This window comes from Hypanus sabinus, chromosome 5, assembly GCF_030144855.1.
Source record: "Hypanus sabinus isolate sHypSab1 chromosome 5, sHypSab1.hap1, whole genome shotgun sequence".
NCBI lineage: Eukaryota > Metazoa > Chordata > Chondrichthyes > Myliobatiformes > Dasyatidae > Hypanus > Hypanus sabinus.
The window spans coordinates 131,024,639-131,096,727 of NC_082710.1; the positions used below are offsets into that span (position 1 = coordinate 131,024,639).

At 41.2% G+C, this 72,089-nt stretch overlaps 1 protein-coding gene across 1 annotated transcript; it reads left to right on the forward strand.

Moving 5' to 3' along the window:
• Positions 1 to 5,037: 5,037 nt before the first annotated feature.
• LOC132394355 (endothelin receptor type B-like) lies at positions 5,038 to 48,944 on the forward strand. Its single transcript, XM_059970398.1, has 8 exons — positions 5,038 to 5,169; positions 5,563 to 6,101; positions 25,358 to 25,470; positions 25,548 to 25,752; positions 27,954 to 28,103; positions 32,618 to 32,751; positions 39,179 to 39,287; positions 47,244 to 48,944. Exons 2-8 carry the CDS (start codon positions 5,649 to 5,651, stop codon positions 47,394 to 47,396), a joined length of 1,317 nt encoding a protein of 438 aa, XP_059826381.1. The 5' UTR covers positions 5,038 to 5,169; positions 5,563 to 5,648; the 3' UTR covers positions 47,397 to 48,944.
• Positions 48,945 to 72,089: the final 23,145 nt, after the last annotated feature.

Here is a 72,089-nt window from a genome sequence, read left to right on the forward strand (position 1 = left end):
TTTATTCCCCTTATTTTCTTATCAACTCCCGCTATATTCTCCCATTCACCTACACACCAGGGATGATCAACATGACCAAGTAACTTACAATTAGGTAAATTTTGGGATGTAAGTGGGAACTGGAGCACCTCAAGGGAACCAACATCAACTTACAGACAGAGCATGCAAAATCCACACCAACAGCGTCTGTGGTCATGGTTGAACTAGGCCTCTGGCACTGTGAGGTAGTAATTGTATGAACTGCACCATTGTGCCAACCTAGTTTAATACCTATGGCTTCCAAAGTTATGAGGCCAAAAACAAAAAGCAATACACCTTCTAATACTAACTAGAATCTAGTTGGATTGTTCCCTCATTATTTTTTCCCTTATTTACAATATTTATTCTATATTTTGATGGAACAAATTGCTGCCCTTCTTATACTCACCAGAGGTCCCATAAGCCTTCTATGGCTGCACATGGGTTGCATACCTAAAGAAATACAGTGATAGAGGGAAATGGTGGCACAGAGAGTGAAAGAGAGGAACGGAGGAAGAGAGAGAGAGAGAGTTCAATATGGTGAAAATATGAAAGAGCTGCAGGAGGAATTCAGCAGATCAAGTAGCATCTGTAAATGGAAAGGGACAGTCTGTTGCAACGAGCGAGGCAAACCCAAACCCAGGACACAGACACGGAGATTGAGTTAGGATGCAGACGTGGGCGTGAGTGTTGAACGGCAAACAGGAGGGAGTGCAGGGAAGCAAGAGGCAGGCAGAACTGATCTTGTGGAGTGTAGAAAAGGAAGCGGCAGACAAAACTTCTCTTAGCACGGAGGGACGGAGTTAACACAGTTAAACCTCGGTACTGGAGTAAACTTGGAATCCTTATCTTGACTCGGAGAGACAGAGTTACACAGGTAAACCTCAGAACTGGAGTTGGACTTAGAAGACTTATCTTGACTCAGAGAGACTGAGTTGCACAGGTAAATCTCGGTACTGAAACAAAACTTAGAACACGCAGTCCTAAGCGGCCGGAAGACATTAATTACCGCACTGGCAACTAGTGGGTGCAAAGCTGGGGTTCATATACTGCAGTTCTTGATGAAAACCAGGCGTGCCACCATCATAGGAGATTAGGAGATAATGGGGAATTAATAGTCGGAACCGTGACACAGTCAACATTCCAGATCAGGGTTCTTCATTTGGATTTCATCAGTGTTCCGGATTCCAGAATCTGGAGTCTCTTGTGTCTCCTCCGATGAAAATTTATACAAATTCACGTACTTAGTGGATTCTTGATGATGAGCCCTGTTAATGGCGGATCTTCATCACTGCTTTTTGTATATCTCTTAATACACTAATTTTTAAATTAGAGGCATTTTTTAGACTGCTCATTATACTTGTTAATACTTATCGATCTGAACATTTCATCCAACAGGGCTGGGAGTGGTTTTGGTGGTTGATGTGTCTTAGATCTGATAAGACAAAGTTATAAAAAGATACATTTAGCAAGACAGACAGCACCTATTTGGGTGTCCTGCTCCCTTCACAAGATTGGAATGCTTTATTAATAGCATTTCAAAAGGAACAGAGTGAAGAAAATCACATACATATACTAGAACATTTGTCCTGATGAAGAAGGAGAAATGATAGATGTGATATTTGCATGACACACTACTACTACTACAACATCGACTCATGCCTAGGGGGCCGGTGTCGGGCACAATGACGGACTCTCCACTCCTCCCTCTCCCTCGTCAGATCATCTACATTAGCTATCTTCTAGGAGCCTGTTGACCATAGTCTTGGGAGGGCGCCCAGGGTTCACCCTCCCATGCTTGGGCTCCCATGTGATGACTAGGCTGGCAGGTAGCTCAGGGTGGCATAGACGGTGCCCAGCTCGTTGCAGTCTTCTCGCCTCGATTTTAGTAGTGAGCATCGGTAGGTCGTCATAGAGCTCGACGCTCATCATGACGCAAATGATCCCTTGCTGAGAGAAATTAAAGATCCAGAATATATTACACAAAGGTAGCCTCCCAACTGACAGGAAGGTTGTTTGCACCTTAGTGAATAGTTTTGATCCAGACTTCCAGTACCTTCGATTTCGCTTGTCATAGACCTTTTTCCATTTCACTGTTGAGGTATTTGTGTGACATCAGTAATATACTGAGTCAACTAGACTCTGTCTGCTGAGTAATTGCAATTAACTTTCATTTTAGCTCTCTGTTATCCACCATCTGCTGTGGCTCAACAGCCACACTCTGGCAAGACGGCGTCTGTTACATTCGCTGTACATGAGATCAGTGGAGAAACACTAAATTTACTGGTATCTGTTTTCTCTGTGACTTCTCTTAGTGGTGGTAAAAAAAAAGCTTGAAAAATCACCAATATTTGGAAGTTACTTCATTCAACAGCAACACATCAAAAGTTCCTCTTAATATGCTGAGGAGCTCCACAGGAATTTACACAATTTAGACAAACGATGGCATTAACCAAAACAAGTCTGAGGAAAGATAATCAAAGGTTACATCAGAAAGGAAAGATTGCAAGCAACAACACTCTACACTTACAGTGAATCACAATAATGACAAATTACATTAAACAGGCGGCAGAGCAGGTTCAGAACAGATAGAACATCTTTATATCAGTAAGATAAAAATACAGCTGGAAAGGTGGAATAAGATTAGAAAGGGGATTCCAATCTTACCGTCGTGGCAGTTGAACCCACAGTCAGGAATGGCGCAGGATTTATTTTGAAGGTGTGGAATATTGGTATAAAAGTCCATAGCTCTCTAAAAGAAGGTTCATGGCATACTTGCCTTTATTAGTCAGATAATTAATTACAACTGTCTGCAAATCATATTGCAACTGTACAAAATGGATGTGGAGGTTTTGGAAAGGATGCAAATGGTGGTTCTCTAGGATGTTACCTGGATCAGAGATATCAATTAGGCTGGACAAACTTGATTTATTTTCTTTGTAAGAATAAAGGCAGAGGGCAGACCTGATGGAAGTATATAAAATTATGAGAGGCATAGACAGGATAGATAATCAGAGTCATGTTCCCAGGGTGGAAATATCAAATGCTAGAGGGTATAGATTTAAGATGAGGGGGGAAATCTGAAGGAAATTTGCAAAGCAAATTTTATACACAGGGAGTGGTAAGTACTGAGGGCACACTGACAGGTGGTAGAAACAGATACATCAGCAATGTTCCAGAGATATTTAGAAAGATACATGAACAGGTAACAGATTCAGGGATATAGACCATGGGGAGGCAGATGTGATGAGTGTAAACTTGCATCATGGTCGACACTAATATCAGAGGGCAAAATGGCCTGTTCTTCTGCTGTTCTATGAGTTGATGCTGGACACAGCAAATCAATTGTCATGATTTCAGCTACAGATAATCTGAGACATAGAGGGAGACACTTAATGAATGAAAGCAGAATTTGTTTCCAGTGGAGAGGATGTGAGATTTATAACTCAGATCTGGGTTAAATAGGCATTGGGCTTGCAGAGCTTGGTTTAACAAGGCAGAATATCTAATCAGTAGCAGTGAAACAGGGGACATGGGCTAATGTTTAGAAAAGATAGAGACTTCTGCTTCGTATTGTTTAGTTGAAGGAAATTGCAGATAACAGAAGATTGGATGCCAGAGAAACAATCAAACAATCCATAACACAGTGGAGACAGAGTGGAATGTTATCAAGATAAATGAAGAAAATAAACACTAATAAGATACAATGAATAAATATATTCTTAAGGGAATGATTAGAGGGAATTCATTGAATACAAATTAAGAGCATGACAAAAGAGACTGCAATGAGATTTAGAAAAGGCAGAAATAGTTATTGAAACTAAATGAAATTATGTTTAAGTAAGTAACACCAAATATTACAGATGCATCAACAAGATAGAAAATCTGGGAGAGACAGGGGAGAAAAAGATGTCAATAGGGAAAGAACAGAAATATTATGCAATCACTTTGCTTCAGTAATTACCCTAAGAGGTAGATCAGGGTTATTGCATCAGAAGCTAAAATTAGAAATGTTAAACAAATAATAAAAAAATGCTAAATAATATCGATGTTAAATAAAATGAAATCTATTAGGTATTCAAGTGCAAAGGGGATAAAACCATGGTTAAGCAGTTTGTGTCCTTAGATTATAAACACCGTAAGGAAGTGATATGGAAGGCATTTGTTGACATATTTAATGAATCTTGGAAAACGTCTTGTACCAGAGACCCATAGAATAGTCAACTATCAAAGGCTGAAACCTGAAGGGAGCAGTGTTGGTGTGAGAAAAGTTGGCATGTATTTGACAAGAACAGGCTGAGGATTTTTGACTATAAGATTGGATATAGGGACAGAGCTGCCATATTGTCAATGCCACCTGCAAGAGAGGAAATGAGAGCTATGTTTAGGGTGTTAATTTATTCAGTACAGCGTGTTAAAACAGGAGGGTATAAGCAAGCACTGTTCATTATCTGACTGAATCTTTTAGGTACAGGAAGGAGTATTTAAGGTTCACGCAACATGTGGTGGTTTCAGTAGATCAACCCTAAACCAGGACATTCTGAGCCAAAGTACGTTCTGCCAAGAAAGATGAGGTGGAGGATGGGGAAGAAGGTACTTCTACTGATGCATTTTTGCTAGTGCTTTTAAAATGTTTTTGATTTCAAGCACGACTCTCCTATCAATGCCCGCCTGCCAATGCACACAATGTAGAAAGCGGTATGAGTGGGAATGAGCTCGCTGGTGCTATTCCCAGGCACAATGCGCTCTCGCTGTCAAATCCAGGTCCTGACCACAAGTTCGACCTTTTGGTCAGGTCGCTGATGTTGGGGCGCTGCCTGTGTGAATAGCGGCATTCTTGCCTGGGTGAGCCCGAGCTTTTGTGCAAAGACCCTTTGGTGAAAAAGGAAAGGTGCCGTTTGCTCGCGGGGTGATGCACTGCTCTCTCAGCAGGCGGGGTGTGCGTTGATTGATGGAGACTGTCTTTAGAATCGCCTGCAATCGGCGCGCCAGTGCTGAACAGCGCAAGCTTCGTCTGTTCGTTCAGTCCAAGTGCGGGACTGAGACGGGGACAGTACGGCAAGAACAGCGTGCCGAATCCGGGTGGACAGTGCCCTGCAAACACTGACACAGGGACACACACCCACTCTCTCATTCTCTCGGAAGATCGATGTAAGTATAAGCTGCTTAAATATTCGACAACATAGTATAGGTAGTTTTAAGGGCCGGAAGGCGTTATACACCGAGAGTTGAAAGCAACAGATTCATCAGTCCAAATTAAGAAAAGCATTGCTGGTAACGAAAACATTAGCCACAGTTGACATGTCCTCATCATTAACCAGGGTCGCCCTTCTCACCACTTCTATTGCTTGTAAAGTGACTACATCTGAGCGATAATTTCCTCCAGTCGGTCTGATCGGAACTTGACTGAACTTTGCATGAGAGACTAGCCAATAGCCGTGACAAATCGAACCCCCTCGGCCCCTACAGGAGTTTGAAGGAAGCCAGTGGAATTGGTTGGACGTTTTCTGAGGTATAATCCCATGTTTTCTCTCTCCTCCCTAGCCCCTCCTCTCTGTTGCAACTTATATGTGGAAAACTTTTCGAGTTCCCAGTTATTGGGACTGATCGTCAGCGTCGGGACGTTCCGAATGGCGCCTTCTGGAGCTCTTGCTGGACTGCTCATACTCATTCTCGGTGAAATCTCCATCTCCACTGCCCAGGGCCAGGAGGGGCACAACGAGCCTGAACATGGTATAAACGCGCGACCTACATTCTGGCATATGGTAACACCCACTCCCCACGAGGTTCTCCTAAACTTCATCCCGACTGCTCACAATTCCAATTTGCACAATCTAAACGTGACCCGGAACAGGCTCCGTCCGATGTGCAAACAGCGGCCGGAGATCAAGGACACCTTCAAGTACATCAACACCATAGTGTCCTGCATGGTGTTCGTGGTGGGGATAATCGGTAACTCCACGCTGCTGAGAATCATTTACAAAAACAAGTACATGAGGAACGGCCCCAATATCCTGATAGCCAGCCTGGCTCTGGGGGATTTGCTGCACATCGTCATCGACATCCCCATCGCCGTTTACAAGGTAAGGCGGGGGGCGGGGGGGCCGAATGCGGAGAGATTGCCAGTTTATCTCCTGGGGTTAGGTAAACGCAGGTCAGCGATACCGAGGTGGCTGGGAGTTTGCAGGCAGGGACGGTGAACATGTTTTACACCTTAAACATGTTTCTGCTTCTATGCAGTTCCGCTACCGGAACCGTCAGAATGAATCCAGATCGGTACAAACATCTGTAACGCATTTAAATCGATTATAGATTCCCCTTATGTATGCGCGTATATGTTCTGTGTACACGCATGAACGTGCCTGTGACCACGGCTCGCTTGTTCTTACTATAACAAGTAAGAACTTTAAAAGAATTTTTGAAAGCCCCCTCCCCTTCGCATTAGTTGACGATTAACTTCAGGACGAGTATGCAATGAAGCCTTAAATGTGTCTCATTCCTCCGGTCATTTTACGTGGTGACTTCTAAAATAAAAAATGTACAGTTTTCTTAGGCTATTTTTTTACAAGAAAATAATAATTTTCTGCATCTTTACAAATGGATTAGACTTTGCTCTTTAATGTGTGGAGCGTTTGATGTCACGGATCTGCTGTGTGTAAGTTTATGGGCCGATGTGCCGTTAGATCTGAATATCCCAAAGCTACGGTCTGATTTGTGGTGATGCTTCGTAAAGACAGCATTTCACTGCCTGAGTAACTAGCGGTAGAAGTTTCTGTATTTGAATGCCAGATGGAACTAAACCACTCAGAGCAAATTAATGTCCATTCCAGCCTAAATATCCTATTAATGACGTGATATGTTTTAATTATTGCCAAACAGTGTCTGGCATTTCAAGCTGAGCTATTGCGAGCGTGATAGTCCATTCCCTCAGATATATGTTGCCGTCAAGGACTTAGAAACCTGCTAGTCTTGTTTATTTTTTAACTTCCAGTTAAATCTCTTTTTTATTCTCTATCTATCTATCTATTCATTCTTGCCACTTTCTACCTTACAAACATTTAGAGAAGCACAGTCTGATTGGGGACGGCCATGGCTTTGTGAGGGACAGGTCTTGCCGCAGGAACCTGATTGAACTCTTAGAGGGAAGTGACAAAAGCATATGGATGGTGGCAGAGCAGTGGATGTGGATTATATTAAGGCATTTGACAAGGATCTGCATGGTAGGTTCATTCAGAAAGTCAGGAGGCATGGGATCCAGAAAAAAACTTGGCTGCATGCATTCAGAATTGTTTTTCCCACAGAAGGCGGAGGGTGGTAGTAGATGGAATGTATTCTGCCTAAGGTCAGTGACCAGTGGCATTCTACAAGAATCTGTTCTGGGACCCCTGCTCTTTAAATGTTTATCAATGACTGGGATGAGGAAGGGTGGGTTAATACATTTGCAGATAACACCAAGGTTGGTGGTGTTGTGGATAGTGTAGAATGTTGTCATAAGTTACAACAGAACATTGATCCCTCAGAGTTACAGCACAAGTTGATCTGATGATTATGAGGGTGTATGGGGTGTTGGCCTTCATTAGTGTATCGGATTATGAGAGGTGTAGCTCGAGTGGCCAACATATTTTGTGTCATGATGGCAATGGCCAATACTGGAGGTCATCCATTGAAGGTGAGCCTAGGGGAGATGTCAAGGGTATTCTTTTTGTTTTTACAAAGAGTGGTATCAACCTGGAATGCACCATCTGTTGTGGTGCTAGAGGCTGAAACAACAGGGACATTTGAAAGACACTTAGATAGGCATGTGGATGTAGGAAAAATGGAGGGATATGTGATGAGAAGGAGGGAAGAGCTAGATTGTTTGTGAAATAGCATTATATTCGTTGGCACAGCATTGTGGGCTGTAGAGCTTGTAGTAAGCTGTACTGTTCTATGTTAAAATGTGTTTGTGGACATTTTTCCGGTTAATATAGTGTGAGTTCTACACTCTGTGTAACTCAGTCTCCAGAGATGCTGAAAATGACACCTAGTACAGTTGGATCCCACATCATTAATTTTACATACAAATCTCATTTACACCCTAGTTTCTTTTTGTTAGAAAATAGGCCAATCCTCTTATATATTTATAGATAGTGTAGAAAAGAATAGACTTAATTGACTTTTGATTATGCAATCTGAAATGAAAAGAAGCAAAGACATAAGTACTTAAGAAATGGCAGGCGTGGGCCAACAACCCATTCAACCTGTCCCACTATCCAATAAAATGACGTCTGATTCAATTTTGGCCTCAATACAACTTTAGAACTCTCTTTCCAAACCCTTCAATTCCCGTGTAGTCGATCTCCAAAAGTAATTACTTCTGGTATTTCTCACAGACTAGCTTAACTAGTATCCAGCTGCAGCACATGTACTTCTTTATTTGAAACAGTTAACTGGAAATTGAGAAAATCCCAATTGGTCCAGGCGGTACCACTTTACCAGCCATGCAGCCAATGTATTGTGAAAGAAGTCAGAGGTAGTGAGTACAGAACTGTGACAATGAGCAGTGCATCTTACCTACACACTCTAGACTTAATTGACAACACAAAGCATTTTAGTTTTAACCTTAAGTTGGACCAGGAAAATGTCTACTTTTGCATTCAGCAGTGTCATACTTGATGAGCAATTAAGCTATAGTTTAATAAATTATCAGAATTTATTTGTCACAGATCATTAATAGAAACTAAGTGGGGAGAGGTTTGCACACTAAATGACTGCTACGATATTAACTGTTGATTGCCCACCCTGGTATTATGTCCTATTCGCTACAATGAAACTGAGTGTATCCATGTTATTCATGCACTTTGCTTGAGATTCTTAAGAGATTTCATCTTAAATATCATAAACTATTTAAAATGACTGCAATTATGAACATATCTGAATAATATTACATATACTTTCATATGTTTGTATTGTTTAGGGTTTAGGCAGTGGTGTTTAGTTGGAACTGTCACATTCATCTACTATCATTCTTGTAAAATTGCTTTGATCACTAATATTAAAAATGTTTGTTCAGTTTTGTGAGTGATATAGAGCTCTATGAGATGTCTACATTGTCATAGCAGGAAGTCTGTGGAAAGGATACAGCTGCATAAATTAAATAATATAACAAGCTCTGTTCATTTTTTAAAACTTTTCTAAATTTACATTTGCTGCCTATTGTTTTTCTTCAATATATATTTTCCATTTCATTAGACTCAAACAATGGAAATGGCTATTAACATGACATGCTCTTTATTGAAGTGTCACTATGAACAAACTGTTTTTGCTACACAAACCAAAAACTCTGAACTCTTCATAATTCAAAGGCACCAAACATGTTGTTTGAGATTGGTCACACTTAATCACAGGTTGAAAGGTTTACCATGATAAATGCATTGTGGCAACACAAGGGTGTACCTAATAGTACCATTGGCTTACAATGTCATAAACTCAGATTCAATCTTGGCCTTGGGTGCTTTCCATGTGGAGTTTGCATGCTTCTCCCTGTGATAGCGTGTGTTTCCTCTGGGTACTGTGATTTGCTCCCACATGCCAAACACTGCAAATTGCCCCTAGGATGTAGCTAAGTGGCAGAAGTTAGGGAGGTTGCTATGATGTATGGTGAATGGCACTAGTGGATTTGTGGAAATGAGTGGTTGAGAACTGGTTATAGATTGAGTGGACTGAAGAGCCTTTTTCTGTGCTGAATTTCTTTATGGCCCAATGATATCTATTATTGTTATTTCTTTTCAACTTTATATTACATGTTAGATTTAGTCCTCCTGTTCATATATTTTAAAAATTCCTGCCTTTTCCATGTTACATTTTGCCACCCTTCCCTAACACACCATCTGATCTTATCAACTATTGGAACTATCAATAATCATAAGGCTTATACGGCATGGAAACAAGCTCTTCAGACAACTTGTCTGTGCTAACTAGGTTCTTTAAGTGAAATAAGCCTATTGCCTTGCATTAAGTCCATACCCCTCTAAACCTTTCCAATGCATGTACCTGTCCAAATGTCATTTAAGCATGCTATTGTTGAGAGGGTGATGCAAGAGTTAAGTTGCATAAGTATTTTTAAAATTTCTCTAAAGTACTTTAATCCTTCCATTAAATGATGTCTGTGGCTTGTTTGCCCTTGATAATATACACCCCTCTGTACACTGCAATTTATTGTTTCGAGTTAGGAATGTGATTAGTTTGTATATTTTTCAGATTTCCGTACGACAAAGGAAACCATTGTCTCATCAAGGCTATGCTGGTTCACAGATCAATCCCCTTTCTTCACTAATCTTTACTTCAATCTATTCTCCCTCCCCCCACCCCCCACCCCCGCCTTCAGTGTTTCCATCAATTTCACTGTTACATCAGAATCAAAGTATGGTGGTTAACTAACCCACCAAACTACTGTACAATTTGTGGATATTTGGGAGAAAAGATCAGGAAATCCATATGGTCTTCAGGTAAATCCTGGATTGATCACTAATGAGAGGCAGCAGCTCCTCTCTCTGCATCATATTGTGGGCTGCCAAAATTTTTCACAGGGTATGATGTAGAAGCAGGTGGATCTGACATCCGGGATGGAGTCAGCAAGAAGCAAGAAGCACTAGTTGCCAAAAGGGAGGTCAGAAAAACCCAAAAGTGGAAGTAGTTCATGCAATCTGGCAAGTTGTGGCAGAGCTTGACTATGGAATCTATAGCAATTTAGATAGATATTTAATTTTCTACACAATTCAGCAGTTTTTGTCAGTAAATACCATTTCAAAGTTCCTTATTGAGTCAGCTGTCACTTTGCGTTTTAGCAATTATAATATTATTTTTGATAGAACAACCCTCTCCCCCCCCACCCATGCAGTACACTGCATCTTCACAAGTATTTCTATGGCTTATGTAATGCAGGGAGACACAGAACTCTTATATAGGTATGCAAAGACTGCAAAAAAAAAACCCTGGAGGGACAAGCACAAGCTTGGTCCGAGTTCTGTTTTAAAGAGATAAAAGCAAAAAATACTGGTGCAGCTTGTGTAGAAAAAAATGTTTCAGGTCAATGACTCTAACAGAGCCCTCTTACAGAGACTCTTAAAGGAAAAGGGCATGAGGAAGGGAAGGACCGATTTATGAGAAAATTCAAATGCGTGACATGCAGTCAGAAGAAAGTAATAAAGTAGCTGGAGGTAGGAAATCCAAGCTTCTGATGGGATTTAAACACTTTAAGTTAGAAGGAGCCTTTGAGTGTAGGTGTGGTCTAGGTCAAGAGTCAAAAGTGGAAGTGGTACCTACTTGAAAGACAACTGCTTTTGCTACTTATGGGCTAAGCTAAGGACAATGATCTAAGGGAAAGAAGTTGTTTAGTCATGGGTTGCAAAATTAGTTTAGAAGAAAAAAGATGTGGAGAGACTGATTCAGAAAAGGCTATATCAGAGTTTTTGGAGGTCAGACTGGTAGTTAAACTAAACAAAGGTTGCATTGTGTTTGAAGGGCCGAAGGAGGCTTAATTCCCTCTTGTCAACATCTTTTGTTGCTTCTGTTTTGTCTAAAAGGCTCTTACAGCCTTTTTGTGTGAAGGCAAAGGTGAAATAAAGCACACAGAGACCTTGGTGGTGGAAATACAATCAGTATCACAGATAGGAAAGGAATCGCTTGCATGGTAAGGCAGACTTTTGATCCTGGGGTTGAAGCTGGATTTTAAAAAAGCTTAAGGTGTGGGAACCATATACAATATCAGTTGTAGTAGTTAGGAGATAACAGGAATGGGATTCTAAGATTTGGAGATAATTACTGTGGTTCAGGGCATGGACAAACATGGGAAAGAAACATCAGTTCCATTAGCATTGCCCACCCACTTTGCTGCTTATTTGCTTACTGTAAATCAAATTTAAAAATAAACACAACCAGTTTTAAATATTTTCTTGAAAGTATGAAGTTCAATCTGAATTTTGTGATTTGATAAACATACAATTTAATCTTTATTTTCTTACCAGGTGTCCAGATGAAGATGCCAGCTGATTATTTCTTTGCTATCTCTATCCTCTGTAAGATCCACCTGAAAATCAATCTCTTCAGCCAAGTCTTTCATCATATATTCTGACAGCTCTTTTCAAAAGTCTGAGTCAAACTTTGTCGTACTTATCTTAGATAAAATCCTGTTTAATGCCAAGGGATACATAAAAAGCGCATTAGATAATGTGTGCGTGTATATTAGTTCATGAAAGGTACAGGAAATTGAGAATTTAGATGACTGGAGAGCTATGCTGTAGCTTCCAAAAAGATTGCAACAGTCAAAATATCAATACATTTTCAACAATGAGTTGTTTTCTAGACAGTAATGAATACTAATTTTGATTAATTGGGTATAGTTATGGCTTTGCTCTTTCCTTATACCTCAATATGTGGATGTGCCTATGACACACACCATCTACAACAGGGTTGATATGAGATCCAGTCTGAGTAATAGATTGTTTAGTGCAAGTGTAGCTCGCGTTGCATGAACTGAGTAAGATCCTCACTCACATCAGTCAATCAGTGCTATAACATTTTTGTATGCTTTTTGATTTAGTCAATGGTTCATATAAAACTGTAAAGCCCTAGATCAGGGTTTTCCAACCTGGGGCCCACAGACACCTTGCTTAATAGTATTGGTCGATGGCATAAAATAGGTTAGGAACTCCTGCTCCAGAGCAAGGCTTCTGTCCTTGCATGCAAGATAGAAAGTTGATTCATCGTCTTAACGCTTGAATGATTTCAGAGAAGCATCAGTTACTGTATACAAAGTTTCACACTGACCATCAAGCAGCCATATTTACACTACTCATTTTATTCATCCCACCATTTCCGACAGCTGTCTTCCAAGTTTAGCCACTTATCTACACATGAAGGAGAATTTATGGTGGCCAGTTACCTCACAACTTGTGCATCTCTGGATGTGTTGACATGGGAAGGATCTGAACTCGGGAAACCACAAACCACACACGATCAGCGGTAGAGGTTAGGATTGAACTTAGTTCACTGGAGTTATGTGGCAGCAACCGCTAGAGTGATTATAATACATTTTTATTTGCAAAAAATTATTGTTGTTTGGATTGAAAAATGTTGTTTCTTTTGCCAGTAGAAGAATGCATATGTGGCACTTTCCAGAATGAATAACTGATTAACTATTTTGCAAACTTTACATAAAGAATATTGACCTGAGATTTTCTGGGAGTGGTGAGTTAGTTGCCTTTGCCTACTGCTTCACATTTGACTGGATTGCCTCTTAATTGGATCCTATCTTTTAACAGTTACTTCTCCCATGAGGTTGGCTCTAACTTTACTGATGAAATCCTGTGGAGTACAGAAATTTCTAACTGAAGTTAGGATGCCAAGTGGCATGGTAGTATAATTAATGTGTAACACTTTATAGCGCAAGCATTCAAGATTCAATTTCCGCCACGGTCTATGTGCAGTTTGCTCCGGTTAGCAATTAACCAATTGTCAAAACTCTCTGATGAACATTTCTGAAATTCCGAAGTTAATTATATTAATGAAAAGGTTACTAAGAAGTTACATAAAGTTTTTTAAAACTCTGAACTCCTGAAATTTACCCCCTAACCCTAGATGCTCTTTCCCTCCATTGAAAGAAGGGAACTACTGGACCCTCAAAAGTTTTAACCTAACACAAAGTTAGCAAGCAGATATTATGGGACTGATCACAGTCAATTGGTGTCCTGCCTCTCAACTCCTTAAGAAGCAGAGAGAATGCCACCTTTGGGGCTTTCTCAAGAGGTTGCAATCTTCTGAATTTGAGCTGACTTGCCTGGAAGGACTGAATATTTTGTCTGTTACAGGGTGAATACCAGTGCTATGTTCCACATCGAGCTGCCAACACTTTTAAGAATATCCAGAGTCTAAGTTGGTAATGCATGACTTTCTGAGTTGAAGTATAAACAATGTAAACGTTATCATGCCTACCAAATTGAAATGGTACTGAAATAATAATACCTTTCTAAGCTTGGTATTTGAAGCTCGATAGTTCTCTCATTTCATCCAACAAACAATCTGGAATTATAGTATCTGCGTAATATATGTATGCCTATGGCTTGGTTTGCAAGAATGATGCAAACAGCACTGTATAAATCATGCCAATAATACTAAGAACATGAATATTGCACAAAGCCTTTTATTGTATTGTATCCCATGTTCCAGTTGAGGCATGTAGAATTTTTTCTACATTGTCTGATTGATTGGAGTAAAATGGTTGGGCACATGATTAAACTGATCCACACTGTAGTCTCAGTGTTCGCATTAATGGGAAGATGATTCCCTCATTCCATTAATTTTGATTTCAAAGTAATTCATAGAGGTAAATAAATAACTAAAGTTTAATTGAATATCTGCTATGGTTTTATAATAGCCTTTATGTCATAACCCGATGATCATTTGGAAACCATTATTCTTCCTTCACTCACATGACCAATAGCATCTCCATTCAGCTATACAGAATGGCCAAGCCCAATGCATATACTTGACACATACTGTTAAACACTTTGTCAGCTCTGCTATGGAAGATCAGTGGAAAGGCCTTCACTAAATTTGCTGATACAATATTTACTCAATTCACAGCTAGACTGGGACATATTGTGGAGGTCAGCAAGTTGTCAGGAGATCCTTGGTATAAAATTGGTAGGAATGCCCTGAAACAATAATATTTCACATACCCTTTATCACAGGATTTCTGAGTCAATGTATTTGGACATCAGTTAGTTATAATCCCCTCTGAACTCTTCGTTGCTAAGATCTACCTAACATATGGTATTACCAATTCTAGAGGCATACAGTAGCATAGAGGCTGGTACAACACTTTACAGCACCTGTAATCGGGGATTCAATTCCCATTGTTGGCTGTAAGGAATTTGTATGTTCTCCCTGTGACTGTGTGGGGTTCCTCAGGGTTCTTCAGATTCCTGGCATATCTCAAAAGAGTTACAGGCTAGTAGGGGTCAGCAAGTTGTAGGCATGCTAAGTTGATGTTGAAAGGAAGCCGACACTCACCGGCTGCCCTGCACATTATCGAAATGTGTCGGTCATTGATGCAAATGATGTACTTCACTGATGTACATGTGACAAACAAAGCTATTCTTAATCTTAAAAATGTATTGTAGAAGTTTCTATCACATTTTCTAGTTCCTGAATGTCCACCTTTCCCTCCATACTTTGCTAATCAAAATATGCAAAGGAGATAAAGATTAAATTAAATCCAATGGTGCACCAGCAAAGTGGATAAACTACTGGACTTGTCCAGAGTTTTGGCCATTGGTGCAGTGAGGTGAGTTTGAACCCCATCATTGGTCCTGAGGAATTTAAATTCAAGTTTTTAAATAAATTTGGCATGTGATGTTTTTAGCAAAGGTAACTAAAACTGCTCTGGATTTTAGGGAGAATACAAAAATGCTTCGGGGGAATGAAATCTGCTGTCTTTACCTAATACACTGATATAATTAACTCTTAACTAGGTGCAAGAGGATTTGGGAGTCCTCATGTAGGATTCCCTAAAGATTAATTTACAGGTTGAGTCGGTGGTGAGAAAGACAAGTGCAATGTTAGGATTCATTTTGAGAGGAATAGAATATTAAAGCAAGGATGTAATGTTAAGGCTTTATATGGCATTTATGTGGCCTCACTTGAAGTATTGTGAGCAGTTTTGGGCCCCTTATCTAAGAAAGGATGTGCTGACATTGGAGAGGTTTCAAAGGAGGTTGACGAAAATGATTCTGGGATTGAAAGGTTTATCATATGAGGAGCGATTGATAGCTCGGCCTTAATTCACTGTAATTCAGAAGAATGAAGGGGCTTCTCATTGAAGCTTAGGGAGTCTAAGAACAGAAAACAGAATAGAGGAACATCCATTTATTAATGGAGAAGAGGAGGAATTTCTTTAGCTAGAGAGTAGTGAATCTGTGGAATTCATTGCCACAGGCAGCCATGGAGGCCAAATCATTGGGTATATTTAAGGCAGAGCTTGAGAGATTCTTGGTTAGTCAGGACATGAAGGGATACAGGGAGAGGTGAGGAGATTGAAGCTGAGAGGGAATGGAGGAAAGGTGGAGGCAAATGGCCTAATTCTGCTCCTATATCTTATGGTCTTTGTTCAGAGAAATTAGGGATGTGAAATAAATGCCAATATTGCCAGCAAATTCTCATTCTATGGACAAATCAATAATAACACAAAACATTTATTAATACCCCCTTATATATTCTCAAAGCTGTATCCAAGCGATTAATCTTTACTTTCTGGAGAATGGAACAGGTTTGATGAGTACCAACACTCAATCAATTGCAAATCCCCAAACTAGACAGTATTGTCTATTTTCTGGTTCAGATTTGTTCAGTGTTTGTCATCATTTCAACATTGGAAAGTTTTTGACAAGAACAGGCCATTCAACCCATCAAAGCTCGCCAAATTCCTATTCACATAGTGTGTCGAAATAACTATCGAGGTCAGATATGGAAGTCTCTAAAGCACTACTCTCAATCACACAACAAGGTAGTTTGTTCTATGCGTCCACAACTCACTGTGTAAGAAATGCTTCCTGAAGTTACTCTGAAGTCTCCCTTTTACCAGTCTCTACCCATGGCCTCGTGTCCTTGTAGACAAATTAATCTTGAAGTAGAACCTGGCATCCACTTTATTTCTATCATTAATGATTTTGAACACTTCCTTAATTTCCACTCTTATTCTATGTCTACTTAGGTTAAAAAACTTTAATTCTTTCAATCTTTCTGCATAGCTCATATGCTGTAGACATTTGCTGAACTCTCTCCAGTGCCTTCACATGCCTCACAAAATATGGAGACCAAAATTGTACACAGTACTCAAGGGAGGCCTCACAACCGCATTATACTGTTTAAGGAGAATATCTATAGATGCTGTGGGTCCCCCCCAGTTTGCATCTGCCTGCCAACATCTGGATTTACAATGAGATCACCACATTAAAGTGTGTGAATCATTTGCAGAGCAGTTATATAAGAAGTATGTGAGGGTTCCTATAAGAAATTGTTGCCACTAAGCTTACATATAGGAATTAACTCAAGGAAAAAGTAAATGCTTGCCATTTTGATCAGAATCAGGTTTATTATTACTGACTTATGTTGTGAAATGTGTTGATTTGCAGATGTATTGTACAGTAGAATACATAAATAATTACTATGTTACAATAAGAAACATAAAAGAACAAAATTTACATTGTGTTTGCCACAATTCCCAAGTAGACATTGGATTGGAGGGGGTGGGGGAGGGAGGGGGAGAGAGAGAGGGGGGGGGGGAGAGAGAGAGAGAGAGAGATCTCTCTCTCTCTCCAATAAAAAGAAGTTAGGTGTAAGCAGAGTGGCTAATATGCAAATGGATCAGTGTCAGAGTGGGAAGATGAGGGTTTGGCTCACCAAGGCTTTGGCATGAAGATGCTTAGGCCATAGGTTGAGTTTTTCTAATTTATTTTCTTTACCGTTGCACATTTAGAGCAGTGGAGATGCCAGGCAGGATAGTAGAATGCTCCTCTTGCAGGATGTGGGAAGGCAGGGAGACCTTCAGTTTCCCTGACAACTACACCTGCTAGAAGTGCAGCCAGCTGCAGCTTCTAACAGATCATGTTATGGAGTTGGAACTGGATGAACTCTGCATCATTGGGGTGTCTGAGGGGTTGTTCGAAAGGATGTTCAGGGAAGTAGTTACGTCGGAGGTGTAGAGCACAGGTAACGGTGACTGTCAGGAGGTGGAAAGGGGATAAACAGCCAATGCAGACTATCTCTGTGGCCATTCCCATCAACAACAGGTATACCACTTGGATACTGTTGGATGGGATGACCTCACAGAGGTCTCTTGCTCTGAGTCCGGCTTTGTGGCTCAGAAGGGAAGCAGGGAGATGAAGTGGGCTGTAGTGATCGAAAATTAATTGGTTAAGAGAACAGAAAGAAGGTTCTGCGGATTAGAATGAGATTTCCTGATGGTATGTTGCCTCCTGGATGCCAGGGTCTGGGACATCTTGGATCGAGCCCAACGCATCCATAAAAGGGAGGGTGAGCAGCCAGAGGCCGTGGTCAACGTTGGTACCAATGACATGGGTAGGAGGGGAGACAAGGTCCTGTAAGCTGAGTTCAGTGAATTAGATGCTAAGTTAAAGGACAGCACTTCCAAGGTTGTGGTCTCAGGATTACTACCCATGCCACATGCTACAGAGGGCAGAAATAGGAAGATTATACAGTTTAGTACGAGGGTAAGGAGATGGTACAGGAGGGAAGGCTTCAGATTTTTGGATCATTGATCTCTCTTCCAGGAAAGATGGGACCTTTACAGAAGGGATGGTTTGCATCTGAACTGGTGGTGCCTAATATCCTAGCAGGAAGATTTACTAGTGCTGCATGGGGACTGTAAACGAGTGTTGCAAGGGGATGAGAGTTACAGCTAGTGGAGTGGTTATAGAGAATAATGTTGTTAAGCCTACATACAAAGTTAGGAATCAAAAGGTTGAGCATGGTGGGATTAAAATTCGGACCTGAGTATACTTCAATGCAAGGAATATTGTAGGAAAGGCAGATGAGCTTGGAGCATGGATCGATACATGCAATTATAACATTGTAGCTATTTATTAGACTTGGTTGCAGGAACAAAACTGGCAGCTCAGTGTTCCGGGGTTTTGTTGCCTTAGGCATGATGTAGTGGGAGGGATTAAATGGGGAGAGATGGTATTACTAGTCAGGGAAAATTTCATGTCAGTGCTCAGTCAGGACAGACTGGAGAACTCATCTGGTGAGGACTGATGAGTAGAATTGAGGAGTAGAAATGGTATGACCACATTAACAGGATTATATTGTAGACGACCCAACAGTCTACTGGATTTAGAGGAACAAATTTGTAGAGAGAGTTCATACTGTTGCAAGTAACATAAGGTTATGATAGTAAGTGATTTTAACTTTAACTGGGACTCCCATAATGTAAAAGGGCTGGATGGGAAAGAGTTTTCCAAATGTGTTCAGGAAAGTTTCCTTAATAAGTACATGGAAGTCCCAGCTAGAAAGAGTGGGATATTAGATCTCCTTTTCAGGAATGAGATAGGGCAGGTGACAAATGTTTGTGTAGGGGAAGTTTTACAAACTAGTGAATATAATGCTATTAGTTTCAAGGTAATAATAGAAAAGGATAGGTTTGGTGCTTGGATTAAGAGTCTACATTGGAGAAAGGCTAATTTTGATGGTATCAGAAAGGATCTGGACCTGTTGTTTTCTGGCAAAGATGTACGTAGTAGGTGGGATGCCTTCAAAATTGAAATATTGAGAGTACAGAGTTTGTATGTTCCCATCATGGAAAAAAATGGACTAAAAATGGCAGTTGGAATTTAATGCTTCTATACATAAAGTGTTGCACTTTGGAAGGTCCAACCATGGTAGATTTTACATGATGAGCGGTAGGGCACTGAGGAGCGCAGTAGAACAGAGGGATTTCGAAATGCAGATCCATAATTCCTTGAAAGTGGCAACACAGATAGATAGAGTCATAAGGAAAGCTTTTGGCATGTTAGCATTCATAAATCAATATATTGAGTACAGGAGTTGGGATGTTATGTTGAATTGTAAAAGATGTTGGTGAGATCTAACTTAGAGTATTTTGTGCAGTTTTGGTCACCCATCTACAAGGAGGATATAAATAAGGTTGAACGATACGGGAAAAAATCACAAGGATGTTGCTGGGGCATGAGGACTGGAATTATATGGACTTTATTTCCCAGAATATATAAGTTTGTGTGGAGATTTGATGGAGGTATATTGAACTATGAGTGGGTGTCAATTCGGTAAAAAGCGGGCTTTTTCCAAAGAGAGTACAACTGGAGGTCATGAGTTAAGGGTGAAAGGTGAAATGTTTAAGGGGAACATGAGCGGGATCTTCTTCAATCAGAGGGTGGTGAGAATGTGAAACAAGCTGCCAGTACAAGTGGTGGATACGGGATCCATTTCAACATTTAAAAGGCATGGTTAGGTACATGGATGGGAGAGGAATTGGAAGGCTATAGTCAGGTTGCAAATCGATGGGACTAGGCAGATTAATGGTTCAGCATGGACTAGATAGGCTGCGAGGAATGTTTCTATGCTGTAATATTCTATGACTCTAACTCTAAGACTTATTAACAAAATAAATAAGTAGTGCAAAAAGTGACATAGTGTTCCTGGGACATTGTCCATTTGGAAATCTGACGGAAGAGAGGAAAAAGCCGTTTCTGATTAGTTGGGTGTGTGCCTTCAGGCTCCTCCATCTCCTCCCTAAAGACAGTGATGAGAAGAGGGCATGTCCTGGATGGTGCGGTTCCTTAATGATGGGCAGTGTTTTTGATTGATGGGTGCTGGTAATTAAAAATCTATTTATTATTATCAGAAGATTCAAGGTGCAGAGAACAAACCTTGTTTTATATGCCATCCATTTGGATCATTTCACCATATCAGCACATCAAGATAATGCAAGAGAAAAATGTAACAGAATGGAGAATGGAAAATCAGAATGGAATCTATGGAAATGAATAAACAGTTGACGTTTCGGGCTGAGACCCTTCATCAAGACTGGAAAGAAAGGATGATAAAGCCAGAATAAGAAAATGAGGGAGGTGAGGGAATACAATTTGATAGGTGAAGACAGGTGGGTGGAAGTATGAAACAGGGAGGTGATGGTGGTAAAGTTAAATGGAATCTGATAGAGGAGGAGAGTGGCCTGTGGGAGAAAGGGAAGGAGGAAGGGCAGTAGGGGAGGTGATGGGCAGGTAAGGAAAAGAGGAGAGTTGAGGGGAAAGCTAGAGTAGAGAATTTAAGAAGAGAAAAGGAGAAGCGGTTTTAATACTGGTCATTAGAAAAATTGATGATTTTGCCAGCATGTTGGAGGTTACCCAGATGGAGAATGAGGTGTTGCTCCTTCTACCCATCTTCTCTCTAATCTCCTATACCTTCTCCTACAGTCAGCTTCTTATTCTGTTTTCTGTCCCTTCTTAACCAATGCTGACTAAGGATATTGGCCTGAAACATCAATTGTTTACTAATTTCCATAGATGCTGCCTGGCCTGCTGAGTTACTCCAGCATTTTGTGTGTGTTGTTTTGGATTTCCAGCATCTGCAGAACCTCTTATGTTTACAGAATGGAGAATGTAGTTCTACGGTTACAGTGCAGGCAGACAATAAGGTGGAGGGGCCATACCAAGGAGAATACAAAGTTAAGAGTGAATATCCATCATAAAGATATCACAGCTTTTGAAAATATGTTAGAAATGAGTCAGTTACTTTATGGTCAGTAGTTCAAGCAGCGTTCATCAACAAAATTAAAATGATCTAAGATTTCATTGTTGTTGACCCTTGATCAACTGTTTTGATAAAAGGTCATCAACCGGAGCTTTTCCCTCCACAGATGTTTCCTGACCTGCCGAGTACTTTTATATTTATTTTCTAGAATTCCACCATCTGTGTTTTATTTATATATATTTCATGGACTGTGTAAATTATTTTACAAGACCTTCCAAGATTATCCATGATAGCTTGCACTTCATCACAGCATGTTAAACTGCTGCAAGCTGTTCTGTGACTAAGATTATGCACATCTGGAATCTTTTCATTCATGCATTAGACAATTAAGTGTGCACTTGGAAGGGCAGCAGTCTTTTTGTAGGCCCCATGTGTGAGTTCTGAGTACATCCTTGGCAAAGCAAATGAGGTAATTCAATCTACAATTTAAAATGAATAGAAAATGGGCAAAAAAAAACAGGAAAGTTGAGCAAGTGACAGAGAGCATCGGTGTGTGAGAATGTGAGAGGGGCGCTGCTCAGCACCGATAAACTGGGCTGAAAATTGAGAGAGTTGTTTAACTGGGAGGTTCACAGTTTAGTTAAGGCCTCTCAGATTCATGACTTAAAGCATTTAGTAACTGCTGATTAATAAGATAGTGGAAGATTGCTATCTTGGACTGAGACAGTCAATGCTATTTTGGATTGACATCTAACAAAAAACAGGTAGGTTTTACCTTTAGTTGGCTGATATTTGATATTGGCTTCAATGGAAAGAGATGAAAAAGTTAAGAATCCCATCTGCCTGCTCAGATAGAAAGGAAAGATATGATGGTACTCTTTGCTAAGAAAGTTCATTAACTTGGCAAATGTTTCTTCATCAGATAATGCTGCCCAAGATGTGTCATTTATTTTCCATCTGTAGTACTTTGCTGAAAATAGTTTAAGTTTCACTTTTATCTACTTGATAGAGACTGAACTTCAAAGATAATGGATTAATTTAGAAAAAGCCGTGGGATTTCGTAATAGCAATATAAATATAAATCCTTTCCTTCTTCTACCAAGTTCACCCGTGGTAATTATATCCATTACTGCTGCATCATAATGGTTTACAATCAAAAACAAACTACTGACTTCTGAGATAGAATCAATGCATAACAGATGGGATTAACTGCAGAAGTCAATTTCCTAGATAAAATGAATTTGATAGGCTAGTGGCTTTCTTCCTTTCACAACACAAATTTTATGCCCTAATTAATAAGATGCTGTTTAAAACCTTTTCTTTTAATATACATCATAAATCAATTGCATATACTGCATTTGTTGATTATATCTTATCCTTCCACTGATTAGTCTAAATTGCTTTGAATTTCCCTGTTTTTCTGGTGTTGGTGCAGACATTTCTTTTTTTGGGAACTTTATTGAAGTAATATGTCAGTCATTAACAAAACTTAAAGGAAAAATGGTGAGAGCAAATGAAGCCAGTTTGTACAGATTGTATCCTTAATACGCCAAAATTTGTCACAAGCATCTTATCATAAACTAATTGTGTTTCTTATAAATGTTGTCATCTCATTTCAATGCTGCATTTTATCTGTGCCCTGATTTAGTGTTATTTAATGACCCTTCTGGAAAAGGCATACATATCTTGACTGGGGAAGGGAGATGTGACAAGATTGGAAGATTGGGGTGGGGTGGGGGGGGTATGAACCCAAGGTGGGAGGGGCTTCCATTCTGAATCTGGTGGCTGTAGTTTATTTTCCCTTTTGTTTCACTTGTGGTTTTCATCTGGGACTCTCTGACTCTCTGACGATTCAGCACCAGCACCAGCCTGAAGTATTTATGAAGTATTTAAGTAATTATTTATGTCGAAATGCTGTATTTCTTAAGATTATATTTTTCTTTGTTTGAGTATCAGATTGATACCTATTTTCAGAGAATTATCATTCTTGAGTTAACGGTAGGAGAAATTCTTTAGGTTTCTGCTCTGCTTGTCCTAGCCAGAGAATTCTGAGCAATCTGCAAAGACACTTTTAATAAGATAAGATAGAAAAAATAGAGAGCTATGTAGGACGGAAGGGTTAGATTGATCTTCAAATAGGTTTAAAGGTTGGCACAAAATCAAGGGTCTGTCTTTACTGTAATTTTCCTTGTTCTATATTCTAGTTCTTTTTTTCTCAAATCTACATTTATTTCCCAGCAGCATGTGAAGGTAAATCACATCATATAATGTTGTTGCAATTAATAGAATCTGAAGGAGAATCAGGTTTAATATCACCAGCATATGTCATGAAATTTGTTGACATGAGGCAGCAGTACAATGCAGTACATAATAATAGAAAAAATATTAATTATAGTAAGTATATATTGTATATATTAAATAGTTAAATTAAATAAGTAGTGTAAAAAAAAAGTAGTGAGGTGGTGTTCATGGGTTCATTGTCCATTCAGAAACCTAATGGCAGAGGGGAAGAAGCTGTTCCTGAATCATTAAGGGTGTGCCTTCAGGCTTGGCACAGTAGTGCAATGTGTTACAGGATTAATGAGTCCGGGTTCAATTCCTGTTGCTGCCTGCAAGGAGTTTGTACATTCTCCCCATGACTGTGTAGGCTTTCTCTGCGTACTCTGGGTTCCTCCCATGTTCAAAGATGTACCGGTTAGTAGATAAATTGGTCATTGTAAATTGTCACTGTGGTTAGCAGCTAACATTAAATCAAGCGTTTACTGGGTGGGCATGACTCAAAGGGCCAGAAGGGCCTATTCTGAGCTGTATCTCTATCAAAGATAATTAATCAATCAATCAATCAATCAATCAATCAGTTAATCAATCCTGTACCTCCTTCCTGATGGTAGCAAATCCCTGGATGATTAGGGTCCTTAATGATAGATCTATTCTCCAGGAAACATAAATAAGTGCAAAGGTATTTAAATCTGTTACAGAGCACAGCAAATTCATTGAAAGAATGCCCATCATGTAAATAAAATAGTTCTACCAAGCATCATTGTTTTCTCAGGAGGTCTTCAAATATGGAAAAAAGAATTAGGATAACCTGTGACAGTAATGGATGAAGACATGTTGAGAGATCTTCAGAAATGAAATAACTAGGATTTGAGAGAATCAAAATAAAGTAAAACAGTATCAAGTGTTGGATTAAATATTATTTGAAATTCAGTTACATGGTGTTCCTGGAGCAAAGCTTTGCCAGATGAAATGCAGAATGTGAGAGAAATAGCCTCTGCCCTGCAGTCAAACCATACGAACTGCAAAAAAAAATTACAACCATCTAGCTATAGGATTATCAGTTTGGAGTTGAAATTGCAATGTATGTAATCAATAACTTCAATACATTCCTATGAACTTACACTGCATGGCATCAACCCCAATAACTTTTGAATGTAAGCTTCAGATTACATACTCACCACACTGGTGGAGATAATGATCGTAACAAACTGAGGTGATGATTTGAAACATTGCATTTCTTCATCGTTAAGTTCATGTACAGAGTTGCTTTTGAAACCTGGTTGATACAGAACACCCTCATTGCTGTCAAGGTAAAAGGGATGAGAAAACTGGTGCCAGCATCACTGTAGAATGCAGAAAAGTGGAAGTTCAGAAAGGAAATGTGATAACCTTAGGTGGAAACCACAGGAAAGTGCAGAGGTCGCCTGAGTTCCTGTCGCAACTACTAACTCGTGGCTCTACTGGGAGGTGTGCAAGCATCATCTTCAACTGGATTTAGTCGTGAAGAATGCCTGAGGTCACTAATACTTTTCCAACATTAAATTAGTATTAGAGGTACTGAAGGCAAGTGTTGAAAGCAGAACATGAGTCACTCATTTAGACAAGAAGAGATAAGGGAATGGAAATTGGAAAAGGAAGAAAAGGCAGCTGAGAGAATAAGGCATAGTGTACAGATCTTTGCATAACAAATGCTCTGATAAATTAGTAACACTTAATTATTAACTTTGTTGATGTTACATTATTGAAAGCTCCAGTCTCACAAAAACAAAACATTTGTGCTTTTTGCTTCCAGCTCCACGCTGAAGATTGGCCTTTTGGGGTGGAAGTATGTAAACTTCTGCCGTTTATGCAGAAAGCATCTGTTGGCATCACTGTTCTCAGTCTCTGTGCACTCAGTATAGACAGGTAACTTACAGTGTGTTTCTTTCTTGAATCTTGCTGTCAGAAAACACATCCGATTTATTGTAGAGTTTCACTTTTAGGTATCGAGCAGTGTTGTCCTGGAGTCGTATTCAAGGCATCAGAGTTTCCACGTGGACGGTTATTGAAATTATAGTCATCTGGGCATTGTCAATTATCCTGGCGGTTCCTGAATTCATAGCCTTTGATCTGCTAGAAATCAACTATCGAGGAAAGATGTACAGAGTCTGTATGATTCCTCCCATGCAGAAAACTAAGTTCATGCAGGTATATGCTTATATATTTTCATTGTGCTGTAGGGAATCAGACATACTAATGTGATATTTTGGGCAACTTATTAAATAAAACTGTAGTATCTATCTAGTCCATGAATAGATAACTGTTAATCAACATCTGAAAAAAAAGAGAGACAGTTTTCTGTGGTAATTATAGATATTTTAAAGTAATTGATAACGTTTAAAATGTAGTCTTATTCTGGTGAAGAATCCAGAACTAAAATACTCAACTGTCACAGTTTAAAAATTTAACCTGTGCAAGGAAAGTAGTACCATTTGATCATGTTATTATCATTTGATGGTTCAGGCTAAAACAGGATGGAAGTATCACTCACTTCAATGCTGAACTGACTCTCAACCTATAGATACACTTCCAAGCACTCTACTACTCATATTCTCAGTATTATTTATTTTCTTTTTTATTTATTATTTGCATGATTTGTCCTCTTTTGCACATTGGTTGTTTGTCGATCTTTGTTATGTATGGTTTTTCATTAATTCTACTGTATTTCTCACTTTGCTGGCAACACATGCAAGAAAATGAACCTCAAGGTGGTATATGGTAACATATACGTACTTTGATAATAATCTTGCTGTGAATTTTGAACTTTGATATGTTCCAAACAAAGAACTTTGTCCATTGGAAAAACATATAATCTGGGGAACAATGAGAACCTGTAGATCTTGTTTCATTTCCCGTTGAATCCGGATCCACAGTACGTAAAGGAAAAGTCCCTTTCTTTCAGACAGATCCAAGGATATTAGAGTTTTGAATCTTAAATCAGTTCAAATGAAACAACTGGCCAAAGTACACACACAAAACTGTTATACTTTAAAGTACTATTAATGAAAGACCTAGAAGTTTATTCTGAGTAGAAATATGAATACTTTACTATGTTTGATTTCAAAAGTACATTTAATGTCAGAGAAATGTGTACAATATACATCCTGAAATTCCTTTTCTTTGCAACCATCGATGAAAGCAGAGGAGTGCCCAAAGTATGAATGACAGTTAAATGTTAGAACCCTCCCTCCAACTTATCCGTCCCGTGTGTAAGCAGCAGCATAGCAACGATCCCGCTCCCCCACCAGCAAAGAAAGCATCGGTGCGAGCACTCAAGCATGAAGCAAACATCAATAAAGACACAGACCTGTAGTACTCCAAACACTACTCCCTCACCTGGTAATTCAGCATTCCACAGACTCTCTTTCTCCCTAATAAGGGAAAAAGAGGTGTCTCTGTTTCACAGCGAGAGGAGAGGCGTAACAAACAACTCGCTGATTTACAATGTTAAAAGTCCGTTGCATCGCTTTTTCTGAGCTCTTTGCCAAAGACCTTGAGACTCTGGGCACACAGCCAGCAGCCAGCTTGCTGCTTTCGATCTTCTGTATCCCACGACACACCGATTCCCTGCGGAGGGCACTGACCTAGAGTTCGCCCACTTCCAGAGCCACGAAATCTAGTCCCCCAAGCTACGTCCTTGGCTATATCAAATAGAGGCCGGTCGTGAGACCCCGAGAGCAGTCCCAGTCTCACAAAGTATCAAAGTCAGCATGAAACTCCAGATCAGGGTCATCAAAAGAACCCTGAAAGGAAAAAATAGAGATATTAAAGCTAGAAATAGAGCTGTTTCTAAAGATGCAAGCAAAGAAGTTGCTGTTAAGCTCCATCTCCTAAACTGCACCCCTATTTTGATATTTGTGTCCCAAAAAGTGAACACAGTAATTATCTTTTATTTTTTTAGTCATTCAACACACAGAACAAGGATATGCAGCTGGTGGGGTATTGATTTTGCTCTAATGTCACAAATTTGCTGTACCAATGAAGAATCCTGTCTATTTCCAGCAAAGCCATGGATATAGGGACAGAACAGCATCATGAATTCTCAATCGAGGAACTCATAATCTCACCAGTTCCATAGTGTCCCAAGGAATTAAACTAACCCTTCAGCACAATGCTACCTGAAAAGAATTCTGCTTTTGTTCTTTTTTTCTTTAAACCCATTACTTTCTTTTTAAAGAAATTTATGAGATGAAAAACAGTATAGGAGAGAACTTTCCAGGTGATAAACTTAGACACTAATACAGAGAATCAAAGCTGCTTGCATCTTATGTAGGTAGGAATGAAGGTGTGACACCTTCAACATCCAAAACTAGCCTAATTATGTGCATTTTTCATTTTTCCACTTACAGTTCTACAAAGTAGCGAAAGACTGGTGGTTGTTAGCCTTTTACTTCTGTATGCCTCTAGCATGCACAGCTCTGTTTTACTCTTTAATGACCCGTGAGTTGTTACAGAAGAAAACTGGGATGCAGATTGCTCTGAATGATCACCTGAAACAGGTACGCAACTTACGTTAGAATTGTAATTTTGCAGTTTTAGTTTACAGTATTTCATAATTAAAGTAAGGTCAGTGGCTGGTACTAAATATTGAGACTAATATGTTTTTTCTCTCCATTAAGTACACATGGTATGACTCATGGAAGACTTCAGAGCAATAAATATGGGCCTTGAAATTTCTTAAAAATGTTACCACATTCCCAGCCTCACCTTAAGGTTTTGAGAAGATGCTGCCTGCATTTTCAGGAGATTAAACAGAATGCAAATAAAGTCAAATCAAAGTCAAGTTTATTGTTAGCTACAAGTACGTGTACATGTATGCACAGGAGCAATGAAAATTGAAATCATCACAGGCACATAGCATCATATAACACTGGACAACAAATGTTTTCAAAAGTGTTGCTTCCTCAGAATTTTTTTTTGTTTATGATAGACTGCTTGAAGATGAACACAAATATAATTTCAGACTAGTTGTAGCACATACAAATTTGGAGAAACAACAAATTAATTTTTATTGAATATAATGTGTTTAATTGAATAATGGTGCTGATGCTTTGCAATAGTTCAACTAAGTTAAAAATATTTTGCTAATGATTTTCATTTGTACTCAGTGTCTGAGGCTTCTCACTTCAGTGTCCAACAATAATTCACCAGCATTGATGGATTCCAGTTGCCCTGGTATCTTTTCTCCATGACCACAATGTCCTGGTGAAACCTTTCACCATGCTCATTACTAACAGCACCAAGATTTGCAGGGAAGAAGTCTAAATGGGAATACAGAAAATGAATCTTTAGTGACATGTTGCACTTCGTAGTTTTATATGCTTTCAACCAGCTGCATGTAGTTTGGTGCTCTGTAGATGCCGAGAGAAAAATTCATCAACTTCCTTGAATGTGATTTTCTCCGGTCCCACTGGAAATTCTTCAAATTGCCTGTCACTGATGACCTGTATGATTTGTGGACCAACAAAAATGCTTTCCTTAATCTTGGCATTAGTTATTCTGGGAAACATCTGTCTCAAATATCAAAATCCTTCATAGAAATTTTTGTGCCTGGTTATAGCAAATTCCATCCTTACAGTCCTGAACCCAGTAATTATTACTAAAACCTGTCCTGCCGTGCAGCAGCCGCACGGCCTAAGCATGCCTGGACAAGATAGGAAACTTCCCAGCTTTCAATGTAGGCAACATTTTAATTGACTTGAATTATGAATTGACATAATAAACATAAGTGATTTCAAAAAATGGTGCATGATAGGGAAATTTCATGGTAATTTTCATGATCAGTAGCCCAAAATTCATAAGATACACCTGAAGGTATTCAGGAAGTGAAACCTTTGTTGTCCAGTGTAATCAGCATTCAGAAGAAAAGCATAAATTCAAGACTACTTTTATGAGAAAGAACACAATTAGAACAAATTAAATCCATTTTAGACATCTAGACTGATCAGCAGCATGTTTTCATTTCATTAACTCTGTTTGTGTTCCACCACTATTTTCCATTCCCTTTTATTAGCTTACTCTTCACAATCCTGCTTCCCACCAAACCCCCAACAGCACTAATTCCTTCCACTCTGTCCTCCAACACCATCCACCCCCTCCACCATCATCCACACTCTCCACCAGTACCACCAATTCTCTGCACTACAACCATCCACTGTGTATGGTTGTGTATATTTATTTATTTCTCTGCATACGCATGTATGTATGTATGCACTTGCAGTTTGTCTTCTTTTGCACATCGGTTGTTTGTCAGTCTTTATGTGCAATCTTTCATTGATTCTTTTGTAAGTCTTTGTTCTACCGTGAATGCCCACAAGAAGTAGAATCTCAGGATAGTATATGTGACATAAACATAATCTGATAATAAATTTACCTTGAGCTTTGAACAGCTCCCTATGCTTGTGCCCAGTGAAAAATGCGTTTGATTGTGGACTACAAAGCTGTGGCTGACAAAGAGGAAATTTTTGTGTAACTAACATGCTTTGTTCAATGCTTTCATTAACTTCTATAATATTCTAAAACTTTACTCATTTATATCATTGTTAATGACTACTAAGATGAGAAACCTGGACAATTGCCCAGGTGGACAATGAGCATTTTCAGTTAACAAAACAATTTTCTGGACATGGCTTGTTCTGTTCATCCACGAGAGTCCTTGTATTATCCAAGATTAGCATTGCATTCGGTACCTCATTGTTTAGCTATTGAGTCATAAACACAAAACTCTGGAGGAGCTCAGCAAGTCAGGTAGCATCTATGGAGGGCATTAAACAGTTGTTGTTTCAGGGCGAGCCTCTTCATCGGGATTGGTTTCTGCCCCATCTCTTCCAGATCTGATAAAGGGGCTTGGTTCAAAATATCAACTGTTTATTTTCCTTCATAGATGTTGCCTGACCTAGTGCATTTCTCTATCATATTTGTGTGTATTGCTCAAGATTTCCAGCTTCTGCAGAATATCTAGTAGCTCTCCCAGAGCCCACCTGGGCCAGTGCAGTGAGCATTTTGGATCCACAGAAGTTAGTTTATGGGATTGGGGCAATGCACTTGATCGAATGCATGCCAATGGCTCTGGAGTACCTAAAGCTCTATCCAGTTAGCCTATACCAAATGAGGGTAGATTAAAGCTGTAGAACTCAAGCTAAAAGATACAGTATGCAACTTCGAGAAAAACAGTAATATTCATATTATTTGGAGAATTAAAATTTTTAAGACATTGGAAGACTTCTGCAAGAAAAATAAAACTTTATAAGAATGTAAAATAATTCCAGATGAAGGGTCTGAGCTCAGAATGTCTACTCTTTATATTCCCTTCCATAGACGCTGCTTGTCTTGCTGAGCTCCCTCCGGGTTTTGTGTGAGTTGCTCAAGCTAGAGGTTGATTAACACTGTCATTTAAGCAGGTGCAAATCAGCTCCTTTTTTTTTCAAAACAATGGAAGTAATTGTTAGAGTGAATCTGTTTCCTCAGCCAATAAGGCCATACTGGCCATCTAATACTCAGGAACACAGGTCTGTACTTCAAAATGTAAGTGGTAATAAGATCATGTACAAACTTGAATCTAATTGCTTTGTGCTGATCTCCATTTTGAACATTAGCCTTGTACCCTAATATTGCTTTGTAGTTCAAAGGTGAATACACAATCCATTTTAATAAAAATTTTAAAGAATATAGTTCTGTTCCTGTCAGCAAAAAACTAAATATCCCAGTTAGGAAAAATGTTGATGAACATATAAATGTTTTGCCAAGAAATGTTCCACTCCAATCAAGATTAGATGAAATTTGCCAATTTAATCTCTGTTCTTTGCTTCAGTTGATTATCCGTCAACAATGTGCAGGCTATTTAAACAGAGCGAAACAGACAGTTCAGTGCATCACAAACCTCTATGTATCATATCTGATCTCACACATTCTCAAAGTACAGAACATGAATTATCACATGACCACCTCGTCAGTTGCTGATATCTATTGTACGTTAAGCTCTGATTTTTATCTCAAGTCCTCTTTCATGACTCCATTACTAGCATTCATATTACAGCCTATTCAAAGCGAACGTGAGATGTATGCTAGTAAATTTTCATTGCACTATTTTCAAAGCTATTGCCTTCCAGTAACTGGGTACCTCACGTCTGATAATGGTTTGCACAACTCTGGCACCTATTTGCATTTACGATCCATTAACACCAATCTCCAAATTCTATTCAATTTTTTTTTTCAAAGCTTGTATTTATACCTTTAGGATGAAATATACTCAAATGGTCCATTAATACCCTCAATTAAAACTTAAACCACAGTGTTTACTCCACTCTGAATTATTTTCCAGTAAAATCGAAATAGTTTGTGCTTCATATTTTCTCAAGACAAAGAAGGATTCAACATATTCAGTCTATGGCAGTTCATAAGGTAGTTGTATTCCCCCATTCATTTCTCTGTAACTGATCCACCCCACATCCACATGAATTCTGCCACACTCCTACACCGATGGTAATCCTACAGTGGCCATTTGACTTACTAATGTGCAAACGTTTGGAAGTCAGACGTAACCATAGCATTTGGTGGAAACCCTGATAATCACAGGGATATTGTGCAGACTTGGTACCCAGAAGCCTGAGATCAAGTATAAATCCATGTGGTTGGACTGCAACATCCTTAAACACTGAAGTGCAACAGTCACCTATTTGTCCAGTCTGTGGAAGTTCATGAAGAAACAACTCTGCACCTCATTCCTTCAAACATTGTTGTAATGAATACATATTAGCATAATCAGTCAATTCTAATCCCGTGATAGAAACCCATGCCAAGCACCTTGCTTTTATCTGTTTCATGCATCAATGGATGTTCGTCATGTAAATATTGAGGATTTGCTACTCAATTACTGAAGTGGAAATAGTTTATTTAACAACATTCCTTTAAGAGTCAAATCTGTTAATGCCCATCATCATCAAAGTGTCTTTGAAGACTTATCTTGTCTGTCCTTCAATGGTCATTGAATGATATTCTAATCATTCACTTACAGCGGCGGGAAGTAGCAAAGACTGTGTTCTGCCTCGTGCTTGTTTTTGCCCTCTGTTGGCTTCCACTACACCTTAGCAGGATTTTAATGAAATGTATCTACAATGAAAATGATCCCAACAGATGTGAACTCTTGAGGTAAGGCTGAACAGGGCAACGCCTTCCATTCCTTCTGGGTAGCTTCCACCCAACAGCATGAATATCGATTTCTCCTTCCAGTTAAAAAAATTCCCTCCCCTTCTCCCCTAGCCCACATCTTCTATTCCCTACTTGGGCTTTTTAGCTCTTCCCACTTGCCTATCACTTGCCCCTGGGTCCCCTCCTCCTTCTCTTTTTCCTATGGTCCACTCTCCTCTCCTATCAGATTCCTTCCTCTCTAGCCCTTTACCTTTCCCACCCACCTGACTTCACCTATAACCTCTCCAACCTCCTTTCCTTCCCCCCACCATTTTATCCCAGTGACTTTCCGCTTCCTTTTCAGTCCTGAAGAAGGATCTCAGCCCAAAGCATTACCTGTTTATTCATTTCCATAGATGCTGTCCAACCCGCTGAGCTCCTCCAGCATTTTATGTGTGTTATTAATCAAAGTTGCCAGGTTACCAAAAGAGTGCAGTGTACATAAGATTTATCAAAGAAACAGATTCTGAGGTTAAATTAGGATTAAATTGGAATTAATTAGGATAAGTAGCATAGAAGCAGGATGATTTTGCAGAAAAATATGTGGCTGAGAAGCTAATGCAGTGGGCAGGGCATCAGCTTCCTGGATCATTGGGATCTCTTCTGGGGGGAGGTATGACCTGTACAAAAATGACGAGTTGTACCTGAACACAAGAGGGGACAAATAATACCCAAAATAGAATTTGGGTAAATCAATGGGAAGTATTCTTAGAGATGGTATATATAATTATCTGGATAGACAGGGTCTGATTAGGAACAGTCAGCATGGATTTGTGCATGGAAAGTCATGTTGGACAAATCTTATTAAATTTTTTGAAGAGGTTACTAGGAAAGTTGACAAGGGTAAAGCAGTGGATATTGCCTATATGGAATTCAGTAAGGCCTTTGACAAGGTTCCACACAGGTTAGTTAGGAAGGTTCAATCATTAGGTATAAATATTGAAGTAGTAAAATGGATTCAACAATGGCTGGATGGGAGAGGCCAGATTACTGTTTGTCAGGTTGGAGGCCAGTGACTAGTGGTGTGCCTCAGGGATCTGTACTGGGTCCAATGTTGTTTGTCATATACATTAATGATCTGGATGATGGGGTGGTAAATTGGATTAGTAAGTATGCATTTGATACCAAGATAGGTGGCATTTTGGATAATGAAGTAGGTTTTCAAAGCTTGCAGAGAGACTTAGGCCAGTTAGAAGAGTGGGCTGAAAGATGGCAGATGGAGTTTAATGCTGATAAGTTTGAGGTGCTACATTTTGGTAGGACTAATCAAAATAGGACATACATAGTAAATGGTAGGGTATTGAGGAATGCAGTAGAGCAGAGTGATCTATGAATAATGGTGCATAGTTCCCTGAAGGTAGAATCTCATGTGGATAGAGTGGTGAAGAAAGCTTTTGGTATGCTGGCCGTTATAAATCAGAGCATTGAGTATAGGAGTTGGGATGTAATGTTCAAATTGTACAAGGCATTGGTAAGTCCAAATTTGGAGTATTGTGTACAGTTCTGGTCACCGAATTATAGGAAAGATGTCAACAAAATAGAGAGAGTACAGGGGAGATTTACTAGAATGTTACCTGGGTTTCAGTACCTAAGTTACAGAGAAAGTTTGAACAAGTTAGGTCTTTATTCTTTGGAGCTTAGAAGGTTGAGGGGGGACTTGATAGAGGTATTTAAAATTATGAAGGGGATAGATAGAGTTGATGTGGATATGCTTTTTCCATTGAGCGTAGGGGAGATTCAAACAAGAGGACATGAGTTGAGAGTTAGGGGGCAAAAGTTTAGCGGTAACATGAGGGGGAACGTCTTTACTCAGAGAGTGGTACTTTACTGGAATGAGCTTCCAGTAGAAGTGGTAGAGGCAGGTTTAATATTGTCATGTAAAGTAAAATTGGATAGGTATATGGACAGGAAAGGAATGGAGGGTTATCGGCTGAGTGCAGGTCGGCAGGACTAGGTAAGAGTAAGCGTTCGGCATGGGCTAGAAGGGCCGAGATGGCCTGTTTCAGTGCTGTAATTGTTATATGGTTATATTCTCATAGACACGTTTGTAGAGCTGTTGGGGAGGGCTTAAATTAATTTGGCAGGGAATAGGAACCGGAGTGAAGGGACTGAGGATAGGATGGATGTTAAAAAGCAAAGATAGCATGCAGTCAGACTGACAGACAGATGTCAGGATAAAATTGCAGCCAGTAGGGTGAGTACCAGTGCATTTGGGATGCAAAATCAAAAAGGGTAGCAAATACAGAACTCAAAGTGTTATATCTTAATGCACAGAGTATAAGAAATAAGGTGCATAATCTGGTTGCATAATCTGATTGCCAGGTGCGATGTTGTGGTCATCACTGAATCATGGCTGAAGGATGGTTGTAGTTGGGAGCTGAATGTTTAAAGTTACACGTATTGGAGGGATAGGAAGGTAGGCAGAGGGTTTGGCATGGCTCTGCTGGTAAAGAATGACATCAAATCAGTAGAAAGATGTGACATAGAATTGGAACTGTTGAATCCTTGTGGAATGAGTTAAGAAACTGTAAGGTTAAAAGGACCCTAATGGCTGTTATATACATGCCTCTCAACAGTAGATGGGATATGGACCACAGGTTACAAAGGGAAATAGAAAAGGCGTGTCAATAGGGCAATGTTATGATAGTCACGGGAGATGTGGAATGAGCTTCCTGTAGAAGTAGTAGAGGCCAGTTCAGTTGTGTCATTTAAGGTAAAATTGGATAGGTATATGAACAGGAAAGGAGTGGAGGGTTATGGGCTGAGTGCGGGTAAGTGGGACTAGGTGAGATTAAGAGTTCAGCACAGACTAGGAGGGCCGAGATGGCCTGTTTCCGTGCTGTGATTGTTATATGGTTATGGTTATTTTAACATGCAGGTCAATTGACAAAATCAAATTGTTAATGGGTCTGAAGAGAGTGAGCTTTTTGAATGAGTTCAAGATGGCTTTTTAGAGCATTTTGTCATTGAACCTACTAGGGAAACATCAATACTGGATTAGGTATTATATAATGAACTGGAGGTGATTAGGGAGCTTAAGGTAAAAGAATGCTGAGGAAGCAGTGATCACAATATGATTGAGTTGAAATTTGATAGGGAGAAATTAAAGTCTGACATAGAAGTATTTTGGTGGAGTAAAGGAAATTACTTTGGTATGAGAGAAGAGTTGGTCAAAGTAAATTGGAAGGAGATTCTGCCAGGGATAACAGTAGAGCAGCGATGGTGTAAGTGTTTGGGAAAAATGAAGAAGGTGCAGGATAGATGTATTCCAAAAACAAAAAAAATACTCAAATGGTAAAATAGTACAACCATGGCTGACAAGGGAAGTCACAGCTATAGTAAAAGCAAAAGAGAGCACATTCAACAAAGCAAAAATTAGTGGGAAGATAGAAGATTGGGAAGCTTTTAAAACCCTACACAGACCAACTAAAACAATCATTAGGAGGGAAAAGGTGAAATATGAAGCAAGTTAGCAAACAATATCAAAGTAGGTAGTAAAAGCTTTTTTAACTGAAAGATAGATGCGAATAGACATAGGACTGCCAGAAAATGAGACCGGAGAAATAATAACGGGAAACAAGGAGATGACAGATGAACTAAGTGAGCATTTTCCATCAGTCTTCACTATAGAAGACACTTCCAGTGTGCTGTATGTTGAAGGTTATGAGGGAAGAGAAGTGAGTGCAGTTTCTATTACAAGGAAGAAGGTGCTCAAAAAGCTGAAAGACCTAAGGGTACATAAGTCAACTGAACCTATGAACTGCACCCAGGGGTTCTGAAAAAGGTAGCGGTAGAGATTGTGGAGGCAGCAGTAATGATCTTTCAAAATTTGTTGGCTCTGGCATGGTGCTAGAAGACTAGAAAATCACAAATGTCACTCTGCTCTTCAAGAAAGGAGGATGGCAACAGAAAAGATATTATAGACCATCTAGCCTGACATAAATGGTTGGGAAGGTGTAGGAGTCAATTAATAAGGATAAGTCCTATGGAGTACTTGGTAACAGAGGACAAGATGGTACAAAGTCAGCATGGTTACTTTAAGGGAAAATTTTGCTTGACAAACTTATTGGAATTCTTTGAGATTACAAATAGGCTAAAGGGAATAGAGTGCATGTTGTATATTTGTACTTTCAGAAGGACTTTGACAAGCTGTCTCACATGGGGCTGCTTTCCAAGTTAAGAGCCCATGATATTACAGTAAAGTTACTGCCATGATTAAAGCATTGGCTGATGGGTAGGAGTCAGTGAGTGGGAATAAAGGGATCCTTTTCTGGTTGGCTGCCAGTGACTAGTAATGTTTTTGCAGGGGTCAGTGTTGGGACCGCTTCCTTTTATCCTGTATATCAATAATTTAGATGATGGAATAGATGGCTTTGTTGCCAAGTTTGCAGATGATACAGAGATTGGTGGAGGGGCAGGTAGTGTTGGGGAAACAGGTAAGTTGCAGAAGGACTTAGAAAGATTAGGAGAATGGGCAAGAAATTGGCAAATGAAACACAATGTTGGAAAATGCATGGTCTAGCACTTTGGTAGAAGAAATAAATGTGTAGGCTATTTTCTAAATGGAGAGAAAATCCAAAAATCTGAGATGCAAAGGAACTGGAGAGTGCTTGTGCAGAACCTAAAGGTTAACTTTCAGGCTGAGTCATTGGAGAGGAAGGCAAATGAAATATTAACATTTATTTCAAGAGGTCTAGAATATCAGAGCAGGGTTTTGCTGTCGGGGCCTTATAAGGCACCGTTAAGGCCTCTCTTTGAGCATTGTGAACAGTTTTGGGCTCATCATCTAAGGAAAGATGTGTTGGCATTGGAAAGGCTTCAGTGGATCTTCACAAGGACAATTCCGGGAATGAAAGGGCTATCATACAAGAGACGTTTGATTGCTGGAGTTTAGAAGGAGGAGAGGGAATCTCATTCAAACCTTTTGAATGTTCTAAGGCCCAGATAGAGTAGATATGGAAAGGATGTTTCTCATGGTGGGGAGTCTGGGACAAGAGGGTACTGCCTCAGGATAGAGGGGCCTCCACTTCAAACAGAGATGTGGAGAAATTTATTTAGCCATAGGGCAGTGAATTTGTTACCACAGGCAAGCTGTGGAGGCCAGGTCGTTGGACGTATTTAAGGCGGAGATTGATAGGTTCTTGATTGGACACAATATCAAAGGTCATGGAGGAAAGGCCAGGGAGTGAGGCTGAGGAGGGGAAAAATGATCAGCCATGATTGAAAGGTGGAGCAGACTCGATAAGCCAAATGGCCTAATTCTGCTCCTTTGTATTATGGTCTTAAAGTCTTGTATATATTGTTAGAGTGTTAAATAAAGCAAAATTTTAGACTTTTCAATCTGACATTGAAGATCTCTTAGACCATAAGTCGTAGGAGCAGAATTAGGCCATCTGCTTATCGAGTCTGCTCCACTATTTGATCATAGATAACTTACAGTATTTTCCTTCTTCACCCATTCTCCCACATTCCCCCAGAGCCTTTGATGCCCTTAGTAATAAAAAGCCTATCAACCTCTCTTTAAATATATCTGGTGATATGGCTTCCACAGCCATTTGTGGCAATAAATTTCAAGCTTATCAAGTCAATACCAGTTCACAGAACAACCCCATCAATCTCATTACCTACTTATTTCTCTGTAAAATATTCTCCTCGTATTCCCACCAACTCCCCTTCTGACACCTCCAGATGTCATCCGTGAGTAACACTAAGGGTGATTTACAGTGAAAAACTAACCTGCGTAAGTTTGGGATGGGGAGGGAAAACGCACACTATCACAGGGAGATTGTGCCTTCTCTACACAGACAACATGGGAGGTCATAATCAAGCCTGAGGCCCTGGAACAATGAGGCAGAAGTTTTTCTGGCAGTGCCACCTAGTATCAACAACACGGCAGCATGAAGAATTAGAAACTTCGTGTCACTTCTCCCAGTGGGAAGGTGTGATTTCATTTAGCACTGGGCATTCTGTGATGTAATGGAAGTGGGGCAGGAGCAAAGCAGTTGTGACCACATAAGTCCATAGTATATCCAGGTAGGATTAGGTCAAGTCTGCCCCTCCCATTCTCTTCTATTCTCACCATGATCTAATCTCTTTACCAATGAAGAAGTCATCGATGTCTGCTTTAAAGACACCCAATGAGTTAGCTTCCATTGTCTTCTGTGGCAACATATTCACAATTCTTGGTCTGAAAGAAATGCATCCTCATCTCAGTTTTGAAGGAGCTGATAAACTGTTATCTATGTCCCTACCATTCTAATATTTTAATTTATGACTAATTATAATTTGTTATGATCATTGCCTGTCAATGTTAGAAAAGTTTATTGCATGATAAAATATTCCAATGGCTATAAGTAATCATTTCTAATGAGTTTGTATTCCTTTCTAGCTTTCTCCTGGTGTTGAATTACATTGGCATCAATATGGCTTCCCTCAACTCCTGCATCAATCCCATTGCACTCTACTTTGTCAGTAAGAGATTCAAGAACTGTTTTCAGGTAGCAGCATAATTCTTTTTAAAATCTGCATCCTAAAACATTTTACTGTTTGACACCAAGTAATTCAGTGATGGCTTTTAAAAGCATTAATTTGGCGACCCATTTTCTGCGCAGGCGAACCGGCTCACAAATAGCCAGCGCGCGGGGAGAGACTTTGGTAATGCACCTCTGATGTCAGTTCTGCCCGGAGAGGGCGGGCGCTAGGGATTAAATGCCAGCGCCGCGAAGTTTGAATAAACTAGTCTCGAAACGACTTACCGACTGCATGTCGTTATTTCAGCACTGTGTGTAGCACATCGCTACATTGGTGACCCCAACGGTCCAAATGGGATTTAGACCAAAGATGACCGACTCTTCATCTGTTCACGCAGTTTCACTAAAACTGCAGGCTTTCTGGACGCTGTGACCACACGTGTGGTTTAGCCAAGCAGAAGCCCAGTTCCAGATTCGGCAGATATCTTCTGATTCCACGCATTACTATCACATGGTGAGCACCCTTGACCAGAAGACGGCCACCCAGGTTGTGGGTTTCATACAGTCGCCCTCGGAAGAAGGCAACTATGAAGCATTCAAGGCGCTGCTCATTGAGACCTTTGGCCTCTCATGGCGTGAGCGGGGTGCCCGCCTGCTTCACCTGGACGGTTTCGGAGACAGACTGCTGTCAGCATTGATGAATGAGATGCTGGCCCTGGCTGACGGACACAAGCCCTGCCTCATGTTTGAGCAAGCGTTCCTAGAGCAACTGCCCGAGGACATACGTCTGCTGCTGGCCGACATAGATTTCAGTGACCCCCGGAAGGTGGCAGCCCGGGCAGACGTGCTGTGGAAAGCCAAGAGGGAGAGCGTGGCATCCGTCAGTCAGAATACCAGGCCATGCGCCCAACAGCGGACCAGACCAAGCCCGGCCTGGCAGGGGAGCGCAAGCAACACAGAGGCAGGAGTGAGGAGGCCAGTGAACAGTGGTGTTTCTACCACCAGCGGTGGGGCACAAAAGCCCACCGTTGTCACCTGCGCTGCAAGGGCCAGGGCCAGAGCCAGCTGCCACTAATGACTAAGGCGGCTGGCCACCAGGACAGCCTCTTGTACGTCTGGGACAAACAGTCAGGATGCCACTTCTTGGTCGACACTGGAGTAGAAATCAGCATCTTGCCCCCGACGGGGTACAACACCCACAACAGGAAGCCAGGACCCACCCTGAGGGCCACAAACGGCAGCACAATACAGACCTCCAGCACCCGCACAGTGCAGCTGCCGTTTGGCATCAGCCGGTTCACGTGGGACTTCACACTGGCCGCGGTGGCCCAACCACTCCTGGGGGTGGTCTTCTTGCGAGTTCACAGCCTGCTGGTCGACTTGCAAGGGAAAAGACTGGTACATGTCTAGACTTTCCAGACGTTCTCCCTGGGTGAAGCCAAGTTGCCAGCCCCACACCTGGACTCCATCATGCTGTCGGACAACGAATTCACCAGAATCCTGCCGGACTTTCCATCGATTCTGGCACCATAGTTCACAGCAGCCATGCCCAGACACAGGGTACAGCACCACATTCCGACCCAGGGACCACCCTTCCACGCCTGCGCACGAAGGCTCCCCCCGGAAAAGCTCCGACTGGCGAAGGAGGAGTTCAAGAGGATGGAGGAATTGGGGATCATACGGAGGTCCGACAGCCCATGGGCCTCCCCCCTGCACATGGTGCCCAAAGCAGCTGGGGGTTGGAGACCATGCGGCGACTACCGCAGACTGAACGAGGCTACAACTCCAGACCGCTACCCCGTGCCGCACATACAGGACTTTACAGCAAACCTACACGGGGCAAGAATATTTTCCAAAATAAACCTCGTCCAGGGATACCATCAAATCCCAGTGCACCCTGAAGACATCCCCAGAACAGCACTTATCACCCCATTCGGCCTGTTCGAGTTCCTCCGAATGCCGTTCGGCCTGAAGAATGCCGCACAGATGTTCCAGCGGCTAATGGATGCGGTGGGACGTGACCTGGACTTTGCGTTCATCAATTTGGACGACACCCTTATAGTCAGCAGTAGTCGCCCGGAGCATTTGTCCCACTTCCACCAGCTCTACTCCCACTTGAGTGATTTCGGCCTCATGATCAACTGGGCCAAATGCCAGTTCAGTCTCGATACCATCGACTTCCTGGGCCACAGGATTACCAAAGATGGGGCAACACCTCTGCCCGCCAAGGTAGATGTGATCCAACACTTTGCCCGGCCCAACACAGTCAAAGGCCTACAGGAGTTTGTTGGTATGGTGAACTTCTACCACCGTTTCCTCCCCTCACCAGCCCGTATCATGCACCCTTTGTACACCCTGATGTTGGGTAAAGGCAAGGACATTACTTGGGATGGGGAGGCTGCGGCCTCTTTCGTTAAAGCCAAGGAAGCCTTGGCAGATGCCGCGATGCTGGTGCACCCCAGAACGGATGTTCCGACTGCACTCACGGTGGACACATCCGACACAGCAGTCAGTGTGGTGCTGGAGCAGCTCATCGAGGGGCACCGGCAACCCTTGGCATTCTTCAGCAAGCACCTACGACCACCTGAACTCAAGTACAGTGCTTTCGACCGGGAGCTGTTGGCACATTATCTGGCAATCCGGCATTTCAGGTACTTCTTAGAAGGCAGGCCATTCACCGCATTCACGGACCACAAATCGTTGACCTTCGCTTTCACGAAGGTGTCTGATCCCTGGTTGGCTCGCCAGCAGCGACATCCGTCCTACATCTCTGAGTACACGACGGACATCCAGCATGTCTCGGGAAAGGACAATGTTGTGGCGGCGCACTCTCCAGACCAGCTGTCCAAGCCCTGTCCCTGGGGGTGGACTATGCAGCACTGGCGGAGGCACAGCAGGCAGACGACGAGATTCCCAGCTACAGGACTGCAGTCTCGGGTTTGCAGCTGCAGGACTTTCTCGTAGGCCCAGGTGAGAGGACCCTCCTGTGCGACATGGCTACCGGCCAACCTCGCCCCATCGTCCCGGCAGCCTGGAGGTGGCAAGTTTTCGACTCCATACATGGTTTGGCGCACCCATCTATCACGACAACCATCCGGCTGGTCTCCAGCAAATTCGCGTGGCACGGACTTCGCAAGCAGGTCAGTGAATGGGCCAGAACGTGCGCACAGTGCCAAACAGCCAAGATGCAGCGGCACACTAAAGCCCCGTCGCAGCAGTTCGAACCCACCCACCGGAGGTTCAACCACATTCATGTGGATATCGTGGGCCCCCTACCAGTGTCCCGAGGAGTGCGGTACCTCCTAACTATGGTAGACCGGTTCACGAGGTGGCCAGAGGCGGTCCTGCTCACCGACACATCTGCCGATTCCTGCTCCCGAGCACTGATCGCAACCTGGGTAGCACGCTTCGGGGTACCAGCCCACATTACCTCTGGCAGAGGCGCCCAGTTCACCTTCAGCCTGTGGTCGGCTGTGGCCAGCCTGTTGGGAACGCAGCTACACCACACTACTGCCTACCACCCATAGTCGAACAGACTAGTGGAACGCTTCCCCTGTCACTTGAAGTCAGATCTCATGGCCTGCCTGAGAGGACCTAACTGGGTGGACGAGCTTCCCTGGGTCCTGCTTGGAATTCGTACAGCGCCCAAAGAGGATCTGCACACCTCGTCGGCCGAGTTGGTGTACGGCACACCCCTGGCCGTCCCGGGAGAGTTCATACCAGCCCCAAGGGGGCAAGAGGAAGAACCCGCAGTAGTCCTGGACAGACTACGCGAAAGGTTTGGCAATCTGGCCCCCGTACTGACTTCACAGCACGGACGGACCCCGACCCATGTACCCAAAGACCTGCAGCACTGTAAATTTATGATTGTACGAAGGGGCGGACACCGGGCACTGCTACAGCGACCATACGAGGGGCCGTTCAAGGTGATCAATAACAACAGGTCCACATACGTTCTGGACATTGGGGGGAGAGAGGAGGTTTTCACGGTGGACCGACTCAAACCAGCCCATGTGGACTTGGCGCAGCCGGTCGAGGTTCATGCACCGCGGCGCAGAGGCAGACCTCCCAAACAGAGGCTGATCCAGACTGTGGACATTGGGGGGTGTATCGCCGGTTCTGGGGGGGGGGGTTGTTATGTGGCGACCCACTTTCTGCGCAGGCGAACCGGCTCACAAATAGCCAGCTCGCGGGGGGGAGACTTTGGTAATGCACCTCTGACGTCATTTCTGCCCAGAGAGGGTGGGCGCTAGGGATTAAATGCCAGCGCCGCAAAGTTTGAATAAACTAGTCTCGAAATGACTTACCGACTGCGTGTCATTATTTCAGCGCTGTGTGTAGCACATCACTATATTAAATCATTTAAAGTCTAACAGATAATAAGCTAACCAGAATTATATTTGTGTGGCCCTATTACTGTTACATCTTAGCTAATGTATTTTGAAATAATCTTTTCATTTGTGCATACGTCTGAACAATAAAAATAGGTCAATTTTCATCTCAGTGACTGGTTCCAATCCTAGCTGACAAACAGGAACAAATAGCTTGGGCTATGTTTAATTGCACAATGATTTGCTGCATTGCAAGCAGATCCGAACAAGTCTGGATCTGGCAAGAATGGTGAGAAAGAACAATTGTGTCAGTGATAGTTAAAGTGACAGGGCAACTAAAGGCCATAGTCAAAATTGCATTGGGAACTAGAAAATTACTAATTTTCCGTAAGGCTATTGTATCCTATCTCAAGGGTACCCTCTTTTTCAGGGCTCTAAGGGCAGGCAATTCAAGCAAAAAAGGGGAATTGTAAGTTCACAGAAAGTGAATTATCAAAGCCACCATATAGAACCTGAGATTTATTTTCTTGTGGGCAGTCGGAGTAAATGCAAGAAACACAATAGCATCAATGAAAGACCACACCTAAAAGGATGGACAATCAATCAATATGCTTAAAAGAAAAACTGTTCAAAGACAAAAGGAAAATAATAAATAAATTAGGAATAAATATTGAGATGAAGAGTTCTTGAAAGTGGGTCCATCGGTTGTGGGAACATTTCAATGATGGGGTGAGTGAAGTTGAGTGATGTTATCCCCTCTGGTCCAAGAACCTGATGATTGAGGAGTAATAACTTCCTGAAACTCACAGTGTGGGCCCTGAGGCTCCTATACCACCTTCCAGATGGCAGCAGTGAGAATAGAGCATGGTTTGGATCATGGGGGTCCTTGATAATGGATGCTGCTCTCCTGTGACAGCACTCACTTTAGGATATTACCCATGGAGGATATTACCCATGGTGGACTGAGCCAAATCCACCATTGTTAGTTGCTTTTCTGTACAAGGGCATTGACGTCTCCATACTGGGCTGTGATACAACCAGTCAATATACTCTCCACCACATATCTATAGCTATTATTCAAAGTTTTAAATGTCAAGTTAAATCTTCAAAAACTTCTAAGAAAGTACAGACACTTTCTTTGTAAGGGCATTAACATGCTAGCCCCAGGACAAATTCCCTAAAATGATAACACTTTGAGGAATTTAAAGTTACTGACACTATCCACCTCTGATTTCCCCCAATGAGGACTGACTCACGAACCTCAGGTTTCCTTCTTCTGATGTCAATAAACATCTACTCCATCTTGCTGACATTGACTGAGAAGTTGCTGCTGTAGCACAGCTCAGCCAGATTTTTGATCTCCCTCCTATCTTCTATTTCATCATCTATGATTTGGCCATTGACAGTGATCTTGTTAGCAAACTTGAATATGGCATTGGAGCTATGCTTAGCCATACAATCATAAGTATAAAATGAGCAGAGCAGGGGGCCAAGCACACAGCCTTGTGGTGCATCTGTGCTGATGGAGATTGTGGAGGAGTTGTTGCCAATCCAAACTGACTGGGATCTGTAAGTGTGGAAATCAAGGATCCAATTGCACAAAGAGGTATTGAAGCCAAGGCCTTGAAGCTCATTGATTAGTTTTGAGGGGATGATCATATTGAGTGCTGAGCTGTGGTCAATGAAGAGTACCCTGATGTATGCATCTTCATTGTCCAGAATGTTCCATGAAAGAGTGGAATGAGCGGATGAATGGCCTCTCAAGCTTGTCTCAGCATTCATTCAGAATTAGCCGATCTGCCCTTGGTTACTTCTCTTCAGTGACAGTTTCCCATAATCATGAACTCCCTGATCTTACAAAAAATTATCAACTTCCTTCTAAAATACCTGCCATGATCTAGCCTCCAAAACTGTTAGAGATTCACCATTTGCTGTAAGAAGAATATCAGGGGAGTTAAATTTGAAAAATCATATAAAGCAAATCATTACTCCACAATTATTCCAAAGTCTTAAAAAACCATAAATATATTACGTAATATCTGATATAAGTAAGCTATATTGGGCCATACTAAGCAAACTGAATGAGAACTGAATGTCCTTGTTTACAATTCTAAGTGTAAAGAGTTATTTGTTCTCAGCCAGGCCGGCATGGTTATTGATGGTTTGAAAGATTCATGGGTGATAGGCAAAGAGAATACTAAACTTTGTTGAGTGCCTCTCTCTCTAGTAACAGATGAATGCATGGTTAATACTTGCTGTGGCTGTAGTCTGTCTTCAGTTCCAATTGAAGCAGTTAATTTCAAACTGCTATCATTTGTTTGTGTAAACGCTAATATTGGCGTCTTTGTTAAACTGTTTCACTACTGTTCCGGTTATCCACAGTAGAATTAAAACTTCAAATGGAGCTCCCAATGTTCCTATGTGGGTATTTCAGCTTAACAATTAAGGTGCTGGACTAGTATTCAATTGCCTTGACTACCTATCCGGAAGCTGTTGGTTCAAATCCCAGCAATGAACTAAATATGCAATGAAAAACCCACATCAGTAATGTTGACTACAAAAATACTGGATTATCATAAAACAACTTGGATCCACTAGTGTCTTCAAGGCACTCCTTACCTGGTCTCTCCTGTTTGTAACTCCATGCCCATTAATGGGGCTTGAATTCATCTGACAAATACTTAGTACAAGTAACCTTTGGTAATGAACTATAGAGGCCACTACTACTAATAAAGTCTCCATCCTCCCCATCCTCTTCCCATTAAAGAATATATTAATGCATAGACTTAAAGTAATTCAACCTGCTTTATTTTGCATACAATTTATTGGCTGCACATTGTGAGTGCATGGAATTCTTTGGAACACTGGCACTGGAGCATCAGATAACCCCTACTGAATTGCTTAACTACATGAAGCATTAATATGTTATGACTGGAATTGTAACCTACAATAAAGAAATTATTATAATTTGCAAATAATATGCATCCCTTAGAAGTCATGCAAATGGCTTGAATAGTTATAGTACCTCAGCAACATCAGCAAGTGTTTCTAGAGACATAATCACAGTTAATGTTAGGGATGGTAAACAGTGAAAGTCAAGAAATTAATTTGATATTTTTGCAGCTAACTCAATAGCTATCTCAACTATTTATGCCAATAAATGTTGGTTTGAATAGAATAAGCAAAAACTTGGTATCTTGGGGATATAACATAATCGGTAAAAGAAAGGGGTGAAAGCCAAACAGGGTTGTTCTTACAAAATAACATCACAGGCACAGTGGACAGAAAAACATCTTTCCTTTATGCACCATTCATTCAGATATTATTATTTAAAGGAATCATGGAGTTGCATTGGGAAAAAGCCAGACTGTTGTCATCTTGCCTTATCAGCTCAACTCTATGGCATGTGTGTGAGAAACACTTAAAACAGCAGGAAGAGAGTGTAAAATAAGTACAAGGGAAAGGAGAAAATTGAACTATACTCACTGGGCCATTTCCCCTATCAGCTCAGATATTTGAGCAGTCAGATGTTCTGGGTCTTAGCAATTCCTGAGTAAAATAAGTAACTACTTGTTTGCATAGCTCTTCTCTAGGTTTCCTCATGGATCTACCACATTAGGAGTTATAAAATGTTTTTTTTTGTTACATACAGTCCTGCCTATGCTGCTGGTTCCAGAGGAAGACAATAATGTATGTATTGCCCTTGGATGAGAAACAGTCCTGCATCAAGTGGAAGTCAAATGGATTCGATCATGGTCTGAACCACAGCAATTCACGTTCCAGTAATAAATATAGTTCAACATAATCCATGTTCTGTACAACCATCTCAAGGAAGAATACAGACTCTTCCTAATACTCTACAGAAAATGTTGTCAACACCACCAAGAAAGTCAATTGTTGTAAATTGTAGTCTGTCCTCAACAATATGACAGATATGGATGTACATTCCAGGTACAGATTTTAAGGACTACCATCCTGATAATCACTCACAATGATTAAGCATTCACTGCAACATGAGAAGTAACTAAATTAGAATTAAAGCTGGGACAGGCCCACCGACTGGTGAAGGCATTGTTAAGGCACTTGAAGGGTCTGAGTCGGCACTTTCAGGTCATCAGAAAACCCTTGATTATTAAATGAATCCACTGCAAAGTATATTACTGATTAATGAGCCTGAGATGACTAGCTTTCAATTAATAAGGATTACATGTGAGGAAGTGGTCAGCAGTAAACTAAGTAGGATATGCCACATTTCCAAAATTTTGCATGCAATGTTTTATTCCTTAAATACAACTTGGGCCGGACCCAAACCCTTTTCACTTTATCTGCATCTTAGTTATTTGGCTATTATACACGATAAAGAAAATGGTGTTATGTCTTCAGTGATGTACATCCACCTCAGAAAAGAAAGCAAACTTAGCAAAGTAATTGAATAATAAACATTTTAAATCATTTTTCTCAAAAGTAAAACATTCATTGGTTGAACTGAATATATTTTAACACATGGCAGCATTCTGTAATGATGATTTTAATGCCACGTCCTGTTTCAGCAGATCTAGATTGAGTTGCTTTACTTGGATGGGTACTCTACTCTTTGACTATCCTTATTTAATAAGAAACTGATTGAAAGTGGGTTGGAAATTTAGCATTTGCAGAGAAAATGTATATGTGAGTATAACAGAGTGTTTTAGATTTTGCTATGAACAGCAAAGAGGAAATTTTCCATTGAGTTGCCTTTCAATATTACAATTTATTCAATATACTGTGTCTTTCTATTTACAATCATTGTGACCACTATACTACAATCAAACCTCAAAATATAACTGCAAAATGCTTGATTCCAAATGTCATATTGTCAGCAAATTGGATCACAATTCTCTTTTTTTAAGAATGTGCATTTAACTCCAAAATTTTGCAGTATTATTTTTATTAAAATTTTAAATGTATATTTTTCAAAAATCAATTCAAACTACACCAATGTTATTATTGAAAACTTAAGTACCAGCTATATTTCTTGTAAATAATGTTTATACTATATGTGTCCTTCAATTATTTAGCTACAGTACAGTTCAGAACATACATTGCCCTGGCCACAGTTTGAGTTCCAGCAAGCATCTCTGTTTTATAATTATAATTATGTTATAATGCAGTCTGTATTAAAGCAAGTGATTGCTGGAGGTTCAAGAATGTGACAGTGTTTCTGTTTTCTTGTGCTAAGTTTATTACTCTTTACTGTATATTTCTCATAATCAATTCTTATTTTATTGCACAACGTGTATGTGTGTTTTTTTCTTATGCATTTAATGCATTTGAAATGTGAATGGTTTACAAAATAAATTACAGTTTATCTGTTTATTCTTTGCTGGAAGTTCATACCTTTTCCTTCACTGAAGTTATTCAGTCAGCAATTAAACACCGTATTTTGTTTTCTGTATGTCACTCAACACCATTGGTATATATTGGTACCAATGACAAAGGTAGGAAAAGGGAAGAGGTCCTGAAAACAGACTACGGGGAGTTAGGAAGGAAGTTGAGAAGCAGGACTGCAAAGTTAGTAATCTCGGGATTACTGCCTGTGCCATGCGACAGCGAGAATAGGGATAGGATGAGGTAGAGGATATATACGTAGCTGAGGGATTGGAGCAGGGGGCAGGGATTCAGATTTCTGGATCATTGGGATTTCATTTGGGACAGGTGTGACCTGTACAAAAAGAACAGGTTGTACTTGAATCCCAAGGGGACCAATATCCTGGCAGGGAGTTTTGTTAAGTCTACTGGGGAGAGTTTAAACCATTATTGGTGGGGGGTGGGAAACGAACTGAAGAGACTGGGGAAGAGGTGGTTGGCTCACAGATAGAGAAAGCTTGGAAACAGTGCGAAAGGGAAGATAGGCAGGTGATCGAGAAGAGGCGTGCTCAGACCAATGGTTGAGATGTGTCTATTTTAATGCAAGGAGTATTGTGAACAAAGCGGATGAGCATAGTGCATGGATCAGTACTTGGCCATTACAGAGATTTAGATGGCTCAGGGACAGGAATGGTTACTTCAAGTGCCAGGTTTTAGATGTTTCAGAAAGGATGGGGAGGGAGGCAAAAGAGGTGGGGGCGTGGCACTGTTGATCAGAGATAGTGTCACGCCTGCAGAAAAGGTGAACACCATGGAGGGATTGTCTACGGAGTCTCTGTGGGTGGAGGTTAGGAACAGGAAGGGGTCAATAATTTTACTGGATGTTTTTTATAGGCTGCCCATTAGGAGCAGATTAGGATATTGAGGAGCAGATAGGGAAACAGATCCTGGAAAGGTATCATAATAACAGAATTGTCATGATGGAAGATTTTAATTTCCCAAATATCGATTGGCATCTCCCTAGAGCAAGGGGTTTAGATGGGGTGGAGTTTGTTAGGTGTGTTCAGGAAGGATTCTTGACACAATATGTAGATAAGCCTGCAAGAGGAGAGACTGTACTTAATTTGGTATTGGGAAATGAACCTGGTCAGGTGTCAGATCTCACAATGGGAGAGAATTTTGGAGATGGTGATCATAATTCTATCACCTTTACAATAGCATTGGAGAGAGGAACAAACAAGTTAGAAATGTGTTTAATTAGAGTAAGGGGAATTATGAGGCTGTCAGGTAGGAACTTGGAAGCTTAACTTGGGAACAGATGTTCTCGGGGAAAAGTACAGAAGAAGTGTGGCAAATGTTCAGGGGATATTTTTGTGGAGTTCTGCATAGGCACATTCCAATGAGACAGGGAATTAATGGTAGGGTACAGGAACTGTGGTGTACAAAGGCCATAATAAATCTAGTCAAGAAGAAAAGAAAAGCTTATAAAAGGTTCAGAGAATTAGGTAATGTTAGAGATCTAGAAGATTATAAGGCTAACAGGAAGGAGCTTAAGAAGGAAATTAGGAGAGTCAGAAGGGGCCATGAGAAGGCCTTGGTGGACAGGATTAAGGAAAACTCCAAGGCATTCTACAAGTATATGAAGAGAAAGAGGATAAGACATGAAAGAATAGGACCTATCAAGTGTGACAGTGGGAAAGTGTGTATGGAGCTGGAGGAAATAGCAGAGGTACTTAATGAATACTTTACTTCAGTATTCACTATGGAAAAGGATCTTGGTGATTGTAATGATGACTTGCAGCAGGCTGAAAAGCTTGAGCACGTAGATATTAAGAAAGAGGATGTTTTGGAGCTTTTGGGAAGCATCAAGCTGGATAAGTCACCAGGACCAGGATGAGATGTATTTGGGTAAGTTGCCAGGATCGGATGAGATGTACCCCAGCCTACTGTAGGAGGCAAGGGAGGAGATTGCTGAGCCTCTGGCGATGATCTTTGCATGGGGATGGGAGAGGTTCCGGAGGATTGGAGGGCTGTGGATGTTGTTCCTTTATTCAAGAAAGTGAGTAGAGATAGACCAGGAAATTATAGACCAGTGAGTCTTACTTCAGTGGTTGGTAAGTTGATGGGGAAGATCCTGAGAGGCAAGATTTATGATCATTTGGAGAGGTATAATATGATTAGGAATAGTCAGCATGGCTTTGTCAAAGGCAGGTAGTGCCTTACGAGCCTGATTGAATATTTTGAGGATGTGACGAAGGATTTTGATGAAGGTAGAGCAGCAGATGTACTGTATATGGATTTCAGCAAGGCATTTGCTAAGATACCCCATGCAAGGCTTATTGAGAAAATAAGGAGGCATGGGATCCAAGGGGACATTGCTTTGTGGATCCAGAACTGGCTTGCCCACAGAAGGCAAAGAGTGGTTGTAGATGGGTCATATTCTGCATGGAGGTCGGTCACCAGTGGAGTGCATCAGGGATCTGTACTGGGATCCTTACTCTTCCTGACTTTTATAAATGACCTGGATGAGGAAGTGGAGGGATGGGTTAGTAAGTTTGCTGATGACACAATGTTTGGAGGTGTTGTGGATAGTGTGGAGGGCTGTCAGAGGTTACAGCGGGACATTGATAGGATGCGAAACTCTGCAGAGATGTGGCAGATGGAGTTCAACTCAGGTAGGTGTGAAGTGGTTCAGTTTGGTAGGTCAAATATGATGGCAGAATATAGTATTAAAGGTAAGACATTTGGCGGTGTGGAGGATCAGAGGGATCTTGGGGTCCGAGTCCATAGGAGGCTCAAAGCAGCTGTGTAGGTTGACTCTGTGGTTAAGAAGACGTATGGTGTATTGGCCTTCATCAATCGTGGAATTGAATTTAGGTGCTGAGGGGTAATGTTGCAGCTTTATAGGACCCTGGTCAGACCCCACTTGGAGTACTGTGTCCAATTCTGGTCATCTCACACAGGAATGATGTGGAACCCATAGAAAGGGTGCAAGGTAGATTTACAAGGATGTTGCCTGGATTGGGGAGCATGCCTTATGAGAATAGGTTGAGTGAACTTGGCCTTTTTTCCTTGGAGTGAAGGAGGATGAGAGGCGACCTGATAGAGGTGTATAAGGTGATGAGAGGCATTGATCGTGTGGATAGTCAGAGGCTTTTTCCCAGGGCTGAAATGGTTGCCACAAGAGGACACAGGTTTAAGGTGCTGGGGAGCAGGTACAGAGGAGATGTCAGGGATAAGTCTTTTACGCAGAGAGTGGCGAGTACGTGGAATGGGCTGCCGGCAACGGTGGTGGAGACGCATACAATAGGGTCTTTTAAGAGACATTTGGATAGGTACATGGAGCTTAGAAAAATAGGGGGGTATGTGTAAGCATAGTAATTTCTAAGGTAGGGACATGTTCAGCACAACTTTGTGGGCTGAAGAGCCTGTATTGTGCTGTAGGTTCTCTATGTTTCTAACACCACTGTGTCCTTGGACTGTAGCTTAACTAATTACACAGGGAATATTTAATCTAGTAGCAATGATTTATAGAATTCATCATGGAAAATACTGGACATATTCAGGAAGATGTTCAGAATTCTTAAATACCAGACAATATTCATAAAACAAGAATATAAGTCTAAGGCAGATGGAAGATTATGATAATACTTCCTGTTATTTCCAAATTTACTGTGATACAAGTATCTCCCTGGGGTATTATATATTTCAAATCCAGCTGTTGAGTCTGGACACAGAACAGGAAGCCTTGATTATCAATGGAAATTAGTCTTCAGGCCTTGTCAGGGTTATCTGCTTGTATTGGTCATGCCTGCACAGCCAACTCACCCAGTGTGGGATATTAACCAGCAGGATTTCCCAGTGGCCAATCATTTTAATTCTGTTTCTCATTCCCATTCCAACATGCCATGGCCTTCTCTACTGCCACAATAAGGCTACTCTCAGGTTAGAGGGAAAGCACTTCGTATTCCGTCTGAGTAGCCTCAACCTGATGACATGAACATTGATTTTTTAACTTCTGGTACTTCCCCCCCCTTCTCTCTCTTTCCATTCCCCATTTCTTCTCCCTTCCCCATTCTTTCTCTTTTTTTGCCCCTTATCTTTACAGCACCTGTCCATCAGTTCCGTCTGGTGCCCTTCTTCCTTCCCTTTCACCCACTCTCCTGTCCTATCAGATCCCACCTTCTTCAGCCCTTACCTTTTCCACCTATCACCTCTCAACTTTTCACTTCAACCTTCTCCCAAACCCACCCACATTCATCCGCCCTCCCCATTGGCTGTCATCGATCACCTTCCAACTTGTACTTCTTCTCTCTCACCTTTTTATTCTTGTTCCTTCCCCCTTCCTTTCCAGTGCTGATGACGTGTCTCAGCTTAAAACATCAACTGTTTATTCCTCTCCAGTCTGATCTGCTGAATTCCTACAGCATTTACCCTGTGTTACTCTGGATTTTCAGCCTCTACAAAATCTTTTGTGTTTGTTTGGGATATTAATGATAGCCCACCTGTTGATCATCAGGAGCAGGTAACAGAGTGTGGCTGTGAAAGAATACAGGAACACTGCTGCTTCTCATTTTGTAGGAAGATTTATTTGCTAATTTTAGCAAATGCATCTTTTGGTAGTGGCCTCCAAAATAATTTGGCATGACAATCTGTTAAATGCCAAGCATCCACTTAATATGCAACACAAATCACAGGAGGAACTCAGCAGGCCAAGAAGCATCTATGGAAAAGATTAAGCAGTCAACGTTTCAGGCTAAGACCGTTTAATAGGTGCTACTTTCAAATCTAAGAACTGACATCTGGATTAAGTGAAAAAAAAAGCCAAATTTAGGCAGGGAGGCCAATATTTATGCAAGTTCTGTGGTTGCTGATATACCAAGCTTCTACAGTATATGCTTCATTTAAACCCAGGAAACACAGCAGCACGTCATTTTCTAATTTTCTAATTATCATTAAACTTTTTTTTTTAAATCTGTTAAATCAATAGTTCCTGCAAACTAGATTGTGTAAATCCTCATTTTTCAGTGATGCAATTTGCAGTAAGAGAATGTGAAAGAAAGCCAGAGACATATTTGGGTAAGAGTAGTATAAATATAGTGGGCACATATTTAATGAAGGAAAATAGAGTGTCCTTGTCCCTTCTCTGATAGTCACTAACTTACTCCATTTTATTCTCTAGGGGACCATTTTTCCTACCCGTGGCTGCAGTACAACTAATTCTGATTTAGAACAAGTAGGAGGAATATTGTCCATTTTGATCATTTGCACCATCAGTCAAATCATATTCTCTTTCAATTTTATAAAACATCTCATTGTTTACATTTCTTTTCAAATTATCACTAACTCTTTCTCTCAACATCCCTTTGCTGTTCTCAGATCTGTAATCCACTCTAAGCATTATATATCATCTCACCTTCATTAATACCATCCTTATGAATCTGATTACTTCCTGAAATAGACTTTATTTAAGCCCAGGAAAAATTAGTTGCTTTGTCCTCTGGCCAGTGCTAATGATATACTAATGTCAACAGCGCCCACAACAATAGATGATGATCTAATAGAAAAGTGTCATCCTGTATTCACTTATCAGAAGTGAATGAAGATTATCACAACCATACACAAGTAAATGATGTTGTAAACCCACTGGACAGCAATTAGGAACAGGAACATCAACTAATTATCTTTTCCCTGACCTTTGGGCACTAGAGTCAATTGCACCATCTTGCTTCTCTGGGATTAGTTAACTCTGTAAAAGCCAAAAATCAACACACAGTGCCAGATAGTTTATAAAGACACAATGAGAACATGCATTCAGTAGCCACTTTATTAAGTACACCTGAACACCTGCTAACGGAAGTATCTAATCAACCAAGGTTGTGGCAGCAACTCAATGCATAAAATCATTCAGAATGGCTAACAGGTTCAGTTGCTGTTCAGAACAACATCAAAATCAGGAAGAAATGTGATCAAAGTGGCTTTGCTCATGGAATGATTGCTGGTGGCAGACTAATTGGTTTGAGTATCTTACAAATTGCTGAACTGGAATTTTCCGCGCACAACACTCTCTAGAGTTTACGGAGAAATGTAGGAAAAGCAAAACCATCCAGTGAGCAGCAGTTCCATTGGTTAAAATGTTGGGTTAGTTAGGTCAGACCAGAATGCCTGGACAGGTTCAAACTGACATGGACGTGACAACAACTCAAATAACCATGCAGCAGTGGGTGTGCAGAAGAACCTTGAAGTGGATGGGCTACTGCAGCAGAAGACCACAAATATATACTCAGTGGCTACTTTGTTAGGTACAGCAGTACCTAATAAAGTGGCCACTGAGCGTATAATCAATTTACAAGAGCAGTTATCCTTACCAGCAGCAAGAGAAATAATTGATAGCACATAAAATGTGTATTGTTATTCAGTACATTAATGTTGGTGACAATACTAAGGAGTACTAAAACACGTATAGCACTCGCTGGAATATAAGATCTGGTTCTGCTTTGTCTTTCAGTGAGATTACAGCCAATCTGTTAGCTAATACTACAGGCTTTCCCAGTGCACATACAACACTGGCATTCATCCAACAATGTGGAAAATTGCCCAGATACGTCCGGTCCAGGCAGGACATATCTACTCTAATTACCACAATCAGTTTACTTCCAAACAAAGTGATTGTAGCTGTTATTGACTGCATATTCGCTGTTTTTTTTTGTTGAATAATAATTGAATCTCTGATGCCAGGTTTATTTTCTGTAAGGACAGCCACACTGCAAATTTCATTAGTGCCTTGGTCCCAAGATGGGCCAAAGAGAGTGAGTGTTTTTGATATCAAGACAGAATTAAGGCGTGGCATCAAGATGCCTTGATAAAACTGAAGTCAATGGACAAAAATGAATAATGTTTCTATAGATGGATTCATACAATTGAGCAAAGGAGGATGATAGCCGTTATCAGGCATCTGTCATCCTAGCCCCTGGCTATTGTCGCAAGAATTCCGCTGGCAGTGACCTTGGCCCAGTCACCATCAGCTACTTCATCAATGAACTTCCTTTTACAACATGAGAAGTGACAATGATTGCTGTTGATTGTACAATGTTCATTCCATTTGCAACTCCTCAGCCAATGCCTGTAGACCCTAGACAACATTTAAGGATGGATTGTTAAGTTACAAGTAACATTGGTGACAGGAGGAAATGGTTATTTCCAACATGAGAGAATCTAGCCACCTATCCATCCTTGATCTTCAAATACATTATTATAGCTGAATTTCCCACAAGTGACCAGTAATTCAGTATGACCAGCTATACAAATACTGTGGCTACAAAGTCAGGTTAGAGTTTGATTATTCTGTAGTGAATGGCTTTCATCCTGAAACTTCAAGGCATTTCCAGAATATACAGGCACACCTAGGGATCGTGATGGAACAGTCTCCATTTGTTTGGTTGAGTACCTCTCCAACAACACTCAAGAAGCTCAGCACCTTTCAGGCCAAGCAACCCACTTGATTTCCACCCCAAATCTTAATTCCTTCCACTACTATACAGTGGTATGTATCATCTATAATGTTCCTTGTAGTTACACATCCAGGTCACTCTGACAGCGCCTCTCAAACTTACCTCTACTATCAAGAAGGACAAATACCAGAGGTACAAGGGTAAATCACGAGTGCAGTCGTACGCCACCCTTGCAATTATATCACTGTTCTTTCAATGTTGCTGGATATAAATCTTGGAGCACTAACCCAACGTAACTATGGGAGTATCTTCATCAGAAGTATTGCAGCTATTCACAAAGATTATCTCAGCAATTAAGAGTGAACAATAAGTGCTGAATAACATCCAGATCCTAAAATTGAATAAATAAAGATGCTATACATTTACCATATATTATATGAATAACTTGGCTGGAGGATTCAGGGTAGGCACCTTGAAATCATTGCAATGATCAGACTGATATCAAATTCAGATAACTATTAGCAATAGTATAGACAAGAAGCAGAGCAAAATATGCTACATTTTGGCTCCATGCATAAGCATACTACATTTGCCATAGCCTTTGGGTTCAAAGCAAACTTATTATTAAAGTGCATATGTGTTAGCAAATGCTACTTGAGATTCATTCTCTTGAAGGCATTCAAGAGAAATAAAGAATAGAATAGAATTTACAAAAATAAACTATATATAGAGAGAGAGAGAGAGAGAGAGAGAGAGAGAGAGAGAGAGAGAGAGAGAGAGAGAGAGAGAGTAGACATATATATAAAGAGTATTTGAAAGTGTCATAGAATTAGGTTAGAGTTGTGGTGAATGAAGTTAGGAACACCAGTTCAGGAGATTATTGGTTGTAGGGTTTTCTTAATGTGTACAATTGTTTGTTGTTGAAGGGTTTCATTTGCAAACTTATATTGTAAGTTGTTTCTACATATACACGAGTTGTCCAACATATTGATGCAGTTACAAAGAAGGCATGACAACAGCTATGCTTCATTAGGAGATTTAGTATATCACCAAAGCCACTTGCAAATTTCTGCAGACGTACAGGTACCATGTATTTTAACTGGCTATATCATCATCTGGGCTACTGCACAGAATCAAAAATAAGCTGAAGAGAGTTGTAAATTTAGTCAGCTCCATCATGGGCATTATCCTCCATAGTATCCAGGACATGTTCAAGGAGTGATGCCTCAAAAATGTGGTATCCATCATGAAGGACCCCCATCACCCAGGTCATGCCCTCTTCTCATTGCTACCATCAGGAAGGAGGTACCGAAACCTGAAGCCTCAACGATTCAGGAACAGCTTCTTCTCCTCTGCCATCAGACTTCCGAATGGTGATTGAACCTGTAACACCTTGGGAAAGGTGTCACTGCAAATGTAATGGTCTTTCTGTAGAAGCAGTGTTTGGGTTATTTTGAGTGATAACGGATGCTTTGGAATGTGAGCCGATCAATGACGGGAGGGTGTTTCCTGCTGTGCGCCTAACACCAGGGTGATCTTGGTCTTTTGTTCTGTGCCAGCAATAATAAAACTGATTCTGATTGTTTTTGCATGGTTTAACCCACTAAAGATGAAGTCTTTATCTCCCTTTGTACCTCATTGTGGCTCTTAAGGCTGATTTATACTTGTGTGTCGCATCTACGCCACAGGTACCACATACCCTACGCTGTATCCTACACCGTAAGGTGACGTGCACCTCTCCAGAAAAGTTACTCATGTGTTGTGGCAATGCAAACCGCAACAACTATGATTGGTCCGCTTGGTAGCATCGCATTTCCTCCCATACATTTCCCGTTGCTTCTTATGCGCCATGTCTGTACACCGATGAAAAATCGAGGAACCAAATTGTCAAATCTACCTGCCGACATGCGAAAATATTTGAAATGTATTTCCTCGTCCATGTCTCTCACAAAGAAACTCAACACAGTGGCATAGTAACCCCACTGCCAACTAGCGTTTTAGCGCACGCCAATGCATGCTCGCTACAGCGTAGAGTGACGCAGAAGTGAAAATCAGGGCTACAGTACGCACAAGTATAAATCAGCCTTTACAGGTGATATTATTTATCTGCATTGCATTTTTTTCTGTAGCTACAGCATTATATTCTGCATTCTGTTCTTTTTTACTACATTAATATACCTGACATGATCTGCCTGCATGGCATCTAGATAATAGCTCTCATTATATCTCAGTGGATATGACAGCAAGTAAACCTCTTCCAATACCCATCCAAAATACGACAGCCTGTGTTTTATTCTGCAGGCAGCCTCAGAGAAATATTGTCCTGCACTCTGCAAATGACCCCAGCTGTCTCTGTCCCAGCAACCTAACTGTCTAATCTCCTGTAGTTATCACTGCTTTCTTTCTGTTTACATCCACAGATGCCCCTCTGGGTGGTAATACTTCTCTGCTTGTGAGATGCGTTGGAAAGGTTATGTTTTACACTTGTTGTACAGACAGTAATAATATAGTGCTTTCCATACTGCAGTGTCTGTCCTGCAACATGTAATCAAAAAAAGAATTTACCAGCTCTCTCATTACAATTACAACTTGCTCAATAATTAAGCTGTTGTTGACCCTAAGGCTCCCCTACATCATCCACTGTAGCATTTGTAACTTGGAATTACATGCATTGCTTGCTTCAGTTGTTTCAAAACCTGCTTGATCTTAAGAGTTTTGAGGGAGTCATCCTTTAGAACTTATAATTTCCTGTGAAGCCAACATGATCTCCTGTGCTCTCTGCTGAGAACATCCACATCGGCACTCACAAATTATATTCGTGTGGTGATTTGGAGCTAGACAGTTCCTTACTCATTTCAGTCTAAATGCAGTTGACTGGTGACAGTGTATTCAAGCACCTCCTTTCACACTTGGCCTATCATTTGATTATTGGTTTTCTCCTCTTCAGATCCCTAAGGACCGATTTAGTCTTTCATCACACTTCAAAGAAAACCCACAGGGCATCCTATGCAAAGCAGGCTTTGATACCAGACCTTCCCTTCTTCTGATCTGTCCGAATTTCCTTCCTTTCCAGTTGAATCCACACAAAAGCATGCCTCATATTGGTTAATTGCTTACCCTTAGTCAGTGGTTTGATAAGGTTAATGTTGGAATGCAGTGTACACAAATGGTGTATAAATTCAAATAGTATTACTGCAGATACAAAAAAGAACAGGGATGAAATTGCTCTCATGAAAATACATTAAAATTACACAACTGAAGGGAAAAGCTACAGAATAAAACTGAACTTTCAGGTAAACTGTTCATTTAGTCCTGATGCAGGCTTTCAACCTGAAATGTCGACAATTCCTTTCCCTCTGCCAGTGCTGCTTGACCTGCTGACTTCTACAAGCAAATTGCTCTTACTGTAATGTACAAATACAAGAGATTCTGCAGATGCTGGAAATTCAGAGCAACACAAACAAAATACCGGAGGAACTCAGCAGATCAGTTAGCATCTATGGAAATGAAGAGAAGTTTTGGACTGAAACCATTCTTCAGGCAAGGAAGGGGAAAGATGCCAGAATAAAAACGTGGGAAGAAGGAGAAGAAGGTGATATATGAGGCCAGGTAGGTGGGAAAGGAAAAGGCTGGAGAAGAAGGAATCTGACAGGAGAGGAGAATGGACCACAAGAGGAAGGGAAGAAGGAAGGACACCAGGGGAAGTGATAGACAGGTGAGGAAAAGAGGTAAAAGGCCATAGTGGGGAGTAGAAGAAGTGGTAAGAGGGAGGAAAAAGTACCAGAAGGAGAAATCAATGTTCACTATAAGATGATATCCTAACCTGAAAAATACTGATACCTGGTAGAATGTGCTAAAAGTGCAATATGACAGCAAGAGTAACTGTTTCAGAAATTCCCTTGGGCTGAATAGAGGTGATTGTCATGCAACTACTCCACAGGGAACTGTCAGCTGACTGAAGTTTGGAGGGGTAAACCATGTATACCTGTCTGGACATGCCCCTCTGCTGACTGCTCCTGTGGCTCCTCCCACAGACCCCTGTATAAAGGTGATTGGGGCACTGCTCCTCCCTCTGTCTTCAACATGGTCGTGCTCCCTTTTCGCTGTCAATAAAAGCCTATCGTTCACTTCCAGTCTCCTGGAGTTATTGATGGTGCATCACTTGACTCACCTCCATCTTCCACGCAGGCTTAGAAGTCTGAGACTTGCTGAAGGTCAGGGTATTGGTCCATATGACATCCAGATTCGCTCTGGACTCACCCTTGACCCTTCCTTTGACCGGTGCTGCAAATGCTCTTGAAGAAGCTACATGCAGCTAAATGTTTGAATTTACTTTAGTTGTTCATTATTTATTCATACCTTAAGACCACTTAATTATATTTAAAATTTATCCTTTAAATTTTTTGACTGTTAGCAAAGATTATTTAAAGCTACTTGATTTTTGTTTTAATTTTCTGATTGGAAATATATCAATGTTGTTTGTCAGTGGTGTGCAATTAGTATCCATCAGCTGAATCCTCCTTAACACTTAGATCCTGTCTGTCCTCTCAGGGCTTTAGGGTCAGCATATCCTGTCCTCTGTACCTAGTGAATTTACTCTGTACAGGTGGGGACCTCAAGCAATGAATCCACTTAGCATGATCCAGCTCATTGCATTGCCTGTTTAAGGCACAGGAAATTTTTGTTCCAAGGATTCATGTCAACATTTTAAGTTGTCATGTCCAAGACAACCCCAGACACTTCAAGCTGCCTTACTTTTACAAAGATCCAAACAGAATGCTATCTTTTTTTCATGCTCATTGAAGCAAATGCTAATGTCACAAACTTCAAAATGCTTGCAAAAGGAAATGGCTTGCAAGAGGAAGCCATGCTAGTAGAAACATTTGGATATGTGTGTTTTTAGTGAGAAACTAAACAGAAGAAGAAAAACAGAATAACATGCACTTAAAATATATCTTACACTGTTTACATTCTTAAGCTCATAGATGCTGTCCACTCTCAGTGTTGGTTAATCTTTATTTCCAGATGTATTTATTTTCTTCTGTAAAAAAGACTGAAAAATATTGTTAACCAATATGAAGAACTAGTGGAAGGAGTAAACAGTTAAATTACCTATTGATGCTGCTTGGGAATTTAACATGGATAAATCAAGTCTGAGTAGCAAACTACTTCAGTGATTGAAAAGTTGAATATATTTCCCAATCACAATAAAATAATTTTCTGGGGCAAATATCTTGTTATTGCCTTTTAACTTTTAAAATATACAAAAGTACTCCTGGCATTACATCACTAGAAGGATGCCAGACCTTTCAAGCAAGGTTGGGACGATGGGACAGAAGCCAGAGCTACTCTAATCTGTAAGGATTCCATGCACAGTGAGCACTTAAATACAATTTTGACTTCTCTAAGGGGCAATAACTTCTCACATGTATGAACAGAAATGCAGGAAATATTCAACAGTTCAGGAGTATCTGTGGAAAGAGAAGAGCTAATGTTTCAGGTTGATGATCTTTCAGAACTGGAAATGGAAGGAATGAAGCAAACAAAGGAAATGTCTATGATAGGGTGGAAACTAGGCCAGTGTGAACAATTAACATAGTGTTTATATTGGCTGAGGGATAGATAAAAACTTGTTAATTGTAATTGATTTCTCTGGTAGATAGACTGAGATGAACACAAACAGGAGAGAGTAAAAAATACTGGAATTGTGAAATACAAAATTCTGCAGCAGCTGGAGATCTGAAATAAAAGAGAATGCTAGAAGTACCTAGTAGGCCAGGCAGCATCTGCAGAAAGAGGAAACAGATTTGATATGACAGGCTGGTGGCTTGTCATCAAAATGCAAAGCTAGATATCTGATATTGTTAAATCTGCTGCTGAGTTTTGAAGCCTATAATGGGTCACATACTGTTTTGGGGCTTTGAAGGAACAGTTGTGCTGTGCTACAGGCTGCATGACTTGGCAAACAAAAGATGACAGCTGGTGCTTGAGAAGTGTAATCAAATGACTCAGAGTTTGAAGGAGTATGAGTGGAAATCCACCAGGGCCAAAAGGAGCATGAGGTAATGCAATCCCTGAGGGAGACAGTCCAACTCCGCATCGGGAGCTTCGACTGTTAGTCAATTGTTGGAGGTGGAATTGTCTAGTCAAGCAAGAAGGGGCTTCCACATAGAGAAAAGATTCTCCTAAACATTCTTTGTAGTCATAGTTCCTATGCAAACCAAGTGACGCTCTCCATTAGCCAATTGTTACTGAAGCTGCATGAATAAGTAGCCACGGAGATCATGCAGCACAAAATTGCTTATATTGTGTCAGATTATAGGTCCAGATGCACTGCTTTTAACACCAACGAATTAACCTGCATTTCAATTACTATAATGTAATTATAGTACACAACTGCTCTCGGTTTTCTGATAAATCGCTCCTTGATTAGATATCCTAACTCTACATAGCATACTTTTTTCTCAGGCGACCTCTGCTCTGTAGGTGTTTCAGTAGTCGAGAGCTTTCATGGCTTGGTCTGCTGATCAATATTCGGATTGGATATTGACGCTTTATCCAATGCAACTCATGGTAATACATACCATAATATTTTTGCAGATTTGCATGCAATAGATAGAAGGGTAAACATTATTTTATTCTCCCCACATTCTCATCTGTTTTGCTCCCAGCCCCAGATTCCAACCCTTAGGGACAATTTACTTACTTATTTACTGCCCACTATGCTGCTGGTATATAGGGTAGAAGGGGCAATTTACAGTGGCCAAATAATCTATCAATCCATGTCTTTTTCTTTCAGAGCTTGAAAACACGCACCACCAAATTCAAGGACAGCTTCTACCCGAGTACCCCTGTTGCAAGATAAAGATGAATTCCTCATCTCTCTGTCCACCTCATCATGGTTCTTGCACCTTTTCTGCCTGCCAACACTGCACTTCCTCAGACACTGTAACACCATATTCCGCATATTCTGTTGCATACGGGAGAAAATCTGCAGATGCTGGAAATCCAACTAACACACACAAAATGCTAGAGGTACTCAGCAGGCCAGGCAGCATCTATGGAAAAGAGTAAACAGTCAACCATTTTATGCTGAAGGGTCTTGGACCAAAACGTCAACTGTATTCTTTTCCATAGATGCTGCTCAGCCTGTTGAGTTCTGCCAGCATTTTATGTGGGTAAACATTCTGATATTGTTTTTCCTTTTGTACTACCTCAATGGACTTCTGTTTGGAATGATCTAGCTGCATTGGCATGCAAAACAAAATCGTTTTACATTATCTCAGTACATGGGATATTAAAAAAAAACTGACTACCATTACTGTGATGTCTGGAAAGACCTACCAGACAGCAAGCCACAGACAACCAGCTAGGTTGCTCAAATGTATAATACGTACAGGCTCAGTGAGCTGATCAGGCTCCTCCTGTGCTGCAAACTCTGTGAAGGCTCACTCTGAGGCATTGTGAATGTGTTATATGAGACACCATGATATGACATAAAGGTGAAACTAAAATTTTCAGTTTGCTCATAAGGCCACCTCTCAGTGGATTGAGGTAAATAGTTGTGAAAAACTGACTGGAACTGCATAACAATCTTTTCAGTTTCCAGAGCTGTCCTGGCTGATGGGATTTGGGAATCATACTGTCTTCATTTGGGTGGTGGGTGGAAATGCATCTCCACCAAAGGAGGTGTAAGGCACATCTTCCCTCCACTAGCCTGTAGGTCACCCTTGGGCAAGGTGCAGCACCTGCTTAGCCTCCTCCCCCGGACCAGGGCCACGTGAAGCCATGGGAGTAGCTGGTGGAAGGCTGTATGAGCAGTTGATGCGTGTTACAGTAATTGTTGGGTTAAGCACATAGAGTAAGTAACTTCAGCCACCAATCTTCAAATCTGAATATGGATTGTAAATTTAACATAAAATACAAACCTGAACAATAGGTTCTTAAAAGCCTTGAATCATAGACGATACAACGGTGATTAAAATTCATATAGATGCCTATAGTATGGGTGTGAATTGGGAGGTGTGAAGTTTGTGTGGAGAAAGCATTGTGGATACATTATGAATATAGAATTGTCCCTTGATGTTTAGCACATAAAATGTTGGGTAGCATTGTGCCAGCCAGACTCCCCCAACCCCCTAAGCGTCTCCATATGATGTCTACTGTATCCTGTTTTGTTGAATAAAGAAGCCGCTTCATACCTACCAGTACTTTTCTCTGATGACTTCATTCACAGAACAACATTTGGTGTCAGGAGTGGGATACCTTCGGCAACCCATCGTGTGGCCAAATCCTAGCAGTCTAAGTGAGTGAGTATTTTTAAAATTAGCACTCACACTTGAACCTGTTTGGGTCAGTGGTACACGGAAACGTGAGGTATTACAAACATGGAGAGCTGAACAGGTAGGTATAAAAGTGGTGTGTGTGTGTGTGTGTGTGTGTGTGTGTGTGTGTGTGTGTGTGTGTGTGTGTGTGTGTGTGTGTGTGTGTGTGTGTGTGTGTGTGTGCGTGTGTGTTTATGTAAGACATGGAACTTTGTGTGTTAATTTGGTGAAATGGAGACAACAGTTGCGAAGGGTGGTTGTTGAAGGTTCTGGATGCCAGTGGGGTGTGTAAACTTGCTCTGGGAGCTGCATTTTAGCATGTGTGTTTTGCAAGTGTAACGTAAAGGAATACAGCAGGGATCATGAGTTTCGATGCATAAAAGTGGCAGATTGTGGAGTACATACTTTACGGTTTTAAGTGTGTACTGTTTAACTTGCATCCTTCACTTATGTTTTCTGTTGTGTGGGAATTGATGTGGAGATATTCCAGGAAGAGGTTTTACACAGATAGATCTGTCGGGATGGCACCTATTGAGGTTAGGCAATGTCAGGATGAGAACCCTGATGATCCGAGCCAGCCCTTAACACTGATTATGACCATTCGTAAGCCCTTCATACCCAGGGAGAAACAGAGCATTTTGTCAGAGTGGCCCTCACTTAAAGTCACAATGTGGGAATTCAGAATTTTGGTGCAAGCTTGAGGAAATGAATGGCATTCACCAAATGCACCTTGAAGGTATACATACATTGGTAAATGCGAAGTGCCCAAGGAATATGTGGGACAGTATGGCCCAGGGGTGGAGGATGATACATGGGCAACTACCAGGAATGAAGACCAAGATGGCAGCCTACAGAGCATTCATCCTGACTGCTCTGCTGTATAGCTGTGAAACATGGACCCGATACTGCAAGGCACATCAAGATGCTTGACCAGCTCCACCTGCGATGCCTTCACAAGATCCTGGGCATCTTCGGGCAAGACAGAGTCCCCCCCACAAAACTGCTATGAAGAGCCAAGAGCTCTGCCCCAGAGACACTGATCAGGAAGGCTCAACTTCGATGAGTTGGATATGTGGTCTGGATGGAAGACAACCACCTTCCAAAGATGGTATTCCTTTCTCAGTTAGTGCATGGCACAAAAGAGCAGGGAGGCCCCAGAAAATGCTATAATGACTGCTTGAAAGTGTCCTTGAATGCATGCAACATCCTTGTGACTGGTTGGGAGGTTTTGGCCAAAGACCACAACACTTGGCGGTCTGCAAAGGCACCAGCACATTTGAAGAGCAGCGGCTGAAGGACCTTGCTCAAAAGTGCCAGGATCACAAGGAGAGACGACCTGACACTTCAATGGCTGTAGCGTGTCTGACCCACAAGCGCATCTGCGCTTCCCAGTTTGGGCTATACTCTCATCAGAGGTATCACTGATGTCATTATCATTCCCAATGGACTTCCAAGAGAAAGAAGAAGAGACAGAGAACCTAAGAGATAGAAACCAGCCGGCCACATCAGCTCTGACCATAGATGATTGAAACACATGCACAGCAAACGTGAAGGCAGAAGACACCGAGAGCGTGACAGAAACCTGTGAATAGCATGCTAACACATAATGGTAGCAGTACTCTGTAATGAAGGTTGGTTGCTGAAGGTAGATAATAAGTTGAATAGTATAGAACAGAAAAGATATTGGGGAAAATAGATAGGGATGGAATTAAGTTAAAGCAGATATATCCAGTTACACACCTTTGATGGCATAGCAATCCGAGAAAGATTGCGCACAGCATCTGAATGCAGTCAACTTAACATGGTGTGAATATAAATGAGCTGGGCCCTTTCAGTGGTTGAGCCAATAATCAACAGACAATTTGGAAGAGGGTGCCACTGGGTAGAGGTCCTTGCAGGCTCACCTGTGAGCCTGATGTACTTACCTTGCTGGTTCCCCTGGAAAGAGAGAATTTTAGCTACCAGAGAATAAAGGGATGAAGACAAGGAATGGGATTAAGCTGCAATCAGCCAGCAGGGAAAGAGCTAATTGGCACATGAACAAAGCCACATTTCTAAAGGCTATTGTTCAAATTTCTGGAACAAGCCCCCTGCTTAGCATGTTGTAGGAGTGGTTAGAGATGGTGAGGTAGATGTAGATGCAAATATTGGTGATGTGGGGGAATTCCGAGGCAGGGCATTTCTGTTGCCCTATTTGAGTAGATCCCCCTTAAGGTTGGCCTTTCCAGGTACAAATTTATTTTTGTTCAGGAGGGCCAAGAGAAAAGATTACTAGAGCAACTTTTGGATTTAGCACATATAGCAAATAACTTCAGCAACCAATCTTCAAATCTGTATATAGATTGTAGGTTTAATTTAAAATCCAGCTCTGAACAAGTTTCCATAGACCAGACAATGCTGATTAAAATTCATTCAGTTGTCTGTAGTATGGGTGTGAATTGGGAGGTGTGAAGTTCGTATGTAGTTTCAAAGAAAGCATTATGGATGCTTTGTAAATATGGAGTTGTCCTTTGATATTTAGCACATAAAATGTCAGATAGTGTTGGGCCAGTCAGACCTTCCCCCCCAAAACAAGATCTCTGTAAGTTGCCTACTGTATCTTGTTTTGCTCAATACAGAGGCTGCATCACACCTACGAGTACCTTTCTCCGGTGACTTCATTCATGCAGCAAAACTACATATCACAAGTCCTGATAATGCGACCACTGAGGCCAGGCAGACAATTTCTGAAGAGTATTGATAATGGCTGGGGTCACCCTTCTTGTAAAGACATCATCCAAAGGGCAATGGAAATCACATCTATAGAAAAATTTGCCAAGAACAATCATGACCATGGACAGCCCATGTTTTCCCACATCATATGACACAACACATGATGAACTATCTTCATTCATCTCATCCAGGTCAGCTCTCTGGACAGCCTGAATAGGTCTCTGGTCCCTGTGGTGTGTATCCCTTTAGCTTCACCTGCTCATCATGCAGGATTGCAGTTTCTGAGAAGTACTGTGGTGCAATGACAATAGTGTGCCCATCGTTGTCTGAAGCATTCTCCTTCTCCTGCTCCATCCATCCAGTTGACATGTCTCTGCAGTTTCTCCTGCTTTGTATCCTGGTGCTTTGGTGTAGTTCCTTTCTGGAGTAGATCGTTTGAATCATAATGAAATATTGGCAATCATCAAACCTGGTAGGTATTATGCAATGAGGTGGTTTGGATCATAGTGAACCTTTGCCTGTGATAAACAGGATTATTTCTTGTGTTTTCGTGGAGATATCTGCTAATGAGAGCAAAATCCCCTGTTGCAGAAGGATATCTTCTTCTTACTGTTTTACTCTATATTGAACAGATAGATGACTTTAACTAATCTTTTTAATATATATATCATGCATTCAGAGGTTTGACCTTACATGAGGGTGGAGGATAAGGATGAAATGTAGTGTGGGTATAGTAAATCCGTGTTTGTTTGTGTGTATGGGTGTCTCAATAAGTGCAACTGTGGGATCTGAACCTCTGTGTCACAAATCTTGCCAATGAATGACATTTATTGCTCCACTATTCAGGGATTATGACACCTGCAGTCTCTTTCTGGTACGTTTCTTGTCCCTTGGCATACAAGAGCTCTCTTCTGTTGTGATTTCCTAATAAACTGTTCTGTAATGCTTGAAGCTCTCCCATGCCCATCCCCAGACTTGCCACATCCACAGTAGCCTTGGCATGCACTGCCATTGCCTGTCAACCATTGGGGTTGTGTTTTTAATAGCCAATAGCCTTATCCAATGTATGGGCAACAAGATATTGGCAACTGCACTGAATTTAGCCTGGCTCAGTAAGGAGTTTTGCAATTTGCACGTTAGCATTTCCATTTTGTTGCAATAGAGACTGATGTTGCACACCGCTTTGATGATTTTTTTTTTAATGAAGCTCCAAATTGACACTAGGGCTAGGCAACTACGTGACATGGCATAAAAAGAGATAACACAACTTATAGGTTTAATTATCTCAAACATGTAACCAAACATTACTGCCACTATTTATCTAAGAAACAATCAAACAGCACTATTTGAAGGATCACAAAAGAAATATACAACAATGTTCCAATTCATCATGAAGTACTGTAATAGATACAGGCATTTTTAAAGGAATTATCATTGCAGGAATAACTCTCCTCTCATTAACGGTGCTATTCTAAATAAAATAGCATATTCAGTGTCTCTACAATGCTGTGGTGGACCCAGTACCCCAAGATTTCCAAATTTCTTTCCTACCCTTAATATCATAAACTGTTTAATTGTTAAGAAAAGGTCAAAAGGCATGTTGGCAACAAAATGATACAATTGTGGATCCAATGGTTAATTATTGGCTAGTCAAATGAAGATGATTGATGGTTCTGGGCCTGTATTCACTGGAATTCAGAAGAATGACGGGTGACGTCATTGAAACCTATTGAATGGTAAAAGGCCTGATAGCTTGGATGTGGAGAGGGTGTTTGCTATGGTGGGAGAGTCTAATATCAGAGGACACAGCCTAGAGATGAAGGGGAATTTCTTTAGTCAGAGAGTGGTGAACCTGTGGAAGTCATTGACAAAAGCAGCTGTGGAAGTCAAGTGTTTATGTATACTTAAGACAGAAGTTGATAAATTCTTGAATGGTCAGGGTGTGAAGGGACACGGCGAGATTGGGACTGAAAGGAAAATTGGATCAGTCATGAAATGGCGGGGAAGTTTGGTGGGCCAAATGACCTAATTGTACTCCTATATCTTATGGTCTTATAGTTTTTTTTTGCTCTGTTAATTATCTGTACTCAACAGGACTAATTCTGAGCTTCATAGGGCACGTGCTTGCTGTTTCACAAATTTAATTCATCTGGTGATGGTATTCATTGGGAATGACGCAAGTTGCTCTGGAACATTACCAGCAGATGGTAGCATCTCATTGCTTGTTTCCCTTCACTATATCAGCTGAAGTAGAAGTTGAGAAACCTTCTAATGTGAGATGTCATAGATAGTCTTGAACCCCTTCATCACATAGCCAGTGATCAGGTTGACAATAACTGGAACTGGTCAAGTATGATCAATTATTCACCCAGATAGCCAAATTCCTCATGTGATAACTTGTACAACCCAAATTAACCTACTTGAAGCAGTGACAAGTTCTGGTTACATGTTGTGCATTTGGGTTTGTCTGTTTTCATCACAAATTGGTAACAAGCTCTAACTAGCTTCACCAAATCCAAGTGCATTCTTAACAATTCAACATGCACCTGTCTTATTTGCTCTCTATTCCAGTGGAGCAATAGGAAGTGAGCAAATTTTATCCCAATATTATCTCATGCCATCATCTTTCAGTCCACTTCCACATGCTGAACATTCCTTTTCTTAACTCTGTTTGAGGCTGGCGACTGTGAAATGGTACACACACTCTTCTCTCTATTGCTGCTAAGCGCTTCATCAAAATCTGCACCAATTAACTTGTTGCATTGTCTATCACAAGTTGTCCTTTGAGCTGTAAGAACTGCTCTGAAGAAACTTACAATCCGCCTCCATCATGACCATGATCAGTTAATCCATAATTACAACATGCTGATGTATTCTTGGCCATCTATTTGTTTGACTAGAACAATGGAACCATTGACTGACTCTCAGCAGCACTAGCACTCTTGTATTGCAATGGGTTCATCTTGGAACTTGTTGAATACCTCACCTCCTCTGTGCCCTTGAATGTAACAGAAGTTTGACTACTACTTTGGGAATACAACCATGAGAATGCTGTAGTGCTGTGGGAGCAACCATGGAACCATGAGAGTTATACAGAAACAGGGTTGGGATTCATGAAGAGTAGTGACAAGTGATGATTGGTTCTGATTCGGTGGTTTAAGATGGTGCAATCATCTTGGTGCACTTACTACAGCATTTCATATCAGTGCAGAGTGTATAAAACAGAATGTTTCAGGGGCTTGGGGGTAGTTCATTCAGGCTTCACTGACAGGCTGGTGCTTAACAGCACCACAGATTGAGTAGAAAATGTCCTGCAGTGAGAAGGATCCATGCATGCCCAGATAAATATTTTAATAATTGCTCTGTTCTGTTCTAATTGTTGTAGTTTTAAGTAGATATTTGATGCTTTCTTTCTGCCTACCTGAGTCAAATCCGAGAACCTTTCATTGCAACAAAACAACGCTTTCATACTTACTTACTTAAGTCCACCATGCCTGCTGGGGCATAGGCCACCACAGCAGCTCGCCAGAGTCCTCTATCCAGAGCCAGTCTTTAAGTTGTCCCCAGGTGTAGCCCATTGTCAAACACCCTACCTCTCCCAGGGATGAGGACTTCGGAGCTTCTGTTGGAATTTCCGTATCTCTAGGTTTCAAAGGGATGGGGTCTCTTGCCCTATGCCCAGCACTCCTCCTTTCAGATCTGGGCTGGGGACCATCCCTGGTGGAGTTATCACTCTTTCATAGGGCCCTCCAAATGCTTGTTTATTCTATTCTGTAGCGGTGTGCTACACGCAGCGCTAAAATTACGACACGGAGTCGGTAACTGCAGTCGAAGGAAAAACTTTATTCGAAATCTTCAGCCTCACTTTTAAGCCTCCCTCAACCTGCCCCCCATGGCGCAGAGGCTCCAAAGCTCTGTGCTCGCAAACCCCCGTAGGCTATCTAATTGTGAGCCGGTTCGGATGTGCCAGGAAATGGGTCGCCACATAACCCCCCCCAGAACCGGCGATACACCCCCCCAATGTCCACAGTCTGGGCCGGAACCTGCTTGGGAGGTCGGCCTCTGCGCCGAGGTGCCGGAAACTCGGCCGGTTGCGCCAGGTCCACATGGGCCGGTTTGAGGCGGTCCACCGTGAAAACCTCCTCTTTCCCCCCAACGTCCAGCATTTACGTGGACCCGTTGTTCCGGAGCACCATAAACGGCCCCTCGTATGGCCGCTGCAGCGGTGGCCAATGCCCTTCGTACAAACACAAACTTACAGTTCTGCAGGTCTTTGGGTACGCAGGTCGGGTTCCGCCCGTGCTGTGAAGTGGGTATGGGGGCCAGGTTACCGAGCTTCTCACGTAGTCTGCCCAGGACTGCTGCGGGATCTTCCTCTTGCCCCCTTGGGGCTGGTAGGAACTCCCCGGGGACGACCAAGGGCGCGCCGTATACCAACTCGGTCGACGAGGTGCGCAGGTCGTCCTTGGGCGCTGTGTGGATGCCGAGTAGGACCCAGGGAAGCTCGTCCGCCCAGTTGGCTCCCCGCAGGCGGGCCATGAGGGCCGACTTCAGGTGACAGTGGAAACGCTCCACTAGCCCGTTCGACTGTGGGTGGTAGGCAGTTGTGTGGTGCAGCTGAGTCCCCAAAAGGCTGGCCATAGCTGACCACAGGCTGGAGGTGAA

Bases quoted from the DNA above. Each gene is read 5' to 3' on its own strand.
- LOC132394355 (XM_059970398.1), top strand. From the start codon at position 5,649: ATGGCGCCTTCTGGAGCTCTTGCTGGACTGCTCATACTCATTCTCGGT. The intron at 32,752-39,178 runs GTAAGGCTGAAC...ATTCCTTTCTAG, and splicing joins AACAGATGTGAACTCTTGAG to CTTTCTCCTGGTGTTGAATT. The intron at 39,288-47,243 runs GTAGCAGCATAA...TGTTACATACAG, and splicing joins GATTCAAGAACTGTTTTCAG to TCCTGCCTATGCTGCTGGTT.